Source organism: Pinus tabuliformis, chromosome 5_1, assembly GCF_031772625.1.
Source record: "Pinus tabuliformis cultivar Carrire ecotype Pingquan chromosome 5_1, CPIR1, whole genome shotgun sequence".
Taxonomy (NCBI): domain Eukaryota; kingdom Viridiplantae; phylum Streptophyta; class Pinopsida; order Pinales; family Pinaceae; genus Pinus; species Pinus tabuliformis.
The window spans coordinates 627,782,017-627,854,105 of NC_142305.1; the positions used below are offsets into that span (position 1 = coordinate 627,782,017).

General features: G+C 35.5%; 1 long non-coding RNA gene across 2 annotated transcripts in view; it reads left to right on the forward strand.

Moving 5' to 3' along the window:
* Positions 1-1,724, forward strand: part of LOC149166510 (uncharacterized) — a 2,467-nt gene extending 743 nt beyond the window's left edge. Inside the window, exons 1-3 of one of the 2 annotated variants that reach the window (XR_016260880.1) lie at positions 1-703; positions 784-1,161; positions 1,271-1,724. The exon at positions 1-703 is cut by the window's left edge and continues 743 nt beyond it. This is a non-coding gene — a long non-coding RNA (uncharacterized LOC149166510). Of the gene's footprint in view, positions 1,162-1,270 lie in introns of both variants that reach the window. The other variant, XR_016260879.1, reaches the window with a different exon arrangement.
* The last annotated feature ends 70,365 nt before the right edge of the window (positions 1,725-72,089 follow it).

Consider the following 72,089-nt stretch of genomic DNA (forward strand, 5'->3'; position numbering starts at 1 on the left):
GGCATGGGACGATGCTGAGAAAGGACAAGCAGATGTTGGACTAGGAATGCTTACATTGTTGATTGACGTGACTCGGACGATTAAGGCTCGAATGTAACCACAGACTATTGATGTGTTGTTTGTCTTAAAATGCAGTTCACAGATTGGGAATGAAGTGAATACATTTATTCCTGTTCTAAAGATGGTTTTTCTGTGAATTTTTGATAGAGGTATTATTGTTTTTAGTTGAATTTTAGGGTTTTATAGGGTTGTGGGATTTTGAGGCTCTATTTATATTGTTAACGAGGTGGTGAAGCTCAGGGCTAAAATGTAACTCATATTTTTTTTACAAATTTGTTAGACTTATGCCTGTATTTACATTAATTTCAAGGTGTTGATAGGTTTATACAGGTTTTTGACAATGCTTGTAATACATCTGTAGTCACAAATGACTCACTCTGGTTGGTTGGCCAATGATGTTATTAACTTGAGAAACATATATATATATATATATCTTAGCAGAACTTTTCAATCATTGCTATTCTCTTGATTGTATTCTCAAGATCTCTATTGCATTCTTTAGTTTATTCTCAAATTCTATTTCATTTCGTCTTGTAAAGCTAGGCATAGATTATGCGCCTTGCACCTTTGTGTTTATTAGATATTCCACCCCTCCTATCATCTTCATTATACTATCAAGTTTATTGCATTTTATATAGCTAAGGTAGGCTCAGGTCTATATACCTTCTGTGTAAGTTGCTTTCTTCATTATACATTAAGTTTATTGCATTTTATATAGCAAAGGTAGGCACAGGTCTATATACCTTCGGTATAGGTTGCTTTTGGATGCGGGCGGTGATGCAATTTCAAAGACAAGCATAATAATGTGGGTTTCCCACTTTGCTGATCATTTTTTGATAGGAAGATCTGAGCCTTAAAATCCATGACTGTGCTGTCGTTGTTTGTATTATTTAATGGATTTAGAATGAAAAATTGTTGCTTTTGTACTCTTATGTCTTTGTCTGGGTATTTTATGTTTCTGTACTCTTGTGTTGAAGATTAGGTTGTCCTACACACCCACTCTTATCACCACGTTTTTAATATACATTGGTGACCAAACACTGACGGGATTGGAAACGGAATGCATTAGCAAAGGAAGAGACTTCAGTAAAGAGGAGAGCGGTAAGACATGTTAATTTGTTGCTCTTCAAGCATTTGAAATTTATTAAGAATTTAGTTCATAGTGGTTGTTGAAGTCCTAACACTCTGATACCTTCAATATGTCAATCAGTTGCTTTCAGAACACTTCGGTGGTCTTATACTATCAGTCACACCCGTCGAGGAGAATATTATGAAAGATGAGCACTTTCGTTGTGCCCAGATATAACGCTGTCGATCTGTGCCCTGGGAAGGCAGTCCTATCTGTCTGAGCTACATAAGGTAGTTCAGAGTTGAGGATCATTAGACTTTCAGTATAGTGAGCGCCAAATCTAACACAGCGTGCTTGCTTCGTTAACTCTCAATTGATGACCTGTGTTTCGCAAATCTTCTCTATTTTTGTCTGAACCCTTTGAAAATGTTGCTGCCCCCGTAGGAGAATGTTATCGCTGTCTTATCGTGTAAGAGACTGAGAATGTTATTGCTCACTTCTCTTGTAAGAGAATAGCAATTTAACTCAGAAATGACGCCCGTATACCATAAGATATTAAGTAACCATCTTATATTAAGCGAGCATTTGTAGTTCATATGTTGTTGACGTTTAGTATATTGGTAACTTGTATTTGTAGATCATAAGATGTTGATTTAGTCTATTGGTAGTTATTGTGAACGTGACTTGATTAGTGGGGTTATAAGAATTGCTAATATAATTTTATGGATGGGAGGGATTGAGGGTGAGGTCACGTATGGGGAATAAAAACTGTGTAGAACTGTTCCAGGTTGGGATTAAGTTTAAGTTTGATTGAACTTTATAAACACTTTTGAGATGACAAGCATTTTAATATCCATTTTTAAGATCACGGTCAAGCTAGATACCAAATTAGTGTATGAGACCTCCTATGAAAGCATACATACTCTACCCCTCAAGTTTTAAACTTGTGACCTCTTTAGAGGAAACACATGCTCTTGCAGGTAGACAAACTATTTTTCCATTTAACATGGTTGATTGTTTAACACTATATATATATATATATATCTTAAAAGTTTTCACATATTATATCAATATAAATTCTTTATTATTTTTATAATATAATAATCACATAAATAAGAAATTTTTTGAAAGAGCAAATTTATACATGAGCAAATGTATTTTCACTATAAAAATTTAAACTTGCATTTCAAGAGGAGGTATGTCTATTTTGTCATAGATTTCTAGATTTTTCATTTAATTATCAATAGTTACTTATTGGATGGCAGGTATTTAATCTTAATGGAATATTCAAGTATATTTTTAATAATATACACAAATTGAAGGATATGTTTTTTTGGGCATGTGATATTCGTTCATAGTATTGTAAAATGATTTAGAATTTTTATGGTATAAAGTGATAATAAATTTCTATGCATAAGAATTTTGTTCCATGTTTTTTCAAATGTATATATGTTTTATTTGCATATAAATAATAATAATTTAACAAAGTCTTTTGGGTAGAAATCACATGAGAGAATTTTTTGGTTGACACTTTCGAGAGTGTGGGAAGAGGAGGAGGAACCAACGAGAGTGTGGGAAGAGGTAGACTGAGATTGTGGGAAGAGGTAGACCATGACAAAGGCTTAAATAGAGTAATGTAGAGACTTAATTTCAAATAACCATGACTATATTTGAACAATAATGTTTAAATTATAATATTAATTTATTAACATATTAAAAACAAATATTAGTAAGTAATGATTAATATCAAATGGCTAGTTTTTTAAAAAATATTTAAATAATGATATTATTTCATTAATTTATTAAAAATATTAATAGGTAATAGTTATATTAAAAGGTTAGTTTTTGAAAAATAATATTTAAATTAATTAATAAAATTAAATATTTTTGAAAAATAATATTTAAATTATGATATTAGTTTATTAATTTATTAAAATATTAATATGTAATGGCTATATTAAAAGGCTAGTTTTTAATTTAGCCATTACAAATTTATTAAAACCAAATATTACTAGTTTATTTAGATAATAATATTATTTTGTTTAATATAGTTGTTATTTATTAATATTTTTAATATATTAAACGTTATAATATTATTATCTAAATAAACTAGTAATATTTGGTTTTAATAAATTTGTTTGAATATTATTTTTCAAAATCTAGCCGTTTAATATAGTCGTTATTTATTAATATTTTTAATAAATTAATGAAATAATATTATTATTTATTTATTATTATTATTATTTTTTTTTTATTTTTTTATTTTTTTCAGAAATTAACTGTTTAATATAGCTGTTAATAATATTTGTTTTTAATATATTAGTAAGTTAATATTATAATTTAAACATTATTGTTCAAAGATAGCTGTTACTTGAAATTATGTCTCTACATTGCTCTCTATTTAAGCCTTTGCTATGGTCTGCCTCTTCATCATGGCCTGATGATGAACCACACTTGTTGGTTCGAGACACGTCGGCTAAAAAATTCTCATGTGATTTCTATTGAAAGACTTTGTTTAATTCATTATGAATCACAGAAGTTTGAATATAAAAAAAATAAAAATAATAATAATAATTTAATTTGTTTTATCAAATTTTTTATTTTAACATGAGATATCATAAAGTACTTTGAAGTTTATTATAGAATGATGTTAGGAGCTTGGGGTTGGCTCCAAAAAGAGCCTTGTGAGCTTGTAATGGTTCTTTTTCAAGAGACTATGGTTGATAAGGAGAAGACCAAGACACATTTATTTGACCTCTGTCTAGGTTTGGGATTTATGTGTCATTATCACAATTGGAATGTCACAAGGACATTTGGTCAAGTGGGATTCCAAATATTTTTCAATTTATACCTTTAGATCTTTTGTTGGCATTATTTTGGCAAGCATTGCGAAGGTTTGAGCCATTGGTTGAGGATTATGAACATCTATGCTCCATATGACAATAGGTCTTTTTGGGAACGTCTTGATACCATTGGTTTATTGGATGTGCAATATGCTATCTTGGTAGGAGATACTAACCTTACAATGGGCGTTGATGAGGTTTGGGTAAATAAGGGCTTTTAAGGAATTTTTTGATCTAAAAAATGCTCTTGGACTTCAAGGCATCTCCCCTTAGGTTGACTTGGAGAAACGATCAGATAGACAGGGGGAGAGTATATCTAAGAGATTAGATAGGTTATAGTCCTATCAAACTTGTCTACTAGACCAAGAACTTGAAGTCTTGGATACACTTGGATATTTCCAACCACAACCCTATTTTTCTTAAATGGTTTGGGGAAATTCTTATAAGGTGTTCGCCTTTAAGTTTAATCATTCATAGTTATAGAAACAAGCTTTTAAGGCGTGGGTTAGTGAATTGTGGATCAACTAGACCAGGGTTCCCTTACATTCTAGCATTGAGGCATTGCCATTCAAGTTGAGTAGATTAAAGGAAGTTGTTAAAAGATGGGAAAAGAGGAAAATAAATTTTAATGGAATTATCTCTATAGAAATTATGGTCAAAAAGCTTAATAACCCATCATCCAACTTATATTTTGATGCAACAACGAAATGATTGATGGTAGCTTTAGTGAAGAGGAAGGATAAGATATTCAAACATCAGGATGATGGGTGGAGGTTGAAGAGGAGGGCTTTATAGGTATCTTTGACAAGAATATGATTTTTTCATAATGTGGCAACAAAAAGAAAACAAGCTAATACTACTTGGCGGATAAAGGATAGAGTTGGAAATTGGATTTCTAATAAAAAGAAAGTCAACAAGAGGTGGTGCGGTTTTTTAGTGAACAATGCAAGGAAAAAGAGGGGGCCAACATCAACAAGAAGTTGGCATTTGTTAACTTATTCACCAATATGGCGAACCCTAAGGCCAACGATCAATTAGAAAGGCATATTTCCATGAAGGAATTGATGGGGGTTTTGAAAGGAATCGCTAGGGACAATTGTCTGGTCGAGCTATTAATCCATTTAAATACTTGTTGGGAGCAGACCTATTAGAGATGGTAGAAAATACTAGGTGATGGTGATACATCTTTGGTTCATTCAACACCACTTTTGTGGCCCTTATCCCAAAAAAGCCCATGTTGACTTGATTTTTTGAATATGCTACAACTCTATGTACAAAATGGACAAGCCTCAAGGTTGTAGCATATTTTCTAGAGATTCAGTCTTGGTAGTCGAGGTTATAAAAGAGACAATGCATAATTAGGGAGATTGGGTCAACAATGCTTATAGGATTCTTTGACGGGGCATCATATTCAAGGAGTTGTGGTTGTGGGGCTTTTATAGTCCTAGAGTATGGTTTGTCCTACCACTTTTGTTGGAATGGTGTAGGCACCAACAACAAAGCCAAACTTATAGCATTGTGGGGGGTGTTGATGTGTGCCAGATGTTTGGACATCGATGAAATGGTTGTTGTGGGTGACTTTAAGACAATTATAAATTGGGCGCGCCACCCTTTCTCATCTATTGGATGTAACATATCAAATTCTTGAACTTACCCTTCTAGAAAATCTCCTTCTCACACATCTTTAGAGAGTAGAACTAGGTGGATGATCTCCTCTCTAAATGTGGGAGTAAGGTTGGGCTGGGCATGATTAATTTCTCTGCTTTTACTAGTGAGACGTAACCAAGTACTCTACCTTCTTACACATAGGCAAGGGTTAGATATTATTCAAAGCTCAAGTTCGTTCAACAACAAGGCTTGAAGTCAATACAACAATATATTGGATTTGAGCTTAACATGCCACATGTGAATTGGATATGACTTTAAGTCTATTGGATGTTTTTTTAACATTGATCTCTAATAAACTTATGGTGTAGGATAGTGTGCCTCATTAAATACGATTGAAATAGAGCATATTTTTTATACCTTTGTAGGTTTTAATTGAGCATCCATGGCATAAAATTAGTAAAATGCATAGTAACATTGACAATAATCATTTAAGTGAGTCCCTTGAACAATTTTTTTTCTTATTTCTTTTTATGGAAATGGTGGTCCTCTCTGAAGGGGATGCTTTATCAAGATTTTGGATGACATTTCTAATAAACTTTGTTTTATTTAATGAGATCTAAATTGGGCACAAGATTCAAACTCGAGCTTCATCCAAGAAGACCCAAGTTAGGCGTGTGCAATATTTCAATTGGACACTAATATACAACTTGAGTGGGCCTAGTGGTTAATAACATGTGTTGTTGTGAGAGGTCAAGGTGAAGTCTAGAGGGGGTAGAGTATGTACACCTAAATAGACAACAATAGTCAAATTGTTGTGGAGGTGGGCCCCTTGTCCCACAAGTAAAGGGGTCTCATATGCCAATTTGGTGTTTGGTTTGATTGTGCCCATAAAATTAGGTTATTATTATTATAAAATTTGTTAGATACTCACTAGCATCAATAACAATTGATTAAGTTTAACTTTATATTATGGACATAGTGTCCTCCATTGAAGGAGATCCAAATTGAATTTCAACCCTTGGCCTCAACCAAGGAAGATCCAAATTGGGTATCAATGGCACACAACTAGTTAAATATCTAATAACATTGATGATTGTTGTGCTTTCTTGTTTTGTCACATTTTTCAACAATTCATTTGACCTTTCACCACTCATACCCTACCCTTATAACTCCACATTGCTCCTCTTACCATACATTTTTACTCTGAAGCCAAAACACTTTGACACACATAACTAGGTAAAAATTGTTTATTTATATTAATTCCCAAGTCTCTAATGAATTTTAAGTTGATTATGCTAATGATGAATTGTTTAGTCTAGTTGATGTAACTCCCATCCAATTTTATAATCAACCTCCTAGGAATTCAACTACATGGGTTTTGTAGTTAAGGTGGCAATATATTTCTATTTTAATGCTATCACACTTGGGTTGCATGTGTAAAAGTTTTCCGACAATCAAATTTGGGGGCACAATTTTTGAGATGAGGGAAAAATGAAAATTTGGAGCATGGGTTTTGTTCACAGAATGACAAATTGAGTAAAAAAAGTGTCCTTTTCCAAAATAAAGCACAACTTGAAGGAAATGTTGGGTTCTTCAATGCCAATCTACCCAAAATGCAACAAAACGCCCAAATTCATAAACAATGCCCAAATTTGAGGGAAATGTTAAATTGTCATCTAAATAAATCTTAAATATTTTCAAATGATTATATGTTAAATGGATGTTATGTAATCATATCTTTGGTTGTTCTTAACCAAGATCCAATAAGAATGCATAAAAGAAGATATTTGGTAAACTTGTCCAATATTTTGTAGTTTAAGTTTGGAGGAGTTAGTTCAATTAGTCCTGCTCTCTCTTTTGTATAAATATATGAGCATAAAGCAAGTTAAGGGGAGGTTCTTTAGTGTGGTTGCTATTGGGAGGATAGTTGTAGATTTGTAGTAGGGTAGATTGCAGAGAGGAGTTTGTTAATTCCTTGTAATTCAAAGCTTGATATTTGGGAAAATATTGTTGATTATGTAACTTGATTTTATTTTTGGATCAATGCAAATCTTGATGCTTGTTTGAGATTATTGGTGGTGTGAATTGGTTGTGATCCTGTAGTTTTGTAGGCGATGTGGTGTTGGTTGGAAGGGCCCACTAATTAGGCCCATGCTATCCCATTCCTTTTCTTCATAATGTAGTATAGCTTAGTTATTTTCCTTCACTCTAATAGATAGATAGTAGCTTGTTTTCTTTCTTTGAATTCATAAAGTATAGGTTATTTTCTTGACTGCAAAATTTACTTCTTGCTTTGATCATTGAATGTTTTTGTTGCTCACAATTGTGTTGTTTGTAGGAATGAAGCCCTTCATTGAAGGGCCATGACACTCATTGCAACCCCTTTGGTTTTTTAACTACTTGGTTCAATCAATATCACAAAATTATAACTTGTCAAGTAGGGGCTTTGTGTGCAACCTCGATGACCACCTTCTCATTGCTTTTCCTTTCCTTTTCTTTCATTTATGATTGTTGATTTGGTTAAGAGGGGTAGTTTACTTAAGGATTTAAATACATATTGCAACTTCCCCTTGTTTGCATGAATGCCTTGCCTAGTCAAAGTAAAAGAGTGTAGCTTAGGTGAGAAGGCTATGTTGTTGCCATAGATAGCATACATCTCCTAGGTTTAATTTTTTAATGAATGCCTTTCCAACCTGTAGCATAGGTTAGGAGTCTAGCGATCCTTTGAACTTTGCACAAATAGTGTAGCAACTTGAAGTTTATGAACATCTTGGCTGATAATATATGTTGGAATTATTAAGCAATTATTTTGACCAACTATGACAATAATGGTGCCACCTCTTGGATTTTCTTTCTTAAAGAACATAATGTTTTTTTAATAGAAAATAATTGCAATTCTATTTAATAAGAAGAGATTATAGTTTGTAACTACTCTAGTAATCAGACACTCTACCTTCTTGCACATAGGCAAGGGTAAGATATTCTTCAAGGCTCAAGTTTGTTCAACAACAAGACTTGAAGTCAATGCAACAATATATTAGATTTGAGCTTAACATGCCACTTGTGAATTAGATATGGGTTGGGAGGATAACAATCATTCCCCCAACCACTTGAGATAAATCCATTTGACACCATTTGACAATTGAGCTTAGAATTCTCATATGAAAGGTTTTGCAGCTATGCCTAGGCATATTGATATACATGTCAACATGTTGTTCTTTTGGGGTAGCTATGGAATTGGACATCAATAACCATCTAAAGAAACTTCAAACTATTCACATCTAGATGGTTCATTGATAGAACAAAAGCGCTTGATGTAGATAAATGACCTATAGTTTTTCCAAGAGCATACTTAACAATTAATTGAGTCATTTCGAGATATCATCAACATCAGAATTGAGCTATTTGAAGACATGAGGAAAATAGATTTGAATAAATACAAAAAAATAGATTAGACATCTTTCTTCTTAGATATTTAATTAATTACCACTTGGTGTTCTGTAAAACTTGATACTTGGAAACACCTTTTTTAGCTTTTAGTTCAGGGAGGATTTGAGGCAAGTTCTTTAGCGTAATTTTTAGAGCTCCTCCTAGGATAATGTTAAAGGTAATGCAAGTCTAATTTAAATACATAACACCACTTACCCCATAGAGGGGTTGCCTCGAATGACACCATAGGCTTGTCTATAGGAAGGTGAAAGAGGTGCCTTTAAGGAATAAATAGTTCAATTTTTGTAAGTGATATATTATCCAAATGACTCATTGAACAAAAAAAACGAATGAGTTAACATTATATTAGATAAAACAAGTTAACCCAATGCTAAACCTTTGTAAGCTCCAAATTTTGTATTGTAGTTGTGAGGCTTTTGTTTTAGTTGAATGGAATGCTTTTACAACCAACTCAATTGCATTATGAATTTGCTTAGTGTTCAAGGGATATAGCTTCAAATGAGAGCTCTTGACCATTTGAAGCAAGAATTTTGCATTGATCTTTTAGACATTAATTACATAAAAATTGTTAGTTTTTGATGATTGAGTAGCATTAGACAAGTGTTCTAGTCTTGACATTGGTTAGTGAGGCTTAGAAACACAAGAACTCCAGAACGGAGAAAAAGTTTTGAAAACACTTAGAGATGGCTCAATTAGGTTAATTAGTTGGTAATTAGTATTTTCTTAAGTCCAACTTAGGAAAAGTCATTAATTAATAGGAATTAACTGAGAAATGTGAGATTTCTCTAGAAACTCACACGGATAAACTCAGAGATGATTTTAGCCATTGATGAGGATTTAATCATGACCATTGGTGAGTCAACGAGAGATTATAAGAGGAGGTCGATGGGGTTGGAGCAAAATACGCTTGAGGTTGAGTTCCTTGGCAAAAGTCGAGCTTCTCAGTTGCAGTGATTCAACAAAGAAGAGTTCGAGCCAGAGAGGGGATGCAGGGATAGCGAGGGGTAGAGATAGTGAGTTCGAAGGAAGACTTCTAGTTTCGGAGAGGCAACAACAAGAGGCAAAGCTATTCCACTAAAGGTTGCACAGGGATTACGTAGGAAACTTCAGAGTGGCAGATCAATTTCACTGAGTAGGGGGTTGGTTCAACGTTCAGAGGTTGGGAAAATTTCCATAGGGCCGAAGGATCACTTCCAATAGCAACAGTTGACAACACATCATACTTAAAGCCATGTTCCAAGAGTGTGAGTTACAGGTTGCACACCATTTATGCAGGGGCCTATGCAGGGGTTTTAGACAACCAATTTTCCAAGTGGCGTCGTGTCGGGATTGCCTATGGAGGAGGGCGAATTTCCCTTCATAATTTTTCTAAAAGTTCTTGTTGAGGATCGCCAAGTTTTGGCATCCAGATTGTACTCAGAATTTCACTGTTGCATGATAATAAAACCTTCATTTGGTGCACCAATTTTCCCACATTGGGGGTTTTTACGGGGACAATTGTCCAAAAATAACGGTGTCATACTTATTTTGTGCTCTATATTTCTCAAGTTCCAACATTTTATTTCCGCAATGTTTATTGTTTGTGAATAAATTGTAGCGTGATTAATTCGTTATTTTGTCGTAACAAAATAAACTGTGTAATTTAATCAGTTAGAAGAATTAATTCTAGTTGATACATTTCAAGGAAAATTTCACAAAGATACGTTCCTAAGTCATTAAAAGACGTCTTGATTGTGTTTCTTTGAAACGAACGCAAATTAAGTAGTGTTGAAGTAATCAAATTTTTTCTTTATGTTTTTTTACTCTTTAATAACCTTGAGGAAACCCAATTTCAATGGCTCAATTCCCTCGAAAAAATATATTCTCCATCCATCATGGTTGAGAATTTGCCTTTCAAAAACTATGTAGAACTTGTTGGAATTATGGCTTGGAGATTTCATCCATCAATCTTGTATTAAGTTGCTCAACTATAAAGCTAGGAAGAATATAGTGATCTTGATAACTTATATTATAAGATGAATTTTTGGAAAATAATTTTGCTTGAGAATTTAGTTTACCCAACGTTTCGAGTGGATAATACACTCATCATTAGGGATATAAGAACTTTGACATGATGTAAATAGGTGCCACGAGGAGAATAAATAGAATGAGGAGGAAATTAGTTGTTATTAAAAAATGAATTGATTATTAAAAATGATTGAAAATGAGTCAAAATTTTTTCAAAAAAAAGGAGAAACAAAATCAAAGGAAAGGGAGGAAGGAATCAATTAAGATAACTAAAGATATGATAGGTGGGGTGGAATGTCTTCAAATTAAGATTTTGATGTGGCTTATAAAATATTAAAATTTTAATTTAATTTAAAAAGAAACTTATACAATTTAAAAAGTATACTTTTAATTTAATTTATAAATAAGAATTAGAAAATAATAATGAATTTAAGATATTTAATTAGAGAATTGAAATTCAGAAAAGCTTTGAGATGATGTGAATGTGTATCACGAAGAGAATAAATAGGATGGGGAGGAAATTCACTGTTATGGTCTTGTGGTCTTACATCCATCTTTTGTTTTCATTTCCCATATGGTAAGATTTGTATTTTCATCTTCTCTGTAAGCGAACGTTAATGCTCATTGCCTTTGTCTCCATTAAGCTTCCTTTTATGTGAAATTTTGTCTTCTTGTTAGGAATAGAATCATAGAGCAATAATATAAGAATGAATGCATAAATAAGACATAGAATGAAACACTACAAGGGAGACACCAATATATGTGGTTCACCCAAATTGGGTTACATTCACGAAGAAATAATTAGTCCTTCCTTTTATTCCCTTCAACAAAATGAAGGGATTGCAACCTATAACACATTTGTTGCAACCTACTCTTCTCTTTCTCAATTACAATGTTATCTCAATAATACATAGTTGCAACACGTCCCTCGTAAAGAGAGGGTTGGCTTTTAGGGAAAAACATTAACACAACATCTACTATTAGATTTGTTACTTGATGATGAATGTCTAGATTGACTTTGAAATTATTTTACAAGGCAATTTTCCAAAAAGTTCTCTTTTTGGGTGCTACCCTTGAAGCCCCAACAAGGGGGCTCCAAAGAGTTGTCATTGCCCACCTTGCACCCCTTGTCACAATAGTAGGGGGGCTCCTACATCCCTCGTTAGGAACTAGGGTCCAAACACAACTAAAAACAAGCCTTCAAAATTAGGAAAATAATTAGGCTCCATAACTAACACATGTTTGCTGCATAGTCTTCATGTTTTCTTTTGCATTTTTTTACTCAAGGAATTCAAAATTTTTGAGCTTGATTAAGGATACTTTTTGGTCCTCTTTCATCCTTTTGGCATGATCCCACAAGGATACCACCTTTTTGACCTTGTTAAGATTTGCAATAAATCGAACATTAAGAGACTTCTGTTGAGGATGCATATCATAATCTTTCCAAAGAAAGGCATCCAAGTTAACAAAATATTTATTTGCAAGGCATTCAAAATTGAACTTAATGACCCTCGATCGGGGTGACAAATGCGACGAGACAGGTAGGCAATAAAAGGACAAGGGTAGGCAATTATAAGCCACCTTGCATTAAGAGATCACGACAGATGGACAAGACGTTAGGTAGACTGGGCATCATTTCAAATAGCAGAAGGAAGGAAAATTTGAAAGCCAGAGGTGGTGGAGGTGATGGCGGAACGGTGATGGGACAAGGACCAGCTCGCATAAGGGCAAGCCGAGGAGGAGTGGGTTATTATGGCGAGTGCAGGAGACAGAGAAAGACGGTGCAGCAGCACAAGAGAGGGCGGCAGGTAAGAGGAAGTGGATACGGGTGGAGGCATAAGGGCAGGTATGAAGTTAATGCCCTCGAGGTGAGCGGAGATAAGAGCGAAAAGGTGGCAATCAGAGCAGGAGGTAACACAGAGAGCAAGCAGCAGAGGGGTCGACCTCCTGGTTTAAGGAAAATTCAGAGTAAGAGCACTAAGGGCGGAAGGAGGAAGACTGTAACTTTTGAGAGCAGGGGAGGAGGACCTTCACGAACTGAAGGAATTAAGTCGGAACACTGGGAAGAAAAGGAACAAACTCAGGCTAACATGGAGGAGATGTATGACTCGGAACGGGATAGTCAATTGCAGACCAGGAGAAGCGGAAGAGGGAAAGGGAGAACTGTGGAGGATATACGACCGGCAAAGGTTGACATCAGAGATAAGGAAATCAGAGGCAGAGAAGAGGATAAAAGGAAGGGATCACCCTCAAGTGCAATTGGACAGGGAAGCAGGGTAAGGGAAGGCAATGTAGGCGGTGCAGTACGAGGAAGAGGTCGCAGAGGAAGAGGAGGATGCCGTCAAGCGGGCAATCAGGAACGGAGTAACCCCCAACTGGCAGGAAGCAAACGCGGCAGGAGGACGATGAAGCACCAGGTTCAGTATGCGGAGAGGGCATACAGTAAGGATACGCAGGTAGATATCAGGAGGATAATACAGCACTTGGAGGAGGAGGCGACCCAGGAGCAGTCAGAATCTGAAATGGAAGACTGGGAGTATTTGCTGCCAGACCCGGGAAATACCAGAGGACGTATGTCTTTGTACAAACAGGCTCTCCATGTGTATTGGGTAATGAAGCGGCTGTTAGCAAAAGCCATGGAACAGGTGGCTATGGAGATGGCAGAACTGGCCCAAGGCATTCCAAACCTGAAGAAAGAGATGAATAACCTTCAGATAACCCTTATGATGCAGGATGGCAAGCTTGATGAGATACAACAACAGCTTAAGAAGCTTACTCTGGAAGCAAAAGAGGAAAAGTACCAGCCGAGTGCAATGGAAGAATGATTTCTCAAGATATGTTTATTATCTCCCTAGTTAGGAAGCTGAAGAGCATGTTTCTTTTTGTTATATTTCATAATGCAGCTAGCAAACAGTGATAGTTTCTTTGAATGGATAGTTTATATAGCATGGATAAGTAGACTCAGTAAATTTTGTTTTTGGATGGCAATTAAAAACTTCAGACGGCCAACAGACCCGGTTTCCCTTCGGGGCGGGTTGAGGCCTTCGTATGTATGTACAGGCTTTAACTCGTTTTTAATATGAATGGTTCCATCTTAGCCCACAAAAAAAAATAAAAAAAAAATTGAACTTAATGAAGGTACCATAGGGCCCGCTTAACATATTAGAGGAAAATTGGGAAATGGTCGAAGTTCCCTTGTGATTCCACCAATGTTTGGGTCTTGCATGATCAAACAAGAGAGAATGAGAAACCATGCTAGAATCTCAAGTCCTTAATTTCCTTCACATGTGTACCATTTAAATCAAGTCAACATTTATTAATCGAATGTTCTCCATCTAAATGAAAAGGAATTGGTGAAGGATTCAAGTTGGGTAGTTGCATCATAGACTTCTTCATGCATGGTTCAAAGCACATCCTCCATTTTTTCAAGGTGAGAGGAGCACAAACCCACATCCATCTCTAATTAAAATTTTCAATGCATACTCCTTTGACTAGAGGATGAAAGCAATCCATGTGAAATTTTAAGAGATAGTTAGATTTTGGGTTCCCATAACTCTTTCAAGAATTTATTTAAAGAGGCTTTTGCATTTTGGCAACAAAACAACTTTCCATTTGATAACCAAAGAATTGAATCTATGAGTGGGTGAGTGATTAGTTATTTAAGCTACGTGTCACATTTTATGTCCTCTTAGGATCAAACTCACCAATTGCTTCTCTTTTTGACACAATTTTTGACTATTGGTGCACCTAATCACTACATGAAAGTGGGTCCCTTGTCCCACAAACAAAGGGGTCTCATACAAGGAAATTGGTGTGTGGCTTAGAATTATATTAGAGGAATTACAAGAAGATTATTATTATTTTTACATTTTTAAATTTAATTTAGATTTGATTGAAAGGTAAATTTTGTAAATGTATTTTTTTTTTTGAAGAGATAAATTGTTCAAGAAGACAAAAATAGTATATTGATACAATCTGCTAAATATTTCAAAAATATTGCCTCTTTTCTCATCCATCAAAGGGGTCTAAATAGTATTCCAACATCAAACAATGTAAACTTTGAAACGAGAACTATAAACTCAAAATGGGAACTTTGGCAAAAAAACCCTATAAAAACATAAAAAACAATGCTAAAAATGAAAAATGTTGATGCTGGAATAACACTTTTTTTAGGGTAAAACATGGCGGTGAAAACCAATTTTTTTTTGTGCAAAATTGTCCAAAAAACACCCTCAAAATAAAAAGTGTTGATGTTCAAAAAACATTTTTTTTTTCAATGGTAAATTTTATGCAAAAAACACCCTCAAAACGAAAAGTGTCGATGTTGGGATAACACTTTTTTTTTTTTCCAGGGTAAGTTAAGATTTTAACATTTCGAAATAATGGCGTAAAAGATTTTGTGCAAAAAACACCATCAAAATGAAAAGTGTCGATGACCCCAAAAAACATTTAAATTTCAAAAGAATAATAAAAACATAAAATGAAATAAAAAAGTAAAAAAATTAAAACAATGAAAAAACACAAAGCAAAAAAAAGTTAAAAAAAATAACAAAACATAAATTAAAATATATACTAAAAAATCAAATACATAAAAAAGGACAAAAAAACAAAATTAATCTATAAAAGATAAGAATTTAAAAACTAAAAAACACTTAAAAATTATAAACAAGTAAATAGTAAAAAAACATATTTAAAAAAAATGGAAAAAAAATTATCTTGTAAACCATAAAATTTGTTTCAAGTTGTTTTATTTTTCTTCTTTTTAAATGTTGATTACTTAAAAAAACAAATATAAAAAGGACAAAAAAAATGTTAAAAAAAATTTATCCTATAAACCATAAAAGAACTTCGAAAAAAAACAAAATTAAATATATATATATATATATATATATATAGAATAAATATTGTTTTGCAGACGGAGAAAAGAAAATGGCCTCTGCAACTCCCACATGCAAAACCACCTTTTGTGTGACCGGAGCAATAGGGTTTGTGGCCTCCTCGCTGGTCAAGCTCTTACTGCAACGGGCTCACACTGTCCACGCTACTGTGCATGACCCAGGGAACGTAGCGAAGGTGCGGCATCTCCTGGACATTCCGGGCGCTGGGGAGAGGCTCAAAATCTTCAGTGCGGATCTGGTGGAAGAAGGCAGTTTCGATGCTGCCATAGACCGTTGTGATGGCGTTTTCCATGTGGCCAGTCCCATCAACTTCAACCCCAACGATCCCGAGCGCGACGTGATGAAGCCAGCAATCAACGGAACGCTGAATGTTCTGAGGGCTTACTCAAAGGCCAAAACTGTAAAGCGCGTTGTGGTCACATCGTCTGCGTGCACAACTTCCATAAACAAGTCAGAGGAGCAGAATCAGTGCATTGACGAAACTTGCTGGACAGACGTGGATTTTCTCCGCGATAAGAAGCCTCTTGCATGGATCAAAGCCCTCAATACGGCGCCTTCCACAATGGCGGGTTCGGCTATTTCTGCTTTTATGAGTGAAGTCGCGGATCTGATCATGTTTAAAAACCCCAGATCCGCCATAGATCAATCAGATCGGGCTCTCAATAGACAGATCGGCCATGATCTTGCAGGTCTGACACCCCGGATGGAAAATTGCCATGGCAGATCTGCTCCTGGAAGCACAAGAAGCCCTGGCACTGGGTCTAGGCACTTCATTGACTCTTTTCAGATCCAAATTTCTCAGCCTACAGGCAGAACCATCATGCAATGGGTCAGTTCTTCAGATCTGGTGTTGGATCTCAAACTGGATCTAGAACGGCGGATCGGGATCCCTTCAGGCCTTCAGAGACTTCTCTTTCAAGGTAAACAACTTGAAGACCTTCTTCCCCTCTCTTCTTACCGCATTACTAGGAACAACTCTTTGGTGGTAACCCTTCGTCTGAGAGGAGGTGCAGCGGGATAGTCATCCTCTGCTCGTCCCTTTTCATACAAAGATGTAGTACACTATGAGAACCCCAAACCCCCGAAGGCCCTTAAACCTAAGCCATTTTTGGTTGATAGGATCGAAGGAGTTCCCTCTGTTGAACTCAACCATGAAGATCTTGCAACCCAACTTCAAGAATTTGTAGAAAGAGCCATCATTTGCAGATTTAACGGACTGTGGCCGCAATCTCAGGGTCTCTATGCATGGATCCATGCAAACTGGACTCATCATTGAAAGGTCAGTTTTTGTTCTAAAGGTTACTTCATTGTCCTATTTGATAATAGTAAGCATTATGAAAAGGCCTTAGAAGAAGGCCCCTGGTTCATGGGAACTGCGGGGCTCTTCTTGACTCCTTGGTTCCCAGATTTTGATCCAGCAACTGCAGTCATTACCAAGACACCTGTATGGATCAGGCTTCCAAACTTACCTGCCCACTTATGGCATACTCGTGTCTATAGAGCTATAGGCAACACCTTGGGCAATTTCATGATGGGAGACTACTGGCGGGAATCCAAAGGTCTCTACTCATATGCCAGAGTATGTGTGGAGTTAGATTTGAGCAAAGGACTTCCAGACCAAATCAATCTCAAGATAAACGACTTTTTCTGGTCCCAGACACTGGATTACGAAAATATTGCATTCCGTTGCCGCCATTGCCACCAATCAAGGCATTTGCAGAACACCTGCCCATCTCGCCCAGTAAAAAAGAATAAGGATAACCTCTCCAAGCCCAAGTCCAAATGATGGGCCCCTTGCTCTCCACCTCCAGTCGTGGATTCTGATTCCTCCAGCTCTGAAGATGAAAGTAGTGATGCGGAAATGGATCAAGCCCCTCATCCTGTGGTCCCTTCCACTGATGGTCCGACGTAGTCCTCCTCTGATTCAGAAAAGGAGGGCTCCCCTGTGGAGAACCCCAATCTTCAAGTGGTTATTGCTCATTCACCCCATGACGGTTGGGTCGAAGTCAAAAAAAGGAAAGGGAAAAAACTTCGTGTTGAGGCTTCTACCCATTCTGGGTAGAAGTCAGTCTTCTTTTGCTTCCAGCCATATGTTGTAGCTTCTTGCTTGTTTCACTTCTTCTCCAGAACCGAGGTTGATAGTCCTATCATTGCCGGTTGTCGGTTTTCTGTCTCTCTTGAATGTATCTTCTTGTACCATATTTTTGATTAATAGAATTAGTCAAATTCAGAAAATATATATATATATATATAATTAAGTAAGTAAAAATAGAAAATTAACAAAAAAAAATTAAAAACATTTAGAAAAAACATATATATATATATATATATTTTTTTTTTTATTTTTATTTTTTCCACTGGAAAAATCCGTAATATTTCATTAAATATGAAAGATTACATATGTAGATGCTTTAAAGAATATGCCTTGATTCACTGTTTGTCTGTACATTTTCTCAAAGAAGCATATCTATACTGTTTGTTTTTCTGTTACAATTCTCTGTATGCTATGTAATATTTTGATGCCATTTTTGGCATCCTTCAGTCTATACAAAAAGATTATACATAATATACTGTCATTTATAATAACTGCTGTCAAAAAACTGCGAGTTTATTTTATGTCGCATGTAGACCCGCTGTAGGATAAGTCGGGTCTATATATGGGCGGTGATAAAATTTCCGTTCCTGCTGATCCAAAAACTCTGTGATTTCCCATAATCCATTCTCCATCAACGCGGCCTCCTTGGAAAGTTTGTCAGCATCTTGGTTATGTTCCCTGTAGATATGAGATACATGGATTTGGTTAAATGCTTCTTTGAACTGAAAGACTTCATCAAGTATGACATTTAGTGTGTGTGAGTGACATGTAGATATTCTATTGATCCAATTTGTGACAATATGAGAATCTCCAAATATGTTGATGCTGGTGCAATGGTGACTTAATGCAAAGTGCAGCAGATGACGAAGGGATATGAGCTCAGCAAAGTTATTTGTTCCGGCACCCAGGCCCGCTTTGATGTGGTAATAATGGTTCACGGATTTGTGAAGGATGATGCCCCCCCCGCAGCTTTGTGCATTTGCTGCACCATCAAAAAATGCCCAAGGGGTATCTTGATTGATATTTGGAGGAGGGTTATGTCTGCGATGTTTTGGGGGCGGCGGATCTGGAAGTTCATTGTATGCAGTGATAATGCCAGCTTCTATGAGTGGCCAGTGTACCGCCCGATCTTCGAAGATCATTTTGTTCCTGGTCCTCCAGATGGACCAGTTAACAATGATGGGTAAGTTCACGGCCTTCGTGCCCTTGTTTATGTTGCCCCATTCTACCCAGGTATTGATAAGATCTGTTCCATTCCATTCCCCTGAGTATTGTACGAATGGTTTAATGTTTTTCCAAACTTGCTGTACAGTGTTACAGCGCATGAAAAGATGTTCTGTTGATTCGATATCGGATTTACACAGCACACATCTCGTTGGCCCATATATAGCCCGACGCTTGAGGTTTTCTCCTGTGGGTAATCTATTCCGGAGGACGCACCATGTAAATAGTTTTGATTTGGGCGACGCTGATAACTTCCAAATTTGTTGCCACCATCTATCTAATACCTCCGGTTTCCTCTGTATGATGATTTGTTTGTAACCCTCTTTTGGAGTATATATCCCACTTTCTGCCTGTTGCCAAATGAGTTCGTCTGGTCCCTCCACAATTCTGATATGAGATTCAGTGAGCGCAGCACAGTATTCTTTCCAGATTATGTGCCATCTTTGCGGGAGGTTTAGCTGGATGGCAGTCTTCCAAGCCTGGTGGAATATATCGGATCCCTCTTGGTCTGCTATCTAAGCAATCACCCTGATACCTTGAGAAGTGAGAAATTCAACCAGATCTTGTGGAAGCCGATGTCTCCCCCCGCATCCACTCCAGGGGTCTATTCCTATTCGGGCTCTGCTTCCGTTCCTTATACGCCAAACAATATTGTTCCTAATGATATATATATATATATATATATATATATATATATATATATATATATATATGAAAATTTTAAAAATATATATATCTTTGCAAATTAAAATAAAAATAAAAAACATTTAACAATAAAAAAAATATGTATTCTTATTATTATTATTTTTTAAATTAACGATTTTTTTTAAACTTTTTTTTTAAGAATTATTATTATTATTATTTTTTTTTTTAAAGAAAAAATTACCCCGCACCGGCCGGCTGCCTGTGGTGGCGCGGCCCTGGGTGGAGAAGCAATTTTGGGAATCACCTCTCCACCCCCGGTCCTAGGTGGAGAAGCAATTCCGGGAATCAGCTCTCCACCCCCAGCCCTAGGTGGAGAAGCAATTCCAGGAATCGCCTCTCCATCCCCAGCCGCCCGTGGTGGCGCGGAGTAATTTTTTTAATAAATAAAATAAATGTTTATTTAATGTTTTTAATATTAATTAATTAATTAATTAATTATTATTATTATTGTTTAAATCTAGTTTGTTTTTAATTTTTAATTTTAATTTTATTTTCTAGTTTTTGTTAATGTTTTTTTAAAATTTTCTATTTTTACTTAATTTTATATATTCTTTTTAAATTTTGTTTTTGTTTTATTTTGTTTTGATTTGTTTTTTTTTTTTTCCAAATTCTTTTATGGTTTATAAGATAATTTTATTTTATTTATAACTTTATATATATATATATATATTTTAAGTAATCAACATTTAAAAAAAGAAAAATAAAACAACTTGAAAATTCGTAGTAATCATAATTTCAAAAAAAAAAGGACATAATAAATTTTAAAGTGTGAAAAATAAGTACTTAAAAAAAATTCTGTTGCATCAACACGTTTCAAAATTAGCATGAAAATCACTAACATTTAAAGACAAATATTTATATTTAATACATAAGAAAATTTAAAGTGTCAAAAATATACTCCAAAAAAAAAGAAGTGTATTCTGCATCACCACTTTTCAAAATTGGGTCATGTTTTTATTACCCCTATGAAACGGGTAATTGTATCGGTTATTTAAAGTGTCAAAAACTATGCTCTAAAAAAAATATGTATGTTCTACATCACCCATTTTCAAAATCGGGTCACTTTTTTGCTATCTCTACAAAACGGGTAACAATATTAGTTCCCGTTTCACAATTTACGTTGTTATCATTCCAAAATTTGTAAAATTTGTTTGTAATAGTCTCAATAATTAACTCAAAAGTTATCCACAAGAATAATTTGAAAATAATATAAACTATAGTGTAATTGACTAAGTAGTGACTCAAAAATGATATTCCAAGTCCATGTCAAAAGCTAATGGGATACATGTGAAAATCACGCAAAAAAGAAAAATTTGGAAGCTTTTCTAGTAGATTTGGAAGAAATAGATGATTGATTAGTATTGAGGTTGAAAACAAGTGCCTACCAAATTATGTTATTAAAACCCCAATTGTCATTGAGCACAAATAAAGAATATGGATAGGCCAAATCTACCATGGAAAACATTGGTTTATTAGGAGTGTAAGAATCACAAAAGAATGATTGATATGACTAAACTCCAACCCTAATGGCCAAAATGCATTGTATATATTCTAGAACAGAAAAGTATTGTTAATATATTCTCTCTACCAAATTGTGTTATTAAAACCACAAAATCATTGAACCCAAACAAATAATATGGATAGGCCAAATCTACAATGGAAAACATTGGTTTAATGGGAGTGTGAGCATCAAAGGACAATGATTGCTAAGACTAAACTCCAACACAAATGGCCAAAATGCATCCACCTTAAACATGTCATGCTTATGTTTATAAGAAGCCCTATAGTTGGTATTCTAAGACTAATTTTCGAGCTTTGAAGGTGTCATTTAGTTATTGCAAAGCATCTCAAGAAATGGCCATATTCTAGAACACAAAAGTATTATTAATATGTTCTCTCTACTTGTGATTCCAGTGTACAAGTAGTTTTTAAGCCATGATCATAGAAGTAACCACAATACTATAACTTATAGATCTCACTTTAAGGCCAACCAATACTATTCCTTATATGGTCTATTAAATTTTTGTCTCGTATCAACAACATTTATTCTCACTCAATCCTAAGTTGTTCATCCTCTCTAACATAACCAAAACAATGTAATTTTTCCTAATCGAAACACCCTTTAGCCCAATAAAACATCTATGTTCATGTTTAGAGAACAATTTTACTCTTCCACAAATATTTCAAAGACTAGCTAATTTTCAATCATGCAAGTAAGATAACTAGTGATAGGCAACATCATGTCCATGCCCATTTGTTAATTTTGAGATGAGATAAAATCGTAATGGTATAAAAGGAAACTTCAACACTCAATGAATTACTCTCAAATTAACATTTCATGCTTTAACTAATTTACTCACCAAAAGCTTCTAAGCAAATTAAATTCTACATGGTTTTAAAAGTCCTCCATGCAAAATTAACGCAACAACAATGAAAATTTTTAAATTAAATCTTTTGTAAACCATCTCAAGGTCTTGTCCATCAAGACACCACTAATCACAACACATGCCATGGGATCAACAATTTGCAAAATATAAGAATCCCATTTAATAACCTAATCTAAATGACACTTCTAGAAATTTACGCAATGTGTTAACCATGCATATATTTGGTTTTAAAAGTTGCTTAGTGAAAATCCAAAACAAAGGAAAAATGACCAAGATCAAGGGAAGTCTTCAATACTCCTCAAATAACTCTATGACAATGAAGTTGAAAATAAAAATCTCAATCCCCAAATGCATGTACGTTATTATTCATAAGTGACTAGATAAAGTTCGTATTGAATGCACTGGTTGAGCCATACCTCCTTTATCACATCAATGCCCGAACCTCTTTTGTTATTCAAAATCATGCATTGAGCACAATGTTTAGGTAGATTCTATACAAATAACATAGACAATGTTGTGTACAACCAATTTACTTTTGTTGCAGTCTTATCTAATGATTCTTCATTGTTGGAAATCATCATTAATGCTTGACCATTTTTCTTGTTTGCTATTTTTTTCTCAATCAAGCTATTATATGAGTGATTATTCCTCACCAAAACATATTTGTGAGGAGTGTGCCCCCTTGAATCCAAGGCTATACTCCATGATTGCAACTCAACTTGAAACACAATAGCCATGTCCTTATGTTTATAATTTTCTTACAGTAACATTGTTAGTATAATTAACAATAGTCATACATATGGTATTGATTGGGTATCTTCCAAATTTTCCTATTCTCTTCATAAAACAAGGGGGAGAGGAACTTTCCTATAGGGGCTTCTTATGCCAATTTTTTGAGTACATAAATAGACAGTAACAAAATGACTAAGAAAGTAAATATAGAAAGAATTTTTTTTTAATCTCATGTTTTCTTTGACCCCTCTTTTAATTAAGGAAAAGCTAATATTTGCTTGACGATGAGATAACTCCCAATAACTCTTCTCTCTATTGAAGGGTTAAGATCTAGCGAGACAGTCATATTGGTCCCTTTTCAGACATTATCATTGATCATAGTTCTTTTCACATTCTACTTCATTAGCTTTCAAGGTTTGCTATTTTGGGTAGTGGCGTTTCTTTGACATCTAGACTTGACCACATTTTTTTATCTTGGTGAAAAAACAAGTTCCATGGGATTGTTTTCACTTTACTCTTAGATTACACATTGTTGACACCTAATCAGAGGGATTGAGTGTACAACTATAATTAATGTAAATAAATAATAGAGAAGATAGTGAGTCATCGGGAGCTGAACCGAACAGTCACTCCCTCTTGTATATAAAAATGAACACCCTGAATGAATAAAATGAGTTTTGATTTGAGGAGTTACCTCCTGGTCTGACATGGTATCATAGCAGGCGCCAATTTTTGGCTTCTTTTTTAATTTGTAACTCCTATTTTGTTTTTCCTTTGTTTTGCATCTTTCGCAGGCTGACATCTCTGTCAAATCCTTGTGAAATCTCATTCATTGTTTGATACATTCGTTGAAGTGCGTTGCATTGGAGCTAGCTGTTTTCTTATTCACCGCATACGTTGTTTTCTTATTCACCGCATACCTTTTTTATATATAAACTACCAATGGTGATGACTTAACCCGCTCAGACACAGTTCCCGAGGTCTAACTTTATCGGGTTCATTCTCGACCGTAGATCTCAAATCCCAAGATCTGACGGTCCACAACAATTTCAGGTCGACTACATACACGAAAGTTAACCGCCCGAAATGTGTGTTTTTTCTCTCTCCTCGGGTTCATTCTCCACCATAGATCCCATCTCCCAAAATTCGATGGTTTATAGCGATTTCGGGTGCATTAGTTGCACGAGAGTTACCCGCCCGATACGAGCGGTTTTTCTCTCTCCCCTAGTCGCTACGTGTCAACCGCTTAGTGGAATCGGGCGCTCCCCTCTCAATACCACTTACCATTTTTTATCCGCCTGAAATCCCGCTTATCGCTTTAAAATTGCCCTCCGTCTTGGTTAACACCCGGACTTCTTCGCTTTCGATAACCGTTGATCTTCTACAATTGATGACCCTCCTCCGTATTTCTTCACCGCTCATCTCCACCACTCATCTCCACCGATTCATCTCTGCCGCTCATCTCCACCGTTCATCTCTACAGTAAAAGAACTACAGCTACAGTCAAACTCTAGTATATGGGTGAAAGAAAACGATACCAAGATTATATTAAGTTGAACGTTGTCGATATAACGCTATTGGTATAACAATTTTACGAGTAAAATTTTGCAGCAACAATATTTTTCTCCACTATACACAGATTTTACAATGCATTCAATTATATCTATTGTGGGAGTAGTTCTCAATGGAAAAGAGAATTATCCTAAATGGTCGCGGAAAAGCCAACACACTCTCATTTTTAATGAGCTATGGAAAGGAGTGTGTTTTGCAGGAGATGAAGCGGCAATCCAACGTACCTCAGACAAGGAACTCACAATTTGGGAAATAAGAACAACAAAGCCTATGCATTGATTGCAGCATCAGTAAGTGAAGAGGTGAGTCGACACATTTCACCATTTTCAAATGCATTCGAAGCCTTACAAAAGCTGAAAGAACTCTATGACTCACACTCTGCACTTGAAGTTGTTCAACTCATGATTAAACTCTTCACCCTTGAATTACAAAATAATGATCCTCTTGCTCTTGCATCCGAAGTAAAATATATAATGCATGATATTAAAGTCACTAAGGTTGAGTTGGATATTCCTCTGATTGCTTTTCTCAAGGCACTTTATCCTACTTACTCCTATTATCTTGAGTCATTGCAAGCAAATGGAAATCTCAAAGATATTACCTTTGACTCCCTTGTGAAAAAATTTGCTGAAAGAGAGAAAGATTTTGGAAAGAAGACAACCCCTGAATCTTTTGAAGAGGTTGTGTGTCTTGCTCATAAAGAAAAGAATCTTGCCCAAGATTCTTCCAAAGGAAGAGGTGGTCGAAGAGGAAGAGGAAGATATTTTAGAGGCAGGGGGGCAGACACTGTCAAGGAGAAAAGTAAGATTTGCACCACATACGCTGTAAAAGAAATGGATCACATGATGCCTCCACATGCAAGTTACCTTGGGACAAAATTGAGCAGCAAAGAAACCCACCCAAAGGTAAAACTAATGACACAGACAAAGGTAAATATCCTGAATCCGCTTATTATGTTGTGGCACAATGTAATATTGGAGTAAATGAAGACTTATTTAATGCTTCACTTGCTTCTTGGAAAAATTATTGGTTGCTTGATTCAGGAGCAACTTGCCACATGACTCATAGAAAAGACTTTTTTGAAGAATTTACTGACAATGTTGATGGAGCAGCATACTTTTCATACCAATCAAAACTCAAACCATCAGGGCTTGGCACAATCAGGCTTAAATTGCCTGGTCTTCCAGAGTTTCTTCTGCATCATGTTCTATATCTCCCATAGCTGAGGAGAAACTTGCTGTCTTTGGTCCACATCCGCCAGCAAGGTCACTCCATTCATATGTTTGATGGCAAGCTTGAGGTGAGAAAAGCATCTGACCACTCACTTGTCATGACAGGGATAAAAGAAGAAAGGCTTCTCAAGCTACAGGGTACTTATGTTCGTGTACACCATTTCTCATACAATTCTCATTATGAAGAAGGTACACTTCCATCTAGTTAATTATTGCATGCTAGATTTGGACACTTGAACTATGACATCCTTCGCTTGTTGAAGAAAAATGGTGTTACTGGTTTGCCTACAATTCCTAGAAAGCTTAAGCAATGTGATGCTTACATTATAGGAAAGCATCGCAAACAATCCTTTCATGATTCACACTCTAGAGCACATAGAAAACTAGAACTCATTCATTCAGATTTATGTGGTCCAATGCCTGTTCCTTCTGCAAATGGAAATAAATATATGATGACATTTATTGATGACTACACCAGAATGTGTTGGGTTTATTTATTAAAGAACAAATCTGATGTTTTTCAAACATTCAAGAACTTTCATACATGGATTGAAAATGATGCACAATCTCATATTGGCTCTATTCACAATGATAATGGAAAAGAATACACTTCAAATGAATTTGAAAACTATCTTCGCCAACATGGGATCAAACATCAAACAACTGTGCCTTATAATCCCCAACAGAATGGTGTAGCTGAAAGAATGAATAAAACAATCTTAAATATGGTACGCTCCATGTTGTTTTTCAAAAATGTAAAAATGATGTTTTGGGCTGATGCAGTTCTATGTGCTGTATATATAAAGAATAGATGCCCATCTAATGCTATCAGAAACAAGACTCCTTATGAAGTGTGGTATGGACACATTCCTTTGGTAAAGCATCTCAGGGTCTTTGGTTCCACCTATTATGCCTTGATACCAAAGGTACATAGAAACAAACTTGGTGCAAGAATTCCTAAGTGTATCTTCCTGGGGTATTCAAACACCTCCAAAGCATACCATCTTTATGATGAAGTCAACAAAAAGTTTGTTGTATTTAGAGATGTAATCTTTCTTGAATCATCCAAAACTAATAATGTTGTTGAAAGGAAACTTGATTGCTTGGATAGATTCACAAATGAAAAATCATTTCAAGAATTTGATAATCAGATTCCACATCTTGAAGGGGGGATTCCTATACCAAATAAACCTGTGGAATCTTCTTCTGAAGCACTCTCTCCCCTGCATGAAACTCCAACAACGGATGATACTTTGAGTGATGTGATTGATAGAATTAGGAGACTTAATCTTGATTAAGTCCCAACTCAATCAACAGAGCAGCCTGGACCATCTGAGAAAGGTCCCCCAAAGTGGGTGACAAACACACTTGAAAGTGTTCATCCCGATGAGGTTGGAAAGACGGGAACTAGAAATTCAAACCGGAAAAATGGAGGTAATGTAGATGACTTTGATTCACCTATTGATATGGATGTTTCCTATGATTGTGAATTCAATTTGTTTACAGATTTTGAACCAACTTCCTTCAAAGAAGCTGCTTCTCACGATGAATGGAAAGAAGCAATGCAAAAGGAGTATGATACCCTGATAAAGAATGGCACTTGGAAGCTGGTTGATCTTCCATTGGGGACTAAACCAATTGGCTGCAAGTGGGTCTACAAGAACAAGTATAAAGCTGATGGCTCACTTGACAAGCACAAAGCCAGGCTTGTGGCAAAAGGTTTTGCACAGAAGGAAGGGGTCGATTATGAGGAGACTTTTGCCCCCCCCAGCAAAATGGGCTACCATCCAGACACTCTTTGCCCTAGTAGCTCAGAACGGTTGGAAAGTCCATCAAATGGATGTAAAAACTGCTTTCTTGAATGGAGATCTAAAAGAGAATGTTTTTATGTCCCAGCCTGAAGGATTTGCTGTGAAAGGACATGCATAAAGTATGCAAACTTGTGAAAACCTTGTATGGCCTCAACCAAGCACCGTGAGCCTGGTATGAAAAACTATTTGAGCATCTTCTGAAACTCAATTTCAAACATTATGATCTTGATGATGCAACTTTGTTTGTCAAGAAAGTTGGCAAAACAATTGTATATCTTGTGGTATATGTAGATGATCTTTTGATGACAGGGAACAATGAAAGCTACATTGCATCCATAAAGAAGGAATTGAAAAAAGGTTTTGAAATGACTAATTTGGGCTATGTTCATTACTATCTTGGTATTGAAGTAATTCAACATCCGAAGTCCATATTCCTTTCTCAAAAGAAGTACATTGGAGATTTGTTGAACAGGTTTGGCATGACTGAATGCAATCCTCTAACTACTCCGATGGAACAAAACTTAAAGCTCACAACCATTGAAGGAAAATAATTCGAGGATGCAACAAATTATAGATGGCTTGTAGGAAGTCTCAACTACCTAACTACTACCAGATCAGACATTTCATTTGCTGTTGGAATCCTCTCCAGATTTATGCAAAAGCCTTGCGAGGGACATTGGTCTGCTGCAAAAAGAGTTCTAAAGTACTTGAAGGGAAATCAAGACTTTGGAATCAAGTATACACGAGTGGGTGACTTCAGCGTGATTGGATACTCTGATTCAGACTTTGATGGAGACAAAAAAACTGGGGTATCTACTTCAGGTTATGCTATGAGTCTTGGATCAGGAGCTGTCTCCTGGAGATCACACAAACGATCAGTTCTAGCAGATTCCATAACAGAGGTAGAATATGTGGCAGCAGCTGAGGCAAAAAGAGAAATTGTGTGGCTCAGGAAAATTCTTGAAGATTTGTAGGTAAAACAAGTATAATCGACTCCACTCATGATTGACAATACCTCTGCAATAAAGTTGGCCAAGAACCCAAAGTTCCATGATCGAAAAAAACACATCAATACTAAATATCATCTCATTCGACATCATGTTGAGGCCAAAACAATCCATCTCCACCATTGTTCCACTAATGAGCACATTGCAGACATTTTCACCAAAGCACTTAGAAGAGAAAAGCTTGAAAGATTCAAAACGATGCTTGGACTCACCAACATCCCTTCAGATTAAGGGGGGGGGGAATGTTGACACCTAATCAGAGGGATTGGGTGTACCACTGTAATTAATGTAAATAAATAATAGAGAAGATAGACAGTCATTGGGAGCTGAACCGAATAGTCACTTCCTCTTGTATATAATAATGAACAACCTAAATGAATAAAATGAGTTTTGAATTGAGGAGTTACCTCCTGGTCTGACACACATTTTCCTTTTGTTTGCTTTTTGCTTTTTGTAATTATGGCTAAATTTTCATATTGGCCAAAATTTGTACTTTCTTTCTTGTTTCTTTTAGAAAAAACATATATTTTTAGACACTTCTATAATTAGTAACTTTATATGTTTGGTAGGTACAAGGCTTAGTCTTAAATCTTAGTGAGTAATGAAGGTGTAGTTTGATTTTTCTCTCTTTGAAAAAGTGAAAGGTTGAAGAGCATTGATGTCATGTGATTGTTTCTGATGACATCTGGAGATAGTCAAAGGGACACCCTTGGATAATTTTTTATATGTTTTGACTTTAGTCACAATTTGTTATTAATTTATTATTCTCAATTAATACATCCATGACATATAAAGGCTATTGAATAACCTAAATAAGATTAGAAGCATTTGCTAAAAGTTACCATGATTAAAGCTAGTGAAAAGCATTCTATTACGAGGTAATAAAAACATATTTTCTATAGTTGCTAAACAAATAACCCATGAAAAACCTATTTGACCTCATTCTTTGAAGATATATTATTATTGTTTAGCAAAATTTCTTATTACTAATGAGCAAAGGAGAGGAGCACACAATTGAGGAAGACATACTAATCATTTGGTGTTGTCTTAGCCATAAGAAAAGCAATAATATAAGCATAGGAAAAGTGATAGCATACTAATCAAGGTCATCAGTTGAAGATTTTGAATGTAGCAGGTCAAACAATATTTCAATAACTAATGAATGTCAAGGTAAAGGAGGTCTTGTGTTTCATCTTTCTAGTTAACTGTAGAATAAAAATCCACTATCATTTTTCTCAAGTCTTGGACATAAAAGCTACTTAAAGAATGAAGAAAAATTGAGGACAATAGTGCTAAAAGGTCAAATTTGGTGCATTGTTTGGAGAACAACAATTTGTTTTTATTCATTTGAAGGCTACTAGACCTCATCCCTATGTGGTAATCCCATTGGTCTTCCATAATTACCTAATGTCGAGGCTTAAGGAGCCTTATAGCCCACAATAATTTGTGCCAATGAGTAAGTTGCAACAAAATTAAGGACATTGTTGCAGATGACTACTATAGAAAATTAAATTAATGTGTTGTCCAAGCCACATAGGAATCAACATGGAGTTTGCTTATGCGAACTTGTTAGTCAAGGGTGGCCCATCTTTTGGTCACCTATGGTATCAAAAGTGAAATGATTTTAAATCACCTTTCAGTTAAAAATTTGCATTGGAAAAAATAAAAATTATTTGAGAAATTAATGTAAGTCATGGATTTCCTTGTCCACCTTGTTGAGAATTGATTGCAAGACAATGTTTTGGTGTGGGAGGGCATGGGAGGAGAATGTATGGTTAGTAATGGTCTAATATCAGAGTACCACATTTGGATATGGCAAAAACTATGGTAACCTTTTTCTATGTGAGAGTCACCATTGTCAAAAGTCTTCCCATAAGATATTTCTACTCGATATGGAACATACAAATGTTTGCTTTAAGATTGTTGGTTTTAATTGTGTACAAATTAATGTTGCAAATATATTATTAATAAAAATAGAAAAGATGCAATGACATACACATTAACATAGACATTTTTAACTTGGAAACCCTAAACTAGGGAAACTAAAAAGATTTTCGGTATATATTCTTTACAATGTTACAACATAATATGTATATCCTGCTATACCCATAAGTCGCCAATCCTCTTTCCCTGCATTAGAATACAATCATAGTTCCTTAACTAGAATGAAAAAACCATGGCATGAACCACCATGTGCAACAAAACCTTTAAAAGCAAAAATCATATTGAAAACCACCAAAAACAAATGTAAAAATTTGCCTTTTTGGGGCGCAAGGAAGCATATTGCTTGAGTAGCCTAGCTCATTTTGGTATTATTTGCACTATATTTGGTATATATGATATTAGGATACCTTATGGGGTGGTCACCCTTTGGTACACATGGTTGAGGTGGCCCACCTGTCAATTATTTTAAATTTTCTTGAGATGATGGGGTCCTCCCTTGGACTAAGGAGTTTGTTGGGATTTTGAAACCAAGGATTGAGGATCATTACTTGAAGGTTGGCCTTTTACTCTAATACATAACTATTTGCATATTGAGAGGTTTGTTACACCTTGGAGACAACACCTCAAGAATATTTAATGATTCATCCATACACATGTCCACCTTATGGGGTGTTTCCCCCTCTTATAGAATGAGGACATTGGGATCACATAGGGGAAACTAGTATCAATGACACTTGTGCACACATTTCAAGGTTGATTATATCCTTTTAATGAATTATTGACCTTTATTTGAATAGAGGGAGGCATATTGCTTGAGTGGTGTAGCTCATTTTGTTATTGTTCACACTAAATTTGGGCTATTATGATGTATATTAGGGTAACTTGTGGAGTGGTAACCCTTTGGCACACATGATTGAGGTGACCCACATGTCAATTGTTTCAATATTTCTTGAGATGATGTGGTCCTCCTTTGTACCAAGGAGTTTGTTGGGGTTTTGCAACTAAGGATTGAGGATCATGACTTGATGGTTGACCCCTTCCTCTCATACATAGCTATTTTCACATATTTAAAGGTTTGTTACAACTTGGAGACCATGCCTCAAGGATATTTGATGATTCATCCATACACACATCCACCTTACGGGGTTTCCCCCCCTCATATGGCATGAGGGAATTAGGATAACATATAGGAAATTAATACCAATGCCACTCTTCTAGTGGCATGATTGCTCCAGGTCATATCTAATGTGAGCACTCCTACATCTTCATTCAAAGCACAAAGTAATGACATCCTTTATAGACTTTTTCTATGTCATGACTTCATTTCACATAGTGGACTTGCCTGATGGACTCCATGATGATCAACATGTCACTAGAGACTTTACATGCATTCAAATTGACAATTGCACACGCATATGGTACACATGATGACGCCACCTCTTGGTTTTAGTTGTTTTCTTTGTTGCATACTATGGTGTCTTTCTATAATGGTTCTTGCTTGCATGTGGTCTTAGTGTTTCCTATATTAGCCATGAACATGGTGAACATTGATGTTATGCAATAATATGTCATAGCACTAAATTCTTATATTTTGCTTAGGAATATCATGGTGGGTTGTAGTTAACCTTTAGATAAGTGTCATTAGGGGAATTTTGAGGTCTAAAATGACCTCCTAAGGAAAATGTACAATTAAAATTCATTTTATGAGAACCAATCACATTTTAGGGGATGACATCATCCCCAATGGTTGAGGTGGCATTGCTTGAGTTAAAGGTACTTACTTGTCACATTATCAATGGTGGATAAAAACTCATGGTTAACCATATTAGTACTCTAAGTACTTTTAAGTCATAACATAAAATACTCATAATAAAAGTCGTTTTACACTTTTTGAATAAAATATTATTATTTTCATTTCATATTTTTTTGAAAGAAACAATGCATATGTATATACAATCTTTATATCTTTACACACTTTTCAATATATATTATATTTTGTATATTTCATATATTTATTTTTAAATTATGTATTCATCTCATTTTATTTAATATTAAAATTTCAAATAAATTATAAGTTAATATCTATCCATATATATTATACATATGAAATCAAAATAAATAAAAATGTAACCTTGTAATTTTAGGATAAATCAAATCTATAAATAATATTATTATAATATTAATAGCAATACAAACATATTAAAATTAAAGAAAAAAGGTATATTAGTTTTGTATGATTTATGATTTTTTTTTTTTTAAATTAATTGATCTGATAAATTTTGCTTAATTTTATTGATATATATATATATATATATATATATATATATATATATATTAAACAAATCAATGCGATAAGGATTATAAAAAAAATTATGTTTTTCCAAATTAGAAAATAATAATTTATTTATTATTATTATTATTATTATTATTTTTTTTAATTTTTAATTTTGTTTTAATTTTTATTTATTTATTTATTTTTTATTATGTTAATTACAATAATAATTTTATTAAAATATTTAATGATTAAAAAGTGAATATAATTATTGATCCTACAAATTCGCTTATATTTAACTTGAAATTATAAAATAATATGCAAATTGTGTTGTGATGTTTATCTTAAAAAATCATATATATATATAAACCAGTGAAACAAAATTTTAAATAGTTATTTATGTTATAAAATAACTTCAAAATGTGTCATGTATTTGGATACTTCCTCCATCTATGACTCATGCTAAAGTCTCATCATCAATATAGAAGTCATGCATCCCTTATTTATGTTATTGAATTTTGTTTTCAATTTCTTTAATGTCCCACTTGATTAATGGTGAGATATTCCTTTTGTATGGAGTAGCAACTTCCATAGCTTTGTGTATTACCCTACTATGATTTTCTTGCTTGGAATGTCCTTCTTGCTTCCACTTTCCAAGTCAATGATTCTCCTTTTCGTCCTATTTTACCTCCCTTAAAATGATTTCCTATAAACTCTAAGACTAGACAAAACACTTTATACACCTGTATCGATTAAGAGTTTGCAATAGTCAAATGAAGAATAGGCAAAAAGATACTACATAACTCTCCCTCCTCAAAATACGAAAATTGGAGTAAAAGTGTGGTTGTATCAATCATAAATTTCATTGGGAGTACGATGTCATCTCATGAACAAAGGGAGGAATAATGGCTTGTATGTCACTCTACCTCCACCTGCGACCTCCATTACCTCTTCATTATGCTCATGCATTGGAACCACATGGGGTGGTATGATGGTGTTAAACCAACTCTTCCTTATGGATATATATGGATATTTGGCACTCCTCAACCATAGATTATAGAGTGGGGCAATAAAGTCATTACAAATCGCAGGATAGTAGTGAATATGCTTGTTCAAACAATATTGTCAGAACTTGACGAGGAAGCAAAAATCATATTAGAACTGGAGCAGTCATAGAAATAAGAACCTGGCAGCTACGAAATCGATCAATTTTAGAGTGTCTAATCAAGTGGAAGAACTTACCCGTTGAAGATTTCACATGGAACAACAAGAATTTCATACAAAAGCATCAAGAACTACTCAAGTGTTGAGGACAACACTTTTTGAAGGAGAGGGGCATGTTAGGTCCCTATAATACTAGCGATTACCCCATTACTATTGTAGTTGTATCCCTTATTAATATTGTTGTGCCCCTATTGTCCCCATATTGTTATTACTGTGCCCCATAGAATCTTTCTATTGTTATTTTTGTGCCTTTATATTATTATTGTTAGGTCGGCTTGGTTATATTGTCACCCCTTAGACTCCTATATATAGAAAGGAGGTTTTGTAATTTGAATCATCGAAGAATCATTCATTTGTGTAATGTAAAGGAGGTTTCCCCCTCAAAGAGGCTGAATTCTAAGGCGTTGATCTATCTTTTCTATCTTTTTGTGAGCTGGTTTCATAACATTTGGTGTCAGAGCTTTGAATTCTAGGATTTTGCTGCTCCAAACAGGTCATCGTGGAATTTGCGTTATAACCTTTTTTCTACGACGTTTCAGATGCTAAAAAAAAACCCCATTTGGGTTGAAATCGTTCTGAACTGCAGGTCCGAATTTCAGAGCTTTTCGCGCTATATTTGCGGAGATATGATCTGAGGAAGTTGGCATTTTTGCAGACTCCCGAATTACATTCCAAACAGGTGACCTGGGGAAAATAGTCATAACTTTTGTTTTGAGCATCAGATTGAAATTTCGTAAGAAGTTACAGAAAGAGGACGGATTTTAGTTTCCTGTGTATATTTTTCAGATCCTAAGGTCAAAACAGTGACACGTGGCACTTCATACAAGTTCGCTCTTCTGAAAAGGTATATAATCAGGTCATCTTGGGAGATTGTGCATAACTCTTTCTTGGAGAATCTAAATTTGATCAGACTGGTGGCATTGGAAAGAGGACGTAGAGGGCTATTGTAGATCGCAATTTCAGAATTGGAAGATATGAAATTACAGAGATACATCAGATGCAATATCGAGCTCCTACAAAGTGAAAAAAGGTGTGTAGATTTTTTTAAATTTTTGCTTAAGCTTGGTTTGAAAAATTATTTTGAAGGAATTCAAAGGGCATAGTAAAGCATTATTATCGGTAACTGATGCCCCAAGGAAAGAAAATGCAAACACCTAGTAAGCAACCTTAAAGCTCTAGCATGACTCATGAAGAAGAGGAAGAAATGCAACATGATATATCAAAATTACGAGACCAAGTGAAACAAATGTCACTCGCACAAAAAGTAACAGAATATAAGATGGAATGTTTAAAGAAAGATGTAGAAGCTAAGATATATGGCATGGAAGCTAAGATGAATGACGTGGAAGCTAAGATGGATGATTTGAAGAGAGGCATGGAAGATTTGAAGACAAATTTGAAGATAGATTTGACAAATTTTCTACAAGAAATACTTACTAATGGTGAAAGGGTAGTAAAGGAAACTCGTGATGAGGAAAAAAATAAATGTTAATCATGATTTCATAGACTCTAACGTTGGATCTAAGAATCACCATATTCCAAAAATCGATATGAGGAAGTTTGATGGCAAGGATCCCGCAACATGGATACTACAGATGGAGCAATTCTTCGATCTCAATAATGTGCAAAACACACAAAAGGTACGTATTGCCACTTTATATTTGGAACCAAATCAGTTTGTATGGTATCAATGGCTTTGCTCTTGTAAACAAATTTTCACTTGGGAAATTTTTACGGAAGAAATGACAGCACATTATGAGGATACAAAAAGCAACACTTTTTAAAGCCAATTGATAAGTCTCAAACAAAAGGGTTCAATGATGGATCACATTGAGGACTTCCAAAAATCGAACATAAGGGTAAAAGATATTCCAGAGGAGCATAGGATTGATGTGTTCATAGGGACTTTAAAGGATAATATCCAACATGAGGTTTGCCTTTGGGATCCTAGTTCATTGGAGAAGGCATTCAGGTTAGCAAGAAAAATGGAAAGCAAAATTATGGTAACCAGGAAGCCTACCACTCACAACTATAAAGATGGAAGTGTTGTTGCCCCTAGCCTTCCACAACCTATAAGGTTGACACCACAACAATTGGAAGAAAAAAGTGTAAAAGGGCTTTGTTACAGTTGTGATAACAAATACACTAAAGGTCATAAGTGTGCTGAGAATAAATTATTCTACATAGATTGTGAAGAGGGGGAAGAAAGGGAACAAGAAACATCAAAGGAAAAGGATATACTCCAGGAACAAACCCTAGATAAAGAAGTAATGAATCCAACCATATCTTGTAATGCATTGGCTCGAATTACCACTCCTCAAACTATCAAGATAGAAGGACATATCAAGAAGAAAAAGGTAATAGTGTTGATTGATTCACGAAGTACCCACAATTTTATTCATTGTAAGATAGCAAAAGAATTGAATTGCTTCCTATATCCAACACCAGAGTGTCAAGTGATGGTTGCAAGTGGAGGAACGATAAATTGCTCTGCAAAGTGCCATAATATCAAGCTATCCATGGGAGAATATGTATTGAATAATTCAATTCTTTCCATTCCAATGGGAGGTGCTGATGTTGTACTAGGAGTCTAATGGCTACAATCCTTGGGTACAATAGCTTTTAATTTTCAAGAACTTTTCATGAAATTTTATGCAGAAGGAAAGGAAGTTGAATTAAGGGGTATTGTAGGGAAATTGGGAAAGATAATCATCTCTAACGATATGACAAAGCTTCTAAAAAAGGAACAACAAGGTGTAATTGCACAATTATGCTCGCTAGATGTTTCCACATCGAAATCATCTATTTCTCCAGATCTCCAAAAAGTCTTGGAAAATCATTCCAAAGTATTTGAGACTCCCAAAGGTCTCCCACCTATTCGTGATCATGATCATGCTATTCATTTGATTCCAAGAAGTGTTTCTCTAAACATCAGGCCGTACAGATATCCCTATGCCCAAAAGAGTGAAATTGAATGTACGGTTGCAAAAATGCTAGAGGCTGGTATAATTCAACCTAGTCAAAGTTCTTTCTCTGCTCCAATAGTATTGGTGCATAAGAAGGATGGATCGTGGCGCATGTGTTCGGATTATAGGGAGCTCAACAAGCTCACTATTAAAGATAAGTTTCCCATCCTTATCATTGATGAATTACTGGATGAATTGCATCGATCAATTTACTTCACCAAGTTGGATTTTCGTTCAGGATATCATCAAATTAGAATGAAGACTGAAGACATTTCGAAAACAACATTTAGAACTCATGAGGGTCATTATGAACTTTTGGTCATGCCTTTTGGCCTTACCAATGCACCTTCTACATTTCAAGGTTTGATGAATTCCATTTTCAAACCCTTCCTTAGAAAATTTGTGTTAGTATTTTTTGATGATATACTAATCCACAGCAAGTCTTGGAAGGATCATGTTGAACATGTTGACAGGGTGCTACAACTATTGGAGGAGAAAAAATTATATGCAAAAAGATCCAAATGTTTCTTTGGAGTATAAGAGGTGGAATATCTGGGTCATATTGTATCTCATGAAGGAGTTAAGGTAGACCCCAGCAAAATTAAAGCCATTAAGGAATGGAAAATCCCCACATCCATAAAGCATATGCGAGGCGAGGATTTCTCGGGTTGAAAGGGTATTATCGCAAGTTTGTTAAGAATTATGGGAGAATAGCAGCACCTCTAACAACATTATTGAAGAAAGATGCATTTTCATGGACTCCAAAAGCAACAAAGGCCTTCGAACATCTTAAAGAGGCAATGTGCCAAGCACCGGTCTTAGCTACACTGGACTTCACAAAGACCTTTATTGTAGAATGTGATGCTTCAAGAAATGGAATTGGTGCTGTTTTAATGCAAGATGAAATACCATTGCTTTTGAAAGTCGTCCAATTAAGGGAAAGTTTTTACACAAAGCTATTTATGAGAAGGAAATGTTGGCAATACTACATGCACTTAAGAAATGGCGACCCTACCTAATGGGGAGACACTTCAAGGTAAAAACGGATCATGATAGCCTTAAATACTTTTTAGAACAAAGATTATCCTCTGAAGAGCGACAAAAGTGGGTCACAAAGATGTTGGGTTATGAATTTGAAATCATCTACAAAAAAGGGAAGCGAAATGTGGTGGCAGATGCACTCTCAAGAAAGGATGAGGATGTGGAAGCATTTTTGTGCGCCATCTCTATTATCCAACCAAATTGGATAAATGAAGCAAGGGAGGAATGGAAGAATGCCGAAGAAGTGTGGGCACTTATTCGAAAGTTACAACAAGATTCCAGTACATCTGATACATTTAGCTGGAAAAATGATTCGTTATGGTACAAAGATCGCTTATACCTCTGTAAGAATTCCCAACTCAAACAAAATATTCTTATGGAATTGCACACTTCTCCCTTAGGAGGGCACTTAGGATTTTTAAAAACTTACCACAGGGTTAAGAAGGAATTTTTTTGGGATGGCCTTAAATTGGATATTCAAAAGTTTGTGGCGGAATGTTTGGTTTTCCAACAAAATAAAGATGAAACAATTAAGACCCTGGGTCTATTGAAACCTTTATCCATTCCAAGCTAACATTGGGAGGAGGTTTCAATGGATTTTATCAGAGGTTTACCCAAGTCTGAGGGAAAGAGTGTCATCATGGTGGTAGTTGAAAGACTTACCAAGTATAAACACTTTTGTTCATTATCACATCCATTTAAAGCCAATACAATTTCTACTGCATTTATGGAAACAATTCAAAAGCTACATGGAATCCCAAAGATTATTGTAAGTGACATAGATCCCATTTTCACTGGAAATTTTTGGACAAAATTATTTTCTTGTCTTGATACTCAGTTAGCTCATAGCTCATCTTATCATCCTTAATCTAATGGGAAAACTGAAATAGTAAACAAATGTTTGGAAGGATATCTTCGTTGCTTTGTATATGATAAACAGACAAAATGGGTCAAATGGTTGCCTTTTGCTGAATGGTGGTATAACACTTCCTTCCATACAACAACAAAATGACCCCATTTATGGCACTTTATGGATATCAGCCACCATCCATCACATCATATTTAAGAGAAAATTCTAAGGTTCATCACATTGAGCATCAACAACAAGTCCTCCAACTCTTAAAGTATAACCTCATGTTGGCACACTATAGAATGAAACAACAGGCATATCAACATCGTAGTGAAAAAAGTTTTGATGTAGCTGACTGGGTATTCCTATGACTACAACCATATAAACAAATGTCCCTCAAGCAAGCTAAGAAGGATAATAAATTATCACCAAAGTATTATGGTCTGTACAAGGTGTTGCAAAATATTGGTACTATGGCATACAAATTGAAGCTTCTTGCAGCTTCTCGAGTGCACCCAGTTTTCCATGTTTCATGTTTAAAGAGGGTTATAGGTGACAAGCTCCCAGTTCAAACAATATTGCTAGAAATTGACGAGGAAGGAAAAATTATATTGGAACCGGAAGTAGTCATAGAAAAAAGAACTCGACAACTACGAAATCGATCAATTTCGGAGTATCTCATCAAGTGGAAGAACTTATCTGTTGAAGATTTCACATGGGAGGATGAGAATTTTATACAGAAGCATCCAGAACTACTCAAGCATTGAGGACAACACTTTTTTGAAGGAGAGGGGCATGTTAGGTCCCTATAATATTAGTGATTACCCCATTACTATTGTAGTTGTATCCCTTATTAATATTGTTGTGCCCCCATTGTTCCCATATTATTATCACTGTGCCCCATAGAATCCCTCTATTGTTATTTTTGTGCCTTTATATTATCATTGTTAGGTCGGCTTGGTTCTATTGTCACCCCTTAGAATCATATATATTGAAAGGAGGTTTTGTCATTTGAATCATCGAAGAATCATTCAATTGTGTAATGTAAAGGAGGTTTCCCCCTCGAAGAGGCTGAATTCTAAGTTGTTGATCTATCTTTTCTATCTTTTTGTGAGCTGGTTTCATAACAGGTTTGTACGTCACTCTACCTCCACCTGCGACCTCCATTACCTCTTCATTATGCTCATGCATTGGAACCACATGGGGTGGTATGATGGTGTAAACCAACTCTTCCGTATGGATATATATGGATATTTGACACTCCTCAACCATAGGTTATAGAGTGGGGCAATAAAATCATTACAAATCACAGGATAGTAGTGAATATGCTTCATATTCTAAATATTTTTGGAAAAATACATTGCTTACAAGACACATTCTAGATCCAACCCAAAACATGTTAGGGATTGGGTTAGAAGAACATATTTAACAATCCAATGGTTAGGAGGCCATAAATAATTTGAAACATTAACCAAGGAAAGGATTCTTGAACTTATCTATTGCATGGACATGGTTGTTGGAGATGATCTCCACCTCATCGAAGATGGTTTTGTTTTCGTAAAGCCCTAGAGAACAAGGATTCAATTCTTTTAGAAATGGTTTATGTCTTCCTCTTTATATGATATTCTCATTAGGACCATGGAATCTTTAATTAACAACTTGAAACTCTAAGCGGAGTACAACCCTTAGCTAAATTCCTCAAATTATTTAGTGTTGTCCCATCACTTCACTAGTGTTTTAGGGGTCATTGGTTTCTATATATGCTTCCAACCACTCCCATATTAATTTCTAAGTGGGAGTGGGAAGATTATTCATCCATTGTATTCTAGTTGGATAAAAAAACCATCAAGTCTCCCCAATTTGGAGTAGATTTGTGTAGTATTTGTGGCTAACTCTAGACCCCGATGCATCCTTGCTATTTATTCATTTTGATTGATGGATTTTTTCACCTTTGTCCTGAGGATGAACCAAATTCGTTGGTTCGAAACATCGACAAAATCCTAATGATGTGATTAATCCGAAAGACATGCTTATTTACAATATGGATCGCAGAAGTCTGAGATCTAATAGTATACATCTGTATGATCTATAAATTGTTCCATATTACACGGGAAGGGGAAAATGTATACTTTGGTTGATGTTTAGTGAATGTGTAATCGTCAAATCATATCACCATGGTCCCTTTCTCCTTCAGGCATGGGTTCATCCAATACAATTTTGGGTTTAGTATGAGGAGTGACCACTTTATACATCTAGTAGAGTTGCATAAATGAACCACAAGTAGAAATTTCTCGTGTGAAATTGATATCTCAATACACTATAATAGTCGTTCAATGAACCTCGTTATAGATGGCCTCTAATATATGTTGGGTTCTACACTTCCACTTCCTTTTTTTTTTCTTTCTAGACACAATTATGCACACAATATTACGAAAAATGGGTTTTACCTAATAATAAAAATAAAGTATTTTCACCAAAAGCTTGAATCATAAGGATTAAAAAATAGAATGAGGGTAATGAGACACTAAAACATGGGTGTGTTTCTCTATGAAAGGCTCTTCGAAGCTTTTGATATTTTTGCAAAACAATTAAAATAATTTAACAACTACATTTTTTAAACAAGCCACTATCAATGACGATTGGATATGATGAGCCTATTCATAAATATCGTAAACAAATATTCTCTAATTGATCCCTTTGTTTGTTAGGTTGGACGCATCATCTATCTAATCTTTGATTTATGATAAGATTGTGAATTGAAGGCTATGATCCCCAATGTTGCACCATTTGTTCATGTTCTACCAAAATCTTAATTCCAGCGTTTCCTAAACACATCATTGGTACCTGAAACTATTCTCTTAGATGGATACATGCCACAATGCTTTGGTGATTTAGTCTTGACGTGATTTACTTTTCTTGGAATGCTGAAACCCCTGAACATTCTAATCCTATGTTTTGACCATGCATTGTCTATATATGTCGACTTTGTTCAACATTCAAAGCATATATAAAACCAAATTACTCACAATCAATCACCAATCACCCATGAAATTAACATTTTGTATATCAATTATTAACTATCAATTCAAAAATTGAACTTTTTGAAGTAGACTCCGTAGTAGACATTTTTAGGTTTACTTTTTGAATCTATTAACCAAATTCATCATCAGGACAAAAAAAATCAAGGAGAAGAAGAAAGGAAAGAAAATATATTAATCCAAGATGTGGTGGGGGGGTGAGAAAAGAAGGAAGAGAATGGCCAACTTAGAGAAAAAACCTAAAAGATAACAAAATATTACATTAATGATACATTATTAAAGAACAACATTCTTTGAATGAATCATTCTTTGTGTTGAGTTTCATGGATAGTATAGGAAATTTTGTTGATCAAGTTTTGTAATTTTTCATCACACTCCCAGGAGATTTCTCCAACCATTTTCTTAGTCTCCTTTAAATTAGTTAAAATCTGTTGTTCAATGTTTATCGAGTTTAGAAATTAACCATAAATCACACCTTTAATTCATCTAAGGCCCTAACTACACCTTAGGGATCAATCTATATGAACTTAATGCACCATTATAGAAGCTTCCACCACATTGTGGTTAGGAACTTTATTAACTTAGGTTCTAGCACTATAATCCATTTTACCCTCTAGATGAATCCACATAAGAACCAATATGGTTTTTCATAACCATCACCCTTCATAAAGATCTTGGAACTACTATAACCATATCATTGGTTGGATTGTTCACTAAGATAAAACCTTATGGACCTATTTGAATAATTAGGCCTACTCCCCCACTTGAACTAAAATTCAAACATAACATATGCCACTTCTTTTACTTGTATTTCCACCTTCATTTTGTTTTTCACTACTACTATACCCCAAACTACTAAGAAAATCATGTCCTTTCAAGTCAAAAGTAGAAGAAAAAGTTGGGACTACCTCTAGGCTTTTAAGATTCATAAGGGGATTGGTTTGGATTGGATCCACTTTTCTTAGAGTGTAGCATGTCTACTAATTGACCTTCCTCTAGCTCAAATAATTAGAACACATTACCAAGTGTTTCTTCCTCTTCTTCCTTTGTGATGATGTCTCTCTCCATAGGCTAATCAATGCCTTACAAATTGAGGCTTCCTTTTGGACAATCATGATCCATCTAACAGAACATGCTCACCTCCTTGTGCCATCACTTTTATTTTCTCTTCCAACTTTGTGGACATATTCTCCCTGCCTATTCTTCTCTTTGGGCTCTTTCCAATTATTAAATCCCCTTCTCTGAACAAATGTTTGGTATTCTCTCAACACCTTTGAAACTCTTTTACTCACACCTCTATGTTTCCATCCTCACTAATACTCCTCTTAATTACATTAGTATCATGATGAATCTCCTTCATTATATTCATCCACCATTTCTTAATTATTGCATTTTGTTTCAAATCCTATTTTCCCCTCTTTAGAGCATGTGCTTCTTCCATGGCACCTTATTCCCTTAGTTATTCAATACTAGTCAATCCATTCTAGGTCACCCCCAAGAATTGGTGCCTACACTTCCATGGCTAGAGAACTAAAAGACATGTAATCCTCTTCCACCTCAAAATTCTTTATCCATGTCACAATCTCCTTAACCAAGCTTTCATGAGATCCTTTCTTGAACTACTCCTCTTCTCTTGATTTTAAATAACTAGTTCAACTCTACTACAAACTGAATATGGAAATTAACCTAAAAATATATTGCTTTTGACACCTGGTGGTTGAACTACTGCAACAAAACCAAATTATGGGCATTCCATTAGGTCTCTCTTCTTCGGATCCTTGTAAGCTGTGATTTTATCTCCTAATCAACTCAACTATTCAAATAAATCCATGAGAACACTACATGGAATACCTCATAATATTCATGGTTATCGTGTAATAAGTAAGACTATTGATCAATATGATTCTTATTTCGAAAGAGATATGTATATGAATCACCAATCCTAAACATAAATCTCATTCAACTTATTTATCAAGATATCAAATTGTCATGCACTTTAGCAAAAAGAGTTCGAATAACACAACTAGTTTTCATCTCAATTTGACCCCAGTTTGACCTGCTTCCCATTACCTACTTTCCACATCATCCATTTATTGATCCAAGGTATAGTGGCCATCATTCCCCTCCAAATGTTCAATCTTGCAGTGTGTTTTGGTGGTCTAAAGGACCATAGCCAATCCTGAACAAGTTGGTTGTGCAAGTATTTGTCCAAAATTATGTTGCTCCAAATACTGTCCCTTGTGATTGCCCGCCATGCACTTTTCATGGCCAATGCAAGACTGAACTAGTGGAGGTTCTTGAATCCCCAACCACCCTGGTGCTTTGGTTGGGCAAGAATTTCCCACTTGACCAAATGACAATATGTGCAACTGCTTTTGTCATTCCATAAGAAATTACTCATACATTGTCGAATCTTGTGAATGGTATACTTTGCAATATTTGCAAGAGAAAACCAATACATGGGGATGATTTTCCAAAGTTGATTTAATCAGAGTCATTCTGCCACCAATTGAAAGCCATCTGTAGCACCAGTTGTTAACTTTGCCTTCAATCCACTTTATTAACCAGTTCTAATCCTCCACATGATAGTAGTTTGGCTTGAGAAAAAAAGTGCAAGTATAGAAGACCATGATCCCAGGGAGTCATCTTATATGGTAGCATTGATTCAATATTTTGGATAGTTTTCTTAGGGCCATTATATAAAAGCAAGTGAGCTTATGTTGACTAATCAACATGCTTGAGGATGAACAATAGACTAAGAAAATGCTTCTAAATATTTTCCACTCATCTTCGGAGCCATCACCCAGAATAAGGATATCATCAACAAACAAAAGATGAGTAGTTTGGCTTGAGAAAAAGTCCAAGTATAGAAGATCATGATCCCAGGGAGTCATATTATATGGTAGCATTGATTCAATATTCCAGATAGTTTGTGCAAGGGAATTATTATAAAAGAAAGCAAGCTTATGTTGACTGATCAACATACCTGAGGTTGAACAATAGACTAAGAAAATGATTCTAAATATTTTCCACCCATCTTTGGAGCCATCACCCAGAATAAGGATATCATTGTCAAACAAAATAACCTAGGAAGATGCTGAATGAATTGAAGTTGATTATGGATTAAACAATCACCAGGATCCCTAAAAAGATCATAAAAGTGAGTCCTTGCTAATTTTTCCAGATCCTATTGAGAGGCATAGGAATTACCCTTAACATCCAAGATGTCCCATATGGCGTTCTTATTCTTCCTGTAGGAGGAAAACTTATGGAAGAATTGTGTATTATGGTCACCCTCCTTTATCCATATTTCCCTACTTTTGAGTCTCCAAAGTTCCTCCTTCGATTTGAGCAAACTTGCTTTCCTTTCAGCTAAGAAGCACATCCTTTTTTTAATCAGATAATCTGGGAAACTTGTATGAATAAAATCATTTTGACATAAGTATATTTTAGATTCAATAGACTCCAGCTCTTGTTGTTGCTCATAGATAAGATTCCAGGACTAGGCTTTCACATGGACTTAATTTTTTTTCATTTTATTGGTCCATGAATCTGTTATCACTCAGAAATAACCTCGACCATGGAGGGAAATAATTGAGGTAATCTCTAACCACTTTGGATTGAAAGTTGGCCCTTCAATATGGAGAGATATTTCTCTTGAAGCTCAACTACCCAGTGTCACCTCAACAATTGTTGCTAAGCTCATTGGCCTGATTTAACTCGTAGGATGAAATTGGTTTGGAAAGAAGAGAACAAGGACCATTGGCATGGAGGTTGGTGTTGAGGATGCTAACCACATGATACATAAACAAACCTTAACAAAGGCAAGATAGGATATAACTTCTTAGACTGGTTACCATCAATATGTGGAGACAAAATACAAAAAATAAATATCACAATAGAGCAATAGGAATTATGTTATAAATATTTAAGTAGAAAACATGGAAAGTATTTAGATAACATGAATATGAGCAATCATAAGGAATTCTAGTTCATAACGTTTTATCCAAAATACCAAAGACTTAATGATTGAGAGATGCATCATAAAGAGAAACTAAATACCATGAGGAAAAACAGACATGAAGTCATACACACATGAATCTCTGTAAACTGTATATGTAACATTGCATATAGAAATATATTGATAAAAAATAATGCACAATATTTCTTCTTAAAAAATTCCCAACCCCTATTACATTACATAGTTTTTCTTAAATAATAAAAACAATATCCCAATCTGTTTCTATCTTTCTGGAAACAAAAATCAAATAAAATCATAAAAAATAAATAAATATGGAAGTAGTTACAATATGTATCGAATGGTTAAACATTGCTGGTCTTGAATCCCTTTAAATTTGGAATGTTGATTTGATTGCTAATATTTAGCTTTGGAAAGTTTGATGTGATCTTCAATTGCTGATTTGATGAGGTGACTCATCAAAAACTATCCATGAGTTTTTTTATGGAATAGGCTTCAAATATCCATTCAAATCTCAAAAATCGTGATAGTTATGTAAAATATGAGAGAGGTTTTTGTTAATGGTTATGTTACTGAAAAAAACCTACTTTTGTTTTCAAAAATTCGTTCCCATTTGTTCGGAAACCATGCCCAAAGTTACCATCTTTTACATGAAAAAACAGTATAAAAAACAAAGTTTTGTCATGTGAAAACAAAGCATGCATTGGCACCTTTTCCCTTTGACTGCTGAGTTTATGTCATTACGTTTGAAATAGTAACCTTTCCGTGTATCTTGGGCCAAATGCACCAAATAAGAGTCAACTAATTGATCAATACCAATTGTCGAATGATGATAGGTTGTATGGGAAATTGATTTTTCATTGCTCACTTGTCTACAAAATTAAATATTTGCTGGCATTTGATTTGTCAACGCCTTAAAACTTGACACACACACACACACACACATAAAATTTGTGCTGACAATCCAACGCCAATGCCTTTAGTTTGTTGTTTTTTTAATTTGCACTGACAATCCAACCATTAGCGCCTTTATTCGACATTTTCAAATTAGTGCTGACAATCCAACTCTCAAAGCACCTGAATCTTTCGAACAAAATTTTAATTTTTTTGAACCTTATACTCCAAAGCTAAACTGAGATAACAACTCCAATGGGGATGTTTCCCTCCCTGTGAGGCAACAAAGAACTCACTACTCCAATGCCTGATCCATTGCGCTGATCCCAAGCTCTAAAGCCTACTCATTCTGAGACCTATGACTTATTTGGTTAAAAATAACCCCATAGTGTAAATAATTGCTTTACAAGCTGAAATCCAAATGCCAAATTGCAAACCAAAATCTCAAATACTTGAAATCAATTGTTACTGCAATCAAATCTACACTGGAATTCTACTGTAACTTTAAAACCAATTGTTGAAATTGAAAAAACGAAATGCCAGTCATTTGTACAAACTGGAATCTAAATGCTTGGACTACAAGCTTATTCAATACATCTACTCTAACAGTTGAACATAATTGTTGTATCAAGTGATACAAAATTTCCAGTGTAGCCATGAAAGCAAATGGTTATTTGATTTCTTTCTTCTTTCACTCTCTTCAAAAAGAAAGAAAAACATAAAAATTGACAACTCAAAATTCAGTTGAATCTGATGCCCCTAATTTATAAACACGACAACATCCACCTTCTCTAATGATGTCAACAAACTTACAAAAGGATCCTTAAGAGCATGAATAAATACCTCTTGTTGGCTAGCAAAATGAATAGTACATCCTTGATCTTTAGATGTTGCTCCTTGTTTCATTTCATTAAGCTCAAGATTATTTTCAAAATAAATGGAAACAATTTGTTTGATAGAATCCTCCTTCATATGGAAATAATTTGAATATTCTTGGAGAGCTTCAATAGAAACAACCACATCATGTTCCACAGGAATGTCTAAAGGTTCTTCATATGATTCAACAGAAAAAACATCTTGATTTTCAAAATATTTAAGGACAATTTTTTTCTTCTTCACTGTTTTCTTGAGTAAATGGCTTGAGAAAAGATTGAAGAGTTTCAAAATCTAATAAATTATCAATATCCCTCTCTTGGTCCTTTGGAACTTCTAAAGATTGAATAATTTTATCATCGTTCTCATTGGATGGAACATGAATTTGAATTCTAAGGTCTTGTTCTTCTTCATCTACAACCAAAGAAAAAACTACTGTTTGCTGAAAATCTTCCTGAATATCATAACAACTAGCCTCTAACATTTATCCTTGATGTTGAAAAGGGTTGTCATACAAGGCTTCTTGAATTTCTTCATCCATAAACTCTTCATCAACATACATATTTTCAAGATGTTGAATGAAACTTTCAACATGCTCACAATAATTTTCAACCAGTAATAAAGAAGGATAGGATTCTTTGTATTTCTCAAAAAATACCATATGAAAGTCTCGTAAAGAATAAATACTAGCAGGCAGTAAATTTTCATACCAGGATCTAGCCTTTCCCTCTAAGGAAACCATGAACATTTTCATCAAACAATCTTCATGATAAACCTTTAGCTTACGTACATGCATGTGAAACTTAACCAAATGAAGAGCAACATCATCCCCTTTTTGATCTTTGAATCTTGACAGATATGTTTTCCAATCTATATGAGGTAAATGATTTGTAAAATCAGGGATATGAGAATGATTCATAGGAGCATAGCTTGCAGATTGTGGATTCATCTTGATCTAGTGGAGTCACTAGTGATACTTTGATTTCTGGATCCTGCTAAGAGCAGAGTCGCTAGGTGAATGATGTGAAACCTTTCCGTGTCTATCCTCTATTCACCATCAGAGAGAAGATCTATTCGTTGCCATTCTTACATGATTTTGACTTGAAGCTTTGCATCCTTGCCAACGACGCCAAAACGTTATCACTCGGAAATAACCCTAGTTGTGGAGGGAAATAACTGAGGTAACCTTTAACCACTTTGTATTGAAAGCTAGCCCTTCAATCCGGAGAGATATTTCACCTTAAAATCAACTACCCATTGTCACCTGAGTAGTTGGTTGCTAAGCTTATTAGTTAGATTTAACGTGTAGGATGAATTTGGTTTGAAAAGAAGAGAATAAGGAACATTGGGCATGGAGTCTAGAATAGAGGATGCTAACCACATGATACATAAACAACCCTTAACAGAGGCAAGATATGACATAACTTCTTAGAAATGCTATCATCAAGATATGGAGAAAAAATACAAAAAATAAATATCACAACAGAGCAATAAGAATTCTGTTATAAATATTTAAGTAGAAAACATGGAAAGTATTGAGATAACATGAATATGAGAATTCATAAGGAATCCTAGTTCATAATGTTTCATCCAAAATAATGAAGACTTAATTATCAAGAGATGCAACATAAAGAGAAACTATAAACCATAAGGAAAAACATACAAGAAGTTATACACACATGAATCTTTGCAAACTGTATATGTAACATTGTGTATAGCAATATATTTATCAAAACTAACACACGATCTTTCTTCTTAAAAAATTCCCAACCCCTATTACATTACATAGTTTTCCTTAAATAATAAAAATAACATCCCAAATTGTTTCTATGTTTTTGGAAACAAAAATCAAATAAAATTATAAAAAGTAAATAAATATGGAAGTAGTTACAATATGTATCGAATGGTTAAACACTGTTGGTCTTGAATCCCTTTAAATTTGGAATGTTGATTTGATCGCTGATATTTAGCTTTGGAAAGTTCGATGTGATCTTTAAATGCTGATTTGATGAGGTGACTTATCAACAACTATCTATGAGTTTTTTTTATGGAATAGGCTTCAATTAACGATTCAAATCTCCAAAATGGTGATAAATATGTAAAATATGAGAGAGGTTTTTGTTAATGGATCTATGATGGGCCTCCAAATTAGACATAAATTAAGGCCCATTTGACCATCCTTCAACACATTTTTTTTTTTTTTTTCATTAGATGACATATTTTTAGCTTTAATATGTTCATTAGGAAAGTCTAAAGATGATTGCATATTTGTGCCTAATATTATTTATTTTTGTAGAATATTGTGAGATTATTAAGATTTGGAGGAGGAGATAATCTAGGTACTTGCTCCCTGCTACAAGAGGATCAATATTGGATAATAAATGAACAAGATATTATGAAATTATTGCACAAATTCTAGAGCTCCAGTGATTGAGAAAATCTAGGAATGTGCTCCCTATCATTTAATGTAGATTCCTAGTGTTGAGAACCAGATCCACTATTTGAGGGATTTTGGAGGGGAAAGCTTCCTCCTTTCAAGGAGAATGCTTCTTCATCATTTTTTATAAGTACCAATTCGAATTGGCCTCTAGAGGAATGTATTTATTAGTCTTCTTGTGGAGAAAACGTGTTATTTAACAACTCCACTTTCATTTCCAGGAGGGATGTACTTGGATTGACTCAAATGATGATGTTTGGTGTCATTTTTAGCTTCTAAATCTTGGTTTCCTTCATAAGAATATGAGTATCCTTGGGCTTTTCCATCCAATGAGCCTAAGATCCCTCTTGTACACTTTCTTTATTTCCTTTGAATGCACTTTTCACTTGCATCTCTTATTTTTGCATTTTCTATTCATGCCTATTTTGTTGTAGGTTACATTGGTTAAAGGATTGAAGTGAGTTGTTTTGTAGGTTATTTATATATTCAAAAGAATGATAAATCCTTATAACATCTTTGAAAAGTCATATTCATCATTGAGTTACTTGGATTGGTCTACTAGTTCCCAAATCTAGACTTTCTGGAAATCCCTTGTAGCAAAATAGTAGTACTTTTCTGATATTTTTTAGAACATGTTAATGAGCTTCATTTGAGTTGATTCCACTTGAATTGGGTCATAAAAAAAATCAATTTAATAAAAAAATTACCCCATATAATTTTCACTTGATTAGGTTAGGAATTTGGTAGGTTAACCTGTTGAAGAATCTAGGGCAAGCATAGTTAGGTTGATTATTCTTATACATGATAACAATTTGTGAAGTGTTGATGCATTTTTATCTTAGCTTGATGTTACTTAATTATTAAAATATGTGAGTTAGCTTCATAAAACTTCTATCAAAAGAAAAAGAGACAAGAATGCAAGTGATTGGATTTCTGCCAGGGCCAAAACCTCCCCCTCTTGGAGGGGAAAACCCATGCGCAAATTATTATTATAGAGATTCCATTTACGAATACCAAGACCAAGACCCTTGACACAATATACCTCTCCAAGACCAAGACATCAATCCTCTTTCTAGCCATTGCTAAGATCATCATCATCACTGCTGCTTACACTGATGTCATCATAGTTGCACTACTGCTGCACTTTTAATTGATATCATCTTTGTTGCTTTCTTCACCAGGACCATAGTTGATGTGTCTTCTTTGAATCACCATTGTTGCAATATGGAGGCCTTCAAAACAATATTACTGAGATCAGTTGCTAATGCATCTCTTGGTGCGCTGAGATCATTGAGACAATGAGATCACTGATATACAAGATCATGATCTACAACTACTGTGATTATGGTTACATCAGGATCAAGACTATGATCCTTGTCACTGCTCCTTGTAGCACGTCAAGTTTTCATAATAATAAATCTGAGAGCCACTATATGCCGAGGATCTCTATTATTATGGAAACTCCTTCCATGGTTATGCCGAGATAAAATAGACTTTCTTCATACAACCCTAACCATTTCAATACATCACGTTGAGGCTACTACATGTATATCATAGTGAAGATAGTAGTAGATCACACGTTTAATTATTTGCTTTATCCATATGAGGGCATCATCTTTATCAAATGTATGCCTAGAGGAGGATGATCTAGGTTCTACTGCTCCTTATACCTAACCAAGGAGGCAGCTGAACCCTAGATCTATCCCACAAAAAGATGCAACTTCCTTTTGTTTATGACTGCGGCTCCAACAACCTTGACTACGAATCCATTACCTTGACTACGGCTCCATTACCCTGACTGCAACTTCATTACCCTTGATTGCGGCTCCCTTAACTACGTCTCCCTTATGCGAAGATCTCAGAGGTATATGCGAATTCTTTCTTTTCCATTTGCGAATACCCCAACAGGGTATTTATAGTGGTTGTGTACATATAATTGAGCCGACATTGCCTTATGAATCGACGTGTCTATGCTTCAAGCCAACATGACATATATTAATACATTTAATTTATTTATTTGGAGATGACGTGAACATCTCCTTATCATTTTTCTTGTAGAATTTGATAGGATTATTTGAGGCATTGATCTTGGTCTTGGAGAGTTGTTTTCACAACATGAAGACTTGTACATATTTACATAAACTCACATGACATGATTCTTTGATTTATAAATAAATCCTAAAGACATCAAGAAGAAGTCTTTCACCTAGTGACACTTCTTTCTCATGAAACCCATGTAGCAAGATTACAAAAATAATTTATTTCCTTTTTATTACATCAAATACAAAGATCATGTCATTATGAAGACCGAACCTAGTTACACTTTCTTCAACACTCCCTCTTAACTAGGGAGGTATTCATAATGGTACATGGTCATTCTCAATCTGAAGAATTAATCATAAGAAGGATCAGATTTGCAATCCATATGTTATAGCATCATTTCAACCAACATTGTTTCCATTTAGCAAGGCCTTGACTAAAAAATCTATCTCTCACTTAGATCAGATCATACAATGTTGGAGAGACCAATGACTGATAGACACACATCATCATTGTCTCTCTTAGGGTCATACCCACCCAGGTGTTCTCCGAGTATGCCCTACTAGGACTATTCTCATCTTGGGTTCCCAACCCTTAATAATATCGGTCCTCTTGCCCACTCTTGTCTTGGATTCCCTACCACATCCTCAAATAGTGTCAGATGCCATATGATTATACAATCCTCCATTCTTTCTTCCACACTAAAGACAAGAATGTCGTGTCTAAATCTCCCTCTTAACTAGCAATGAGTTCCAAGTTTCTCTTTTCTCAGAAACTTGCTCGAGTTTCTTTGGTCATAGGAACTTCCCAGAGCTCCATCTTACCCAGGGACTCTATCATTAGTGCTTTATAGGGCCTTCTAGTTGACTGCCGATCCAAGACTTCGATGTCATCAATTTCTTCACATGTAGGGTTCAACCATCTGTCACTTTCCTTCGTCATGTCATTCCTTTATTCCAGGAAATTATCCTCCTTGGCTTTACATCTGGGGCTTCCTTCATAAGCTCATATGTCTTTACTTTCTTCAACAATGATTGCTCTAGATCACACGGTGCATAGTTTTGTGACATCCTTCACAACTCTCCTTTCCTTGATCCTGCACACATACCCATATTTTTCCAAGAGGTCAGACACCAAAAACAAATCACATATTACCTTTTGGGGATGGCCTTCCTCCAGTGACATCTTCTTGTATGCATCAATCATCTTGCATTCATGTTGACACATCTCCCAATGATATCTATTGTCAAGGGTCTTCATCGTTTCAGACATCCATCATAGTCTTCACATCATTCTGGGAGGTTTCCTGGTCAAGTCTTCCTGATGCTTTGGATGTTGATTGCCTTCATCATGGTTTCATGTTTCACAATCTCTTTCATACTTATGTCTTTCATCCGAGGAGCTCTTATAGTTCTTCGATTGTACTCAAATACACCATACTTCATATGAGGACATATTATGTTGATTTCATCTAGTTGGACTTATGTCTTTCTGCATCCTTTCAGACTAGGAGATCCTTTCCCTTTTGATCATTCTCGATCCATTTTATCTGCAACCATATATAATGACATTACAATATCAAATGAGAATACAAACACAATCATACATACCTTATTTTTCCTTGGTATCTTACAACAATTTCCTTGATTGGAAAGATATTCAATCCATTGGCCTGCTTCATTTTTCATATCATTGAATCATCTTCTCATGATATCCAAGAGTTGGAATTTTTGCTGAAACATTTGCTGCATTTTCAGAATCGGAGATCCTTCGCTGAAATCTCTATTAGAAATCCTTCATTATCTATTATGTCCCCATTTGGAAAATGTTTCCTTTGACCTGTATGAACTCTTCCTCTCCTGCAATTTACAACGAGATTCCCAAGAGCTATGTTCTTCATGATTTCATACGAGCTCTTACTTCCATGATTCCATGATGCATCTTCTTACTATGTTCATATCTGCAAGGACTTCTAATAGGATCCCTTTGAGAGGGACATAATCTCATTCATAATGGAGATCTATTATTCCATCTTCCCTGATCCTTTCTTCAACTTTCTCCATCCTTCTGGCAATATGAGCTTCTCTTCCATAGTATTGTTTTGTCTTATCAACCTTTTACTTACCTGCACTTGCCTTTCTCTATTTGACACAGAGCTCATAGACTGCTGATCGAGGTAGCCTTCTTATTCATGGATATCTGTTACCCTGCTTATCAATATTAATATCAATGATGATTATTTTCTCATCATTCCCCCAGATCTCATACCTGAGATCTTGTGAAGCTATTTCTTCATTCTTTGGACCTTCTGTATTTCCGAGAGTATGTCCTCTAGTATTTCGTGCATTCTTCATATGTCTCCTTTCTTGCTTTATATAACACTACGAGTTCTTATGGCTTCAAAGGAGATATTGATGTACTGAATTCTCTAAGGATAATAAAATCCTTCTCATTCCATGCAAGACCCTTGATGACCCATTCAGTATGTAGGTCTTCTTGCAGTTATGAAGTCATAAAAACAAACTTGATTATAAAAATAAAAAGAGGGTACTTACTTGATTGTGAAGATGAAGTCTATGCCTTGATCAAGTTAGTAGGAGTAGGCACATAGGTGCTTCCTTCGACTGAGATATTTGCCTTCGAGCTATCTTGATTTATGTATGAGGAGTCTATGCAACACTATTATGATATAGAGACCCATCAAATAGTGTTATCAACAAACACCTTTATTTTATATCGAGTGTTGTCCATACGAATTTGAACACTATGCTGTAGATAATCTGATTTTGTTCCTTGGTGAGAGGTATAACCTAGATCAAAACTGTGAAGGTGTTACCATGAATCTTAAGATCTGGCAGCTTCATCTTTTGACTATTATCCTTACGAATCCTTGCTGTAGTAGACTGTTGTTGGAGACTATCTCTTAGATCTAGGCTTTGCAGATCTTGGTCTCTTCAATTGATTTGATGTCTTGTCCTCTGAATGTCTCTTTTCTGCCCCTTTCCTTGACTGCTGAACCAATCCCTCTGATACCATGTTGAAGAATCTAGGGAAAACACAATTAGGTTGATTCTTCTTATACATGATAACAATTTGTGAAGTGTTGATGCATTTTTATCTTAGCTTGATATTACTTCATTATTAACATATGTGAGTTAGCTTCATCAAACTGCTATAAAAAAAAAAGAGACAAGAACACAAGTGATTGGCTTTCTTCTAGGGCTAAAACCCCGCCCTATTGGAGAGGAAAACCCATGTGTAAATTCTTCTTATAGAGATTCCATTGACGAATACCAAGACCAGGACCCTTGACACAATTTGCCTCTCCAAGACCAAGACATCAATCCTCTTTCTAGCCATTGCTGAGATCATCATCATCACTGTTGCTTACACTGATGTCATCATAGTTGCACTACTGCTGCACTTTTAACTGAGATCATCTTTGTTGCTTTCTTCACCAGGACCATAGTTGTTGTGTCTTCATTGAATCACCATTGCTGCAACATGGAGGCCTTCACAACAATATTACTGAGATCAGTTGCTAATGCATCTCTTGCTGCACTGAGATCATTGAGACAATGAGATCACTGATATACAAAATCATGATCTACAACTATTGTGATTATGGTTATATCAAGATCAAGACTGTGATCCTTGTCACTGCTCCTTGTAGCATGTCAAGTTTGCATCATAATAAATTCGAGAGCTACTATATGCCGAGGATCTCTGTTATTATGGAAACTCCTTCCATGGTTCTGCCGAGATAATATAGATCTTCTTCATACAACCCTAACCATTGTAATACATCACGTTGAGGCTGCTACAGGTATATCATAGTGAAGACAGTAGTAGATCACATGCTGACTTATCTGTTCTATCCATTCAAGGGCATCATATTTATCATAGGTATGCCGAGAGGAGGCTGATCTAGGTTTTGCTACTGCTTATACACATTCGAGGAGGCAACTGAACCCTAGATATATACCATAGAAAACTGTGGCTTCCTTTTCTTTATGACTGCAGCTCCAACAACCTTGACTACAACTCCCTTACCTTGACTGTGGCTCCATTACCCTGACTGCATCTTCATTAACCTTGACTGCGGCTCCCTTATGCGAAGATCTCAAAGGTATATGCGAATACTTCTTTTCCATTTGAAGATACCCCAACAGGGTATTTATAGTGGTTGTGTACAAATAATTGAGCCGACATTACCTTATGAATCGACATGTCTATGCTTCAAGCCGACATGACATATATTAATACATTTAATTTATTTATTTGGAGCTGATGTGAACATCTCCTTATCATTTTGCTTGTAGACTTTGATAGGCTTGTTTTGAGGCATTGATCTTGGTCTTGGAGGGCTGTTTTGACAACATGAAGACTTGTACATATTTACATAAACTCACATGACATGATTCTTTGATTTATAAATAAATCCTAAAGACATCAAGAAGAAGTCTTTCACCTAGTGACACTTCTTGCTCATGAAACCCATGTAGAAATATTACAAAAGTAATTTATTTCCTTTTTATTACATAAAATACAAAGATCATGTCATTATGAAGACCGAACCTAGTTACACTTTCTTCAACATAACTAACTCACTAGTTCTTGAATTTCGAGTTTTTAGAGTAGTAATTTTCTGCAATTTTTTAGCACATGTTAACAGGGGTATTTTGGAGTGATTCCACTTGGAATGGAGTCCTAAGAAATCCTACATAATAAAAAATAAATCCCATCCCATTTTCATTTGATTTACTTGGGAATTTGGCAAGTTATCTCCTCCTATAGCAAAACAGGGCCTCTTGTAGCACGTGTAAACTTGACCAGATTTGCTCCAAAAGTTTGGTTTTTGTCCCTTAAGCTTTAGTAATGACCCCTAGGCTCCAAAAATATGATTGAGTAAGATCAAAAACTCTTAAACCTTGCCTCTTCTCCATTGCAATTCACCTCCACAGTTATGGTTAGTGGACAGAAACATGACTTGAAGAGCATAATGATGATTTTCATGATTACCTTATGAAGTCTGTTGAAAAAATATATTTTGAATGCAGTTATTGAAGAATGATTTCATGATTAGGTTTTGTTTCATACATCTTAAGCTAGGGTTTCCATTTCAAACATTGTTATTTCTATTGCCTAGAATAGGTTTCCTTTTGATGTAACAATTATATTTTTCAAATAGAATAGCATTTACATTCATGCAAGTAGGTTAACCTTTACATTTATGCAAAGTAGAGTAACATTTCCATTCCTTCAAATTGATAAGAATTTTCATTTCTGCAATTATTTTAGACTTTATTCCATGATATTCACTTCATTTCATCAAATCAATGAAAAAAGGACACATTTCATGTTACACATATAGTGCTGACACCTCTTAAGTTTGTACGAACCTCGGGTTGATAATTTAAGTTGGTAGCCTTGGGAGTTGCAACATTCTTGTTGCAATACTGAGGCTCATCACTTTTTGGCGTTGTTTCTGGGGAGGTGTCAAAGCATGCATTGTTTTCTTCCCTAGTTGATTCATTTCTTTTACTTTATGAAAAAACACACAAAAATTGCATTAGGCATCTTTCATTTCAAAAACAGAAAATTGCATTGTATTAGTGTTTTCATTAAAAAAAAAATCATAAAAACAAAAAAAATCTTCAATACCACACCCCCCATTTGATCACGTGGTGCAGTAAGAACCACATCATCATCCACTTTTGCAAGTAGAAGAAGAAGAGGTGGCAAAGAAGGTAGAAACATGAAACATATAACCTTCTTGTCACCTATAACCTTCTTTAAACATGAAACATGGAAAACTGGGTGCACTCGAGAAGTTGCAGGAAGCTCCAATTTGTATGCCATAGTACCAATATTTTGCAACACCTTGTATGGACCATAATACTTTGGTGACAATTTTTTATCCTTCTTAGCTTGCTTGAGGGACATTTGTTTATATGGTTGTAGCCGTAGGAATACCCAATCACCTACATCAAAACTTCTTTCACTGCGATGTTGATCTGCCTGTTGTTTCATTCTATTTTGTGCCAACACGTGGTTATCCTTTAAAAGTTGGAGAACTTATTGTTGATGCTCGATGTGATGTTCCACTGCTTGAACCTTAGAATTTTCTCTTAAATATGATGTGATGGATGGTGGTTGATATCCATAAAGTGCCATAAATGGGGTCATTTTTGTTGCAGTATGGAAGGAAGTGTTATACCACCATTCAGCCAGAGGCAACCATTTGACCCATTGTGTCTGTTTATCAGATACAAAGCAACGAAGATATCCTTCCAAACATTTGTTTACTATCTCCATTTGCCCATCAAATTGAGGATGAGAAGATGAGCTATGAGCTAACTGAGTACCAAGACAAGAAAATAATTCTGTCAAAAAATTTCCTGTAAAAATGGGATCTCTGTCACTTATAATAATTTTTGGGTTTCCATGTAGCTTTTGAATTGTTTCCATAAATGCCATGGAAATTGTACTAGCTTTAAATGGATGTGATAATGCACAAAAGTGTGCATACTTGGTAAGTCTGTCGACTACCACCATGATGACACTCTTTCCCTTAGACTTGGGTAAACCTGTGATAAAATCCATTGAAACCTCCTCCCAACGTTGGCTCGGAATGGATAAAGGTTGTAATAGACCTGGTGTCTTAATTGTTTCAGCTTTATTTTTTTGGCATACCAAACATTCCGCCACAAACTTTTGAATATCTGATTTAAGGCCATCCCAGAAAAATTCCTTCTTAACCCTGTGGTAAGTTTTTAAAAATCCTGAGTGCCCTCCTAAGGGAGAAGCGTGCAATTCCAGAAGAATCTTTTGTTTGAGTTGGGAATTCTTACAGAGGTATAAGCGATATTTGTACCATAACGAATCATTTTTCCAACTAAATGTATCAGATGTACTGACATCTTGTTGTAACTTTCAAATAAGTTCCCACACTTCTCCATCATTATTCCATTCCTCCCTTGCTTCATTTATCCAATCTGGTTGGATAATGGCGCACAAAAATGCTTCCACATCCTCATCCTTTCTTGAGAGTGCATCTGCCACAACATTTTGCTTCCCTTTTTTGTATATGATTTCAAAGTCATAACCCAACATCTTTGTGACCCATTTTTGTTGTTCTTCAGAGGATAATTTTTGTTCTAAAAAGTATTTAAGGCTATCATGATCCGTTTTTACCTTGAAGTGTCTTCCCATTAAGTAGGGTCGCCATTTCTTAAGTGCATGTAGTATTGCCAACATTTCCTTCTCATAAATAACTTTGTGTAAATACTTTCCCTTGATTGGACGACTTTCGAAAGCAATGGGTCTTTCATCTTGCATTAAAATAGCACCAATTCCATTTCCAGAAACATCACATTCCACAATAAAGGTTTTTGTGAAGTCTGGTGTAGCTAAGACCGGTGCTTGGCACATTGCCTCTTTAAGATCTTCGAAGGCCTTTGTTGCTTCTGGAGTCCATGAAAATGCATCTTTCTTCAACAATGTTGTTAAAGGTGCTGATATTTTCCCATAATTCTTAACAAACTTGGGATAATACCCTGTCAACCCGAGAAATCCTTGCAAATGCTTTATGGATGTGGGGATTTCCCATTCTTTAATGGCTTTAATTTTGCTAGGGTCTACCTTAATTCCTTCATGAGATACAATATGATCCAGATATTCCACCTCTTGTACTCCAAAGAAGAATTTGGATCTTTTTGCATATAATTGTTTCTCCTCCAATAGTTGTAGCACCCTATCAACGTGTTCAACATGATCCTTCCAAGATTTGTTGTAGATTAGTATATCATCAAAAAATACTAACACAATTTTTCTAAGGAAGGGTTTGAAAATGGAATTCATCAAACCTTGAAATGTAGAAGGTGCATTGGTAAGGCCAAAATGCATGACCAAAAACTCATAGTGACTCTCATGAGTTCTAAATGTTGTTTTCAGAATGTCTTGAGTCTTCATTCTGATTTGATGATATCCTGAACGAAGATCTAACTTGGTGAAGTAAATTGATCCATGCAATTCATCCAATAATTCATCAATGACAGGAATGGGAAACTTATCTTTAATAATGAGCATGTTGAGCTCCCTATAATCTGAACACATGCGCCATGATCCATCCTTCTTGTGAACCAATACTACTGGAGCAGAGAAAGAACTTTGGCTAGGTTGAATTATACCAGCCTCAAGCATTTCTGCAACCATACTTTCAATTTCATTCTTTTGGGCATAAGGATATCTGTACGGCCTGATGTTTGGAGGAACACTTCCTTGAATCAAATGAATAGCACGATCATGATCACGAATAGGTGCGAGACCTTTGGGAGTCTCAAATACCTTGGAATGATTGTCCAAGACTTTTTGGAGATCTGGAGCAATAGATGAATTCGATGTGGAAACATCTAGCGAACATAATTGTGCAATTACACCTTGTTGTTTGTTTTTTAGAAGCTTTGTCATACCGTTAGAGCTTATTATCTTTCCCGGTTTCCCTGCAATACCCCTTAATTCAACTTCCTTTCCTTCCGCATAAAATTTCATGAAAAGTTCTTGAAAGTTAAAAGCTATTGTACCCAAGGATTGTAGCCATTGGACTCCTAGTACAACATCAGCACCTCCCATTGGAATGGAAAGCATTGGGCTTTTCAATACATATTCTCCCATGGATAGCTTGATATTATGGCACTTTCTAGAGCAATTTATCGTTCCTCCATTTGCAACCATCACTTGACACTCTGGTGCTGGATATAGGAAGCAATTCAATTCTTTTGCTATCTTACAATGAATAAAATTATGGGTTCTTCATGAATCAATCAACACTATTACCTTTTTCTTCTTGATTTGTCCTTCTATCTTGATGGTTTAAGGAGTGGTAATTCCAGCCAATGCATTAAAAGATATGGTCAGATTCATTTCTTCTTTATATAGGCTTTGTTCCTGGAGTATATCCTCTTCTTTTGACCTTTCTTGCTCCTTTTCTTCTTCCTCTTCACAATCTATGTAGAATAATTTCTTCTCAACACACTTATGACCTTTAGTGTATTTGCTATCACAACTGTAACAAAGCCCTTTTGCTCTTTTTTCTTCTAGTTGTTGTGGTGTCAACCTTATACGTTGTGGAAGGCTAGGGGCAACAACACTTCCATCTTTATAGTTGTGAGTGGTATGCTTCATGGTTGCCATAATTTTGCTTTCCATTTTTCTTGCTAACTTGAATGCCTTCTCTAATGAATTAGGTTCCCAAAGGCGAACATCATGTTGGATATTATCCTTTAAAGTCCCTATGAACACATCAATCCTATGCTCCTTTGGAATATTTTTTACCCTTATGTTCAATTTTTGGGACTCCTCAATGTGCTCCATTATTGAACCCTTTTGTTTGAGACTTATCAATTGGCTAAAAAAAGTGTTGCTTTTTGTATCCTCATAATGTGCTGTCAATTCTTCCATAAAAATTGCCCAAGTGATAATTTGTTTACGAGAGCAAAGCCATTGATACCATACAAACTGATTTGGTTCCAAATATAAAGTTGCAATACATACCTTTTGTGTGTTTTGCACATTATTGAGATCGAAAAATTGCTCCATCTATAATATCCATGTTGCGGGATCCTTGCCATCAAAATTCCTCATATCGATTTTTGGATTATGGTGGGTCTTCGATCCAACATTAGAGTCTATGGAATCATGATTAACATTTCTTTTGTTTTCATTATGAGTTTCCTTTACTACCCTTTCACCATTAGTGACTATTTCTTGTAGCAAATTATTCATATTTATCTTCAATTCTTCCATCTTATCATCCATGCCATCTATTTTAGCGTCCATGCCATTCATCTTAGCTTCCATGCCATCCATCTTAGCTTCTACGCATTTCTTTAAACAATCCATCTTAGCTTCTACACCTTTCTTTAAACCATCCATCTTAGCTTCTACACCTTTCTTTAAACCATCCATCTTAGATTCTGTTACTTTTTGTGCAAGTGACACTTGTTGCACTTGGTCTCGTAATTTGTATATATCATGTTTCATTTCTTCCTCTTCTTCATGACTCATGCTAGAGCTTTCAGGTTGCTTACCAGGTGTTTACATTTTCTTTCCTTGTGGAATCAATTACTAATAATAATGCTTTACTATTCCCTTTGAATTCCTTCAAACTATTTTTTCAAACCAAGCTTATGCAAAAATTTTAAAAAAACTACACACCTTTTTTCACTTTGGAGGAGCTTGATATTGAATCTGATGTATCTCTATAATTTCAGATCATCCAGTTCTAAAATTGCGACCTGTAGTAGCCCTCTGTGTCCTCTTTCCAATGCCACTAATCTGATCCCAATTGGATTCTCCAAGGAAGAGTTATGCACAATCTCCCAAGATGACCTGATTATATACCTTTCCAGAAGAGCGAAGTTGTATGAAGTGTCACGTGTCACTGTTTCTACCTTTGGCTCAGAAAAATATATACAAGAAACTACAGTTCGTCCTCTTTCTATACCTTCTTACAAAATTTCAATTTGATGATCAAAGAGAAAGTTATGACAATTTTCCCTAGGTCACCTGTTTGGAATGTAATTTAGGAGTCTGCAAAAAGACCAACTTCCTCAGATCATATCTCCGAAAATATAGCATGAAAAGCTTTGAAATTTCTACTCGAGGTTCAGTGCGATTTCATCTCAAATGGGTTTTTTTTTTCGCTTCTGAAACATCACAGAAAAAAAGTTATAGCGAAAATGCCACGATGACCTATTTGGAGCAGCGAAACCCTAGAATCCAAAGCTCTGATACCAAATGTTATGAAACCAACTCACAAAAAGATAGAAAAGATAGATCAATGCCTTAGAATTCAGCCTCTTCAAGGGGGAAACCTCCTTTACGATACATAAATGAAAAATTCTTGGATGATTCAAATGACAAAACCTCCTTTCTATATATAGGAGTCTAAGGGGTCACAATATAACCAAGCCAACCTAACAATAATTATATAAGGGCACAAAAATAACAATAGAGGGATTCTATGGGGCACAATAATAACAATATGGGGATAATAGGGGCACAACAATATTAATAAGGGATACAACTACAATATTAATGGGGGCATCACTAGTATTATAGGGACCTAACACATGCAAACACATATCAAGAGGAAGGGCAAGAGTAAGTAAATCAACATCAAGATCGGTAAGTCAAGCTGAACTTGGAAATTTGATTGATAACTTTAAAACATAAATTCTTAGCAATCTAAGTGAACAAGTAGAAATGTTAAGAATGCAAAATGAAAAAAAATAAGATGTTTATATTTGTGTTGTCCATGCAGAATCACATGTTATTAAATGTTGCCCATCATTACCAAGGTTGAAGGAAGTTTACCAAGAGGACAATGGAGAAAATCAAACACCAAATACGTTATGTTATGTAGATCCAAGAAGACCATGGAAGGCCTAGTCAACCTGATATGACACAAAAACATAATTTACAATTTCAAGCTTATACACATCCATCTCAAAGTAATTGGAACACACTCTTTCCTTAACAACCTTGGCCATCTCAACGCCAAAACCAATCTTGAAAACAAAGTTGGCAAGGAATTTACAGGAGAAATCCGCAATATCCTCAATATTTTCCTCAATATCCTCCATACCCAACTCCATGCTATCCTTACCATATACCATCTACCTCCACCACAACCACAACCCTAACCACATCCATCTCAAAGATCCACTCCCACTCAGATACATGTACCACCATTTCCAAACCCACACAAGGAAGTAGCTCAAACCACTTACAATGCTGAGGTAAAACACTTCCTAACATCTCCTCTTGATCTAAATGGTATTCATCTTAGCTCAGGAAGAGTATTTCAAAAAAAATATTCTCTTGATGTTATTGAAGGAGAACATTCAGAAAGAAAAAATAATATTCAAATGAGAAGACCAAAGAATCATGCCATGCACTTGATGAAGAGAAAACATCAGAATCAGAGTTTGAGAAAGTTCCCTCATGTTTACCATCAGATCTTCCATGTGTTCAAGAGAAGAAAAAAAGAGAGAGGAAGATTTGAATGTCATGGTAGAAGAAGACACAGAAAGAGATCCAAATGTGAAAGTGGACTAGGGGCATTACAACTATATTGAAATATTGTTCCAGACAATCATGAAGTTGCAAGAACACGCTCTTCTTAAAAAATTCTTTATCTCATCTCAGTCAAAGAACTTGGTCTCTCACATTCACTTACATGTCAAAGCATATATTTCAAGCCTACACGAGCTTATTTGTCATCTTGATGTGCACATGGCTTCATTGTAAGTATTCCTATACTTGAAAGAAATTTTGTTTATTTCAAGTAGAGTAGGATAGAAAAAATAAAAAAAATGGAAAAAGAAAAAATAAGAGGAAAAGAATAAAATCTCAGGGGAAAACCTCTTTTAGGACACCTGATATTAGCTCATTGATTGAAAACCTCCATGAGGCAGTCAATGGGATGGAAAAAAAGAAAAAAAGAAAAAAAGAGAAAAAGAGAAAAAGAAGAGATCCTAGGTGAAAATCTCCTTTGACATGCCTAGGCAGACCTACTAGTTGAAAACCTCATTAAGGCAGCTAGTAGTCCTAAAATAAAAAATAAAAAAATGAAAAAAAAAATTCTCCATGTATCTCTCTTTGATGAATGCAGTTTCTCTCCAACCTTTGCAAGCAACAAGAACAATTTAGCACCAAAAGAAAAAAATGATTAAAAACCTAATCAAAGGAAGTCAAACTTGGTTTTTCTCCTTCTTTGCCCAGATGCTGCAATAGGACCAAGGCCATGTCAATCCATCACCCTCATTCATTTCCACCACCCACCCATCATTTCCAAGTCTTTCCCATTCATTTCCCTTGTTGTCCTAAACCGCTACAGGAGGGTTCTGTTTTGCTGCAAGAGGCCAAAATACACAGGGCATAAATTATTTTTACCAATCTTGGAAATCATGCATCCATTGGCCAAGTTGTTTCATGGGGAGATGCATATGGATGATGGTAACATGGTCAAGGAATTTCAACAAATTCCAGTGCACACTTTTCAAGAAGTCAACCTCCATAACCTACATCCATTTTTTTCTCGATATTTGTGGATCTGTTGGTGAATATTTTTTATGGAGAGATGCATAAGGATTATGGAAACATGCTCACCAAATTTAAGGTCAATCCAATCTACTGTTTGAGAGATATGGATAAAACAATTCTGCTGTAAGATATTGTCCTGAATTGCTATAAGAGCAATTTGAAATGATAAAAGAGATATATTTGATTGGAAAAAGGGGCCAAAAGGGCATGTATTATCTAAGAAATGTTGGGAGAGGTCCACCTACATCCCCTTCATCACTCATCCAATCCATCTAGCCAAGAGTCATCTTCAAATTCCACCCTGCCTTACATGAAGAAATTAGAAAAAAACTCTGTCATCAATGTTTCCACCACCTACACCACCTCTTCATGATTTTAACGATGTCCTTATACATCCTATGAAGTTCCATCAATACCACAAGTAGTAATGAGGCCTCGAAGAGGAATTAAATGGCAGCTACAGGAAGAGGATTCCTCCTGTAGAAGCATGTACAGTTACAACAAAACCCAACATCAATTATTTTTTTTCACACACAGAGCAGAAGATCCAACCACCTTGAGCATCATGAATCCATTTATGAAGTTGATAAGGGCACACCCTCCTTAGGAAGAAACCCATCCACTCCACCAACAACAGATTGGAAACTGGGAAGAAACCTGCACACACAATAATTATATCAGTCAAAGAATCATCAATCTATGAAGACTTGTGTAGAAGCAAGAAAAGAAAAGAAATTAGCACCTCTAGAGGACCATGGATTGATCATCAACTCAGTAGCATCATGCATGCCTCTCCAACAACATTAGGTAGGTACAGGTATGCCATATTATTCACCTCTTCTCTTGAGCGTATTATAGTTAGAAATTTGTTTCCAATGCATGAGAGATGAGGTTTTATAAGCTAAGGATGGGTCAACAGCCTCAGCCATCCTCAACCAGTTAAGTGCAACTGGCTCCCTCACTCATGCAACATGGAAATTCCAAATTAATAAGGGTGATGATTATGAGGAGTGGGGACAATGATTAAAAGAGGAAATTTGTGCAAAGGCCAAGTCACCAAAGTGAAAAAAAGTACAAGGCTAAAATTCACTTGAAAAATTACTCACTCCCAAGAAACAGTTGCAGAAACCCATCAAGGTACAAAAGGACGAGATATATGCTACCAGGGGTTGCCTAGGGTGCTACAAAATAGATACAGACTTTATTTACAGGTTCTATAGGACCAGACATGGCTGCTATAGGAGAAACAAGGATGCTACAGGAGAGACAGAGTGTGTTCTACAGGAGAAACAAATTTGGTACAAGAGAAGACAATGTGCTATAGGAAAGTCAAGAGAGCTTCAAAAAGCCCGATTTTGAGAAACTTTACTGTAGATTTGAATAGGTACATCTAAGAGAAGGGTAAGTACACATTTTTCTTTGCCATTTGTGGACAAGAAACCTGCAAAACCTCTCATTCCTTCAACCAAAATTCTAATAGCAATTTGAGAATAAATAATTGAATGAGAATGTCTCTTTTGAGTTAAGAAAGATAAGAAAGGAAATGGATTTTTTTTGAGTTGAGTATGAAGTTTTCCTTCTTCTAACCTGTATGGATAAAAGTTCTATTTTACTCCTGTAGTAGATTGGGAGCATGGTTTGCCAAACCTTGGAAAATCCCAGTGACAAATCATGGGGGGAGTAGTTTGAATTGAAGACAGTCCATGGACTCATCAAGGATTCTAATTATCACATATGTTGTGTGATGGAGCGCTCTAACCATAGGTCTTCACAAAAACAATAAAAGTAAACTGAAGATCACACCAAGCATATGCACATAAAAATATTCAACAAATGATTAATTAATCAAGAAAATATCTACAGGAGAAATCATGGTCCAACACACTTGTACATCTTACATGCCTCATAGGCTCACCTCAATTTATACAAAGGGATCTGAAACAAAATAGGTTCTAGAGCCTTGACAAACTCCCAAAATGTCTCTCATGATCCCTAACATCTCTCATCTAATATCTTATCCCTAGATAAGAACGAACTAGTCCATAATCCTCTCAAACCTTGCACAATACTCTCAGATCTTCTCCTACTTACAATAATCTTCATTTTCTCTTAAAAACAATAGGAAAACACATTAATTAATTAAATCCTAATTTTACAAACTAACTACTCTAATAAACGATTGACCCATGTTAGATGCACCTGCATCACACTCCCCAAGTAGAAGAAAATCATGTTCCCCTGACCATAAATCTTCAATATATGATAAAACTCCACCTAGATCCCAAACTTTGGTCTCATGCTGATCAATTACTTTGTCATATTGTTGATGTTCCATGGTTTTCTTCTTTCATCTTCTAGGCTTCCAAACTTTATGCTGTAGTTCTCCTCCCTTTTTGCTAATGAATACTTCTGCAGTCAAATGTATCTTGTTGTTAACATTTTTTTTTCTTTGTTCAATGGACATCCTCTGAGATTCTTTCAACATCAAATTCTCCATTTCTTCAATTTCGATGTTTAACTTGTCTCTTGGTTGCACATTATTGTTTGTTTGTTGAACTTTGTTGTCGATCTCTACGCTTTCGTTGTGCCATATTTGTCGATTTGAAGACATGTTGTATTCCATCGTAATTTCCTTTATGTCACACTCTGGCTTTGGATTGTCCAACCATTCTTCTAAAAACTTTAGTTCTACTGCAATATCTCTTAGGTTGACATTTTGCCCATCATTTTCCAATTGATCAGCAACTTGCTTCATTTCTGTATCAATTGGTTTCTCAGCAACATATCAAGCATCCACACACCAATGGTTAGATTTAAAAACATGAGGTTTGACAAATGAATCTGTCTTCAGGTCTCCATGTTGGCCTTCTGAACAATCTGTAGCATCATTTGTGGGAATCAAACTCACGTTTATTTCATCATAGTTGTCACCAAGCAATGATCCTTTCTCTAGTTTGTAAATCTATATATTTGTCTAGAGTCCCTCTGCTTCTAAAACTTTCAGTTTACGCTTCTGTCTTCTTTCCATCAATTGTTAGATTGGCCATTTAACTATTTGCTTTATTACCCATCCGTGTCTCTGTCTTTGTAATAGCTTTAGCAACACATCAATCGATATCTTTAATTCAACAATCTCTTTCTTGTCATCACCAACGCTAACTGCTATAGCATTAGCGTGGCCTTTCTTTGTAATCTGCATCTTCATTTTCTTTCGTGAACTTCACCTTGTTCACTGTAACCTGCAACTGAATCACTTTACCAAGTTAACTCCTCTGAACTTGGTCAATGGTTCCCTTCACTTGAACCTTACTCCTGAGCACAACTTGCTCATTTTTGCTCACTTTACCAAGTTAACTCCTATGAACTTGATCAACAGTTCCTTTCACTTGAACCTTACTCCTAAGCACACCTTGCTCCTTTTTGGAGCAAACAACAACTGCAGTAACTCTTCAAATTATCCTTACAACACTTTGGGTGTTGGGATCCACTAATCATGCACCCATTACAATCAAAGACTCAAACTTTTTGACTTGACTCTCTCGCTCTTAATTTCATTTTGACCCCATACTTTTGATGTCGAATCTTCATTTAATTAAAGATATATTTCAACCCATATACAAATTAAAATACCTTGAACATTTGTTGATGGTATATATATACTATTCATGATTTTTGCATATACCATTTCATACATTACCATCATTATAATTCGTGAATAAATAAAGCTATGCATTCCCAAACCCACACATGGTTTTATGAAATCATATATCACCCACTCAAAACCTTGTGCAACAACTCACCATTTATCATTCGATATTTATTTTAACCAGTTATTCTCTATCTTCATAAAAACCACCATACTCTACAACATCAATTTACTTTCACCTTTAATACAACACCTATTTACTATTTACTTTCACCTTTCACCTTTATTATTCACCAAATGCAATGCTGAATGCCAATGATACATTATAAATCTTTAAGCCCTCTTATAATAATTGTAAATTATCAAATTTTATATGAGTCTGTGCTTGGATTTATTAAGTCAAAAAGCCTTTTTTTTTAACCCATTGACTATTAAACAACAACCTTTCTACCTTTCACATGAGAGCTTTTCACCTCTCTTAGTGAATTTCGAGTGAGAAGAATCGTGACACCACCAATCTGATTTCCAGCTATATAACCGGGTCTCTATCATCCAATATTTAGACATCCAACATTCAATTATGAATCACAACAATGCATATATCTTTTCTTTCAATGAAACTCCCATTTCTTATTAATCGTGGGTGCATTATTTACTACTTTTGGTCAATAGATTTTCCACATGAAACTTGGGAAACCAAATAGGCATAGTTATGAATCATGATATTAATATCCACATAATTGTTGTTAGTTCCACTTACATAGAAATACTTTGACTTCTTTTGGTCACAATGCTTCAAGGCAAGACATCAACAACACAATTTTACTTCTTCTTCATTACACGTTACAGGAAAATCAACTCAACTTATCAGGTTCTTTGGCGCACTAGTTTTCTTCACAATATGTTCTCTTTTAATAGATAGCTCAGTACATATGCTCTCAAATATGTCAAGGCATCTGGTGGAAAAAGGATTCGACCTCTTTCCATGCTTCTGTTCGGATTTTCCTTACTTCTGCCTGGATCTTGGCCTGTGGGAATCCATGATTCTTTTTACCCCTCTTTCCACTATTGTCCCAAACCATTTGAACCTCCACATAGTATTCCAACGCTTTTCACTGGTGATTCACATACATCAAATGCTGCAACTTAAATTGCAGGCTCAATAACACGTTTCCAGTGCAGGTTCAACACAACTCACCACAAATTTTCTACGGGTGCTTGTTATAGACATTTTTGTGCCTTACAGCATGAAGCATGAAATGTCAATAATCTAAGGGATCCAAAGTCCCTAAACATGTTGTTCCTACCCCTAGAGGAACAAGGTCAGCAAACCACAGCACTGAATATCAGTTCTCCACCTGAAAACACTCAAAAACAAGCTAATTCTGGATCATGTCAACTGCTCCACTGAGCATCTGCGCTGAATGTCAAGTGCTCCACTGTGTACCTGCGCTGAATGTCAACTGCAAAGAAGGCTACCTGCGCTGGGCGAGTTTGGCCAAGTGGCACAGTCATTCCTCAAGGTGTCTATGCCCAGGAAGCTTCCAAAATGACACTTGGATCAAGGAATTCGACTGGTGATGAGTAAGAGGGTCTAGATCTCCAAGTGGAAGCAAGAACCTCCAAGTGGACTCAAGAACTGAAGAATAACTGAAGTGGGAGAGGACACTAGTCAGCTTCATGCTAGCCTCAAGCTGACTCATCCTTTCTCCAAAACTCCTATATATAGAGCTCTCTCATGAGGTCTAGGGAGGCTGGAATCTTGTGAATGTAAGGAAGTGCTGTTGGTTTGAGTATAGAACTATTGGGTGATTTGCTTGAAGGAGGTGAAGAGGAGATTTCTTTCTGCTGGGAGGTGATGCTGGATTGGGCCTTTTATGGTTGTATCACTTCCTGAACTTTACTTCTTCCATTAATAAAGCATTTGAGGTTCTTCTATATGCATGTGTCTCAATGGTGTATTGTTATACTTGTGTATTTGATTTACTCTAATCCTTGAATCAATTATGAATGTATGCTTCTTGTAGTTTCCCTCTCTTGCTCTGAAACGTCGCCCCTGCGTTCTTTAAACCAAAGGGTAATTTTCGATAAGCGGATGTGCCCCATGGACAAATAAATGCAGTCTTTGACTGGTCCTGTGGGCGGATATTTATTTTATTATACCCGGAAAATCCATCCATAAATGAAAAGATTTCACATCCGGCGCATTCATCAATTATCTGGTCGATGAAGCATGTAGGGTAGTTGTCCTTCGGACAAGCTTGGTTTACATCCCTATAATCAACACACACTCTGATTGTCCCTTGTTTCTTCATAACAGGGACAATATTCGATACCCAATCGGTTAGAGGAACCGGGTAGATGAATCCAGCATGGAGGAGTTTTTCAACTTCCGCCTTAATGGCAGCGGCTTTCTTGGGGAGCACCTGCCGAAGCCGTTGTCTTACTGGTTTGACATCAGGATACATTTTTCAACCTTATCTCGACGACCTTCCGGCTCATTCGCGAAAGCAGACCGATCATCCGCAGCATTTAAGAGCGATATTTCTACGTTGCCGACACTACAAGATAAGACTCAATCCGCACAAATGTGTGTTTTGTGTCAGTTCTGGTCGTTTACTTGGCTTTGTAGTCTCTAAGGATGGGATTCGTCTCGACCCCTGTAAGGTTCAGGCAATCATCAATTTGCCTCCACCTTCAAATTTGCTTCAGATTCAGAAACTCCAAGGGAAAGCAAACTTTCTGAGGAGGTTCATTCCAAATTACGCAGAACTTGCTAAAGGTTATACTCGTCTTTTGAAAAAGGATGTACCTTTTGTCTGGGACCAGGTGGCGCAAGCTTCCTTTGATGCTCTGAAAGATTGTCTAGTAAAAACATCATTAATGTACGCCCCGGATTATCAAAGAGATTTTAACCTGTATCTGGCTGCAGCGGATACGACCATTGCGATGGTTTTAGTTCAAGAGGTCGATGGAATTGAACATCCTATCTATTATTTAAGTAAAAACTTAAATGATACAGAAAGTAAATATTCTTATGTTGAAAAACTAGCGCTTGCAACTGTTCAAGCGATT